Consider the following 72,089-nt stretch of genomic DNA (forward strand, 5'->3'; position numbering starts at 1 on the left):
GAGTGGAAGTCTTTTTCATCTCTCCAGGCATTTAATAAAATTGATTATGCTCCATGAACCCTTATAGCAATATAAATTTAGTACCTTTGATGGTGCTGCAATCATTTTTGTTAGTAATAGGAGAGGAAGAGAGAGGGGGGGAAGAAAGAGGAAAAGAGGAAGGGAGAGAGAAAGAGAAAGAAAGAAAGAAAGAGAAAGAAAGAAAATCCAAGATTAAATAAATGAAATTGCTAACCTGCTAACTCAAAAAAGAGTTTTTAATTTTAATTATGAACAAAGAAGGAGCAGCCATGTTTTCCATCTCCTCATCTCCCAATTCTCCCACAGTGGAGAATGGTGGCACAGTGGTTAGAATGCAATATTGCAGGCAAACTCTGCCCACAGTCTGGAGTTCGATTCTGACCGGCACAAGATTGACTCAGCTTTGAGGTTGTGGGGAGCAATATGCTGACTCTGCATACCACTTAATGAGTGATGTAAAGCACTATGAAGCAGTATATAAGTCTGCTATTGATATATCATGTTGTTCAAGTTCTTGCCAAGAAATCGGAAGGAACTAAGACACAAGAAGGCTTCCTTCCCCACCCAACTCTCAGTTTTAAAATGTTTTTAAAAATCATTGATGCTTTAAAATTCTCTGCATTGCTAACTGTGGCCACAGCAACAGCAGGTTAATAGCATTACTTGTTGCAAAATGCTAGTGTGCAAATTGCTTCAAAAGCTTTATTTAAAATTGCTTAACGCATTGTAAGCCGCCCTGAGTCTCCGGAGAAGGGCGGCATATAAATCAAATTTAAAAAAAAAAAAAAATTAAGTGCACACATCCATGAAAATATTTTTTTTTCCTTGCAGATTATTTAATTAAGGTGGATACTTCATTGCCTCTGACCAACTGACTATTATTCATCTGGGATCTTATACCTTCAAGTACCAAAAAGAACATTTACACAGAGGAACTTCTCCTTCTTCTAGGGCCGTGATGGCGAACCAATGGCACGCGTGCCAGTTTCTGTGGGCACGCACGCAGTTGCCAGCTGCTCCTCTGGGTTCCATCACGCGCATGCACACAAGCCAGCTGCTCTCTTCCGGGTTCTGGAGCTCTGGCATTTGCACACTCCTGTTTCAGCATTCGGTGCCGAAAAGGTGAATCATCACTGTTATAGGGCAATGGTATTTCTGCTTTCCTTGTTTATAATCAGTTCCTGTTCTGCCCCAGCTACAGATCCCAAAGAACGCAGCACACACAAACTCCAAACAAAACTCAGTTTACTTCAAAACACAGTCTTTTGCAAATGCAGGCTGTTAATAAAACATTCTTAACAACCTGCCAGAAATTCCATAGATAAGACAGAGTCTTACTAGAGTTGGCAGAAAGCCCAGAAGTGAGGTTTGCAGAGAAAATTCAAACTCAATGATCAGCGAACGAACGAACACATGTTGTTTCCTGCAGCTTTTTACAAGCTGTGTGCAAACTTAAATAGGCTAAGGGAGTGGCCAATTAGCCCCAAGCCTTACTCTTGAGGACACCTCCTCCTGAGTAACCATTCCTGCCTTTTGGCAGCTCTGCGTGCTCGTGCATTGAGAAGAGGCTTCTCCACTTCATCCTCTGCACTTAAAGGAGTCTCTGGAGGTTCTGAAGGCCCTGGCTAAATCCCTGCCTCTGGCACCACATCTTCTTCAGCCTCCTTGCTGTCCAACTCTAGCACCAGCTGCACAGTCTGCTGGCGCGACACCACACCAGCCTCCTCATCGTCGGGATCAGCCACAATCCGCGCAAGCCGCTGGCGGGCCACAACAGTTCTGCATTTGATGAGGAGAACATCTTTTCACAGAACCAAGGGCAGTTTCCTTCTTTTGTCAAAAACTTGAGTTGAAGAATTTTCCCTTGAAACTTAAACACGGAGGGTGGGGCTTCCCACTGGCTGCTTTTTCAGCCGATCAATCCACTCATATTGAAAAACGATTTAGGGGGGGAAAAATGGAAGTCTGACATTTTTGCTAGATCATGCTTCAGGAGCTACATCAAATCCTTATGAATATTCATCTTTAATACACTGTCATCACTCCACCAGAGAAAAGATTGCCAGAAGGAAAGCTTTAAAATATACAGTATATAATAAGAATGAATGATTATATAAAAATGTCAGAAATAGCACATTATTGCATTTGCTCACTGGAAATCTTACGCTGCGAGCAAGAAAAAAAATAGCAGATTTCCAAATATCCCCAAAAAACCTGATAATAAAATATTTCTTCTATTTAAAAGTGCCATTGACATGATTAATGCGTACTGCTGCAAACTTTAATTGGTTTCCATCAAAAACTGTCAAGTATGATATATCCATTTCTACACTGGAAATTATTTTCCAGGAACCTTCTTTGCAAGTTAATCAGGGTTCCCTCCATGGAAGCAACGCAAATAGATAACTTGGTCTCCATTACTAATCTTTTTTTTCCAAGAAATGCACTCACAGCAAATGTTATGCATGTGCTCTATTCAAAATGGGCAGTGTTCATTGCCCTGAATGAAGAATTGAGCATGCACTACAAATATATTATACATACATACATACATACATACATACATACATACATATATATATATATATATATATATATATATATATATGAAAAGATTCTAGGGCAGATATCAGTGTTGACAATTAACCTGAAGGTGGGGCATATCACAATTATTGTGGTGCTGGAAAAAGTGCAAGGGAAGAGGATGGGCAGCTGCAAGGTGGTTTGGTTAAATTTCAGCAGCAATGGAGACATCTGAAAGGCCAAATTTGGAATAGATCATCATGGAAGAGGTCTATCTATGTGGCCACTGGAAATTGACACTGACAGAATGGCACATAATCAAGACTAACCTAATAATTCACCATAGTCAATTTCAATCAAGAGAAGAAATGAATAAGCTGTCAACACTCTTGCTGAACCAAGCAATCAATTGTGTTTATCTACTATTCAATAATGCAAAATATATTTGGGGTAAAGATTATGGATATCCAGTATTCGGGGACTATACTGAGGCTATTTTAGTTCTTAAGAGGAATGGTTGACACAAACAGCTGTAAAGGAAAATTTTGAAAATTTAGGGAGTTAATTTGTTTTGGCTCTGAAGGCAAGATGACTTGGGCTCCCCAATGCTAATTTTGGATATGGTAAGAGCAAACGTTAGGTGTGTTCACTAAGAATGTTGTGCTGCAAGCCAAAACAACTTGAAAAATCATTCTCTACTTAGGAGAAATTACTTGTCTAGACTTTGCCTTACTAAAATAGTGAAGTCCTACTGTGTGAAAGGAGGTAGGAATCCATTAGCAATTGCTACATAGCATTCATAAATGATAGGGGGGAAAAGATTTCAGGTATTCTTAATACAACCTCCTTACTGATGTCAGGATGAATGGTGCAGAGCACAAGAAGATAGTTAGTCCTCCCCAAATCCCTACCTGTCAGAGAACAAACCAGGCAGTGATGAAGGTGATAGAAGCTTGATCTCTCTGCCAAGGAAAAAGAAGGCAATTCTGACTCCTTCATTCTTGGTCCAGCTAGGAATGTCTGCAGATGAATGCAAACAATTTCTGGAAGCATTTAGAGTTGTCTTCACTTGAACAGCTGCACAGCAGTGTAATGGATGGTTCTTGTCAAATCTGAACTGTAAATTTTTCTACAGAACTAAAACCAAGTGGCTGATGGAGCCACATGAACCAAAGGCCCAACGAGAGAAAGGGAAGGAAACGAGATAAGAAAAACCTTGGTTTAAGCAATTGGTCACATGACAAGTTATCAATCACCCTTCTGCTCATTTTTAAAGCCCTGACTTTAGCTAAGTTGCTTATGAAATCTTCTAATAGCTTTATCAGACACTGAAAACTGTAGATGTATTAAAGCCTCAAGATAAAAAGTTATTTGCTAATCCAAGGTATTTCTGATAGTACTAATATCCAAAGCTAAATAGCCCATCCTTTTAGAATGTTATATGTGTAAATTGTAGACCTCATTTTAAGAATTAAAAATAGCAGAGATGGAGGGAAGTGGAGACCTTTTCTTGCTATGCTAGTCCCTCCAAGATGATTTTCTGAAAGTGCTATTTACATTTTGAGAGAAACTTCCATTTATACTACATTTTATTTTTCAAAACTCTATAGATAGAATGAAAGATTTCCTACAGTCTGAAGAGGGAATGTCCACTAAAGAAAATTAAAATTGCTTCATTAGCATTCACAGCAGCAGTAATTGATAACTCCATATGGTAGTTACAGTACTTCATTTTTCCTATAAAAATAAATACCTGCATGGATATAGAAAACCATTGCGATTCAAGTCTAAACACACTGCCAGGCTTTCTGATAAGTTCAAGTTCAGGGATTTCGTAATGAAGTCAACCATTGATCAGCCACAGTGAGCCTTGGAAGACTGAAATGGCTTTGTACTAGTTCCTGAATCTAGTCTACTAGATTCTTCTCACCTCAGATATTAGCTATTGATGGACACAGGGCCGGATTTTCCTATAGGCTAACTAGGCTTCAGCCTAGGGCCTCAAGATCAAGAGGGGCCTACATTCCCTACATTCAAATTGTTAGCAAAATTAAAATTACACTTTCACTATAGGTGAAAGGGCCTCATAAGTAGAATAGCCTAGGGCCTCTTTTCATCTAAATCCGGCCCTGGATGGACAGTACCGTGTGATTAAAAAAATCACATCCCATCTCCACCAAGAAGTACCGTATTTTTTGGAGTATAAGACGCACTTTCTCCCCCTCCCCCCAAAAAAGTGGGTGGAAATGTCTGTGCGTCTTATATGGTGAATATTGCCGAAGCTCTGCCCACCCAGCGGCCCCCACATTTTGGCCTTTTTCAGCCTCCACCTGCTCCGTTTTAGACCCGTTCCAGGCTGCAGGGATCAACACAGCACATTGGCACCGATCGCTGCCTCTGCGTGTCATGTTTTTGGCCTCTGTGTGTTGTGTTTTTGGCCTCTGCGTGTCGTGTTTTTTGCCTCCGCGCGTCGTGTTTTTGGCCTCTGCGTGTCGTGTTTTCAGCCAGTTCCAGGTGATGGGGATCGGTGACAGCGGCGATGTGGTGTGGTGTAGCGATCCCCTGTAAAGTGGCATATAATTCTTAAGTGCTATTGCTATTGCTATTGTTACCTGTGAACTGTTTCTCATGATTTTTAATTCCTGAGAAAGGAGATAATATTTGGAAGCAACTCAGACAGATGTTGCCCACCACAATTCACTACAGTATAAAAAGGGGAAGAAAGTATAGCAGAATCAGACTTGCAAGATTCTCTTATTATGACTTAATAAAAGTTTATTTAGCCTTCCTGTGGTGTTGATTTTCTAATCTGGTTTCTTTAGTGGGAATGAAGTAATCTCTTGTGCATTTTATACAGGTAGTCCTCAATATATGACCACAATTGAGCCCAAACTTTCTGTTGTTAAGTGAGACATTTGTTAAGTGAGCTTTGCCCCATTTTATGACCGTTCTTGCCAGAATTGTTAAGTGAATGACTGCAGTTGATAAGTTAGTAACCCGGTTATTAAGTGAATCTAGCTACCCCGTTGACTTCGTTTGTCAAAAGGTTGCAGAAGGTGATCACATGATCTTGGGACACAGCAACAGTCATAAGTATGAACCAGTTGCCAAGCATCTGAATTTTGATCACATGATCATGGGGAATGCTACAGGGGTGGTAACTGTTAAAAAATGGTCTTAAGTCACTCTTTTAAGTGCCGTGGTAACTTTGAACGGTCACTAAACGAACTGTTGTAAGTCGAGGGCTACCTGTATATAGCTCTTCTCTCCCCAATGATCAGGAAGAGATTTTAAAAAGGGGGATCAGGAAGGAATAGGAGCTTTGACATTGGAATTTGCCAGCAATCCCCATGCTGAAGAAGGCAGAGCTAACCAGCCAACTTCCAAATGGTTTCCTTACTTGCTGACCAGGATGTAGGGTGACTCTTTGGCCAACAGGATCATTCACACCTGCATATGAATGCCCAGCATTATTTTTGACTATTTTTGACTATTTTTATTTGAGCCCCCAAATGTCATGGGGCTTCAACTGGTGAGGTTAAGACCTAAAGCAGAGACTTGATGCAAACGTTTGTTCAGAATTTGCTGACTTTAATTTATGCCACTCACTTTGCTTTCTTACGCAGAGCCCGGAACTCACTTTATATACACTCTGCTCATGGCAGAGCGATAGGAGTTTGAAGTCCTGAAACAGCTTATCCCGTCCCTTCTCTTCCCCCTCCACCCCGCCCGCCGCCCCCCAAATCAGGGTTGTCTGAATGCTCGTTGTCTTCTGAAAGGTGACCTTAGCAGAGATTAGATAAACAAGGCTAAAAGGAATCCTCCAGGCTCTCAAAAGGCAGTGCTCAGTCACCGCTTCCAAATCCCAGCTGCATTCCAGGCCAAGCAAGGGGCTAAGGTGGCTGTAGTTTGTACAGCTGTGTGGGTGATGTGAAGGGCCTTTCATTACAATGGTTCCCAAGGGAAGCTTCAGCTTGACCCGAGGGCAACAAATGGAGAATGATGAAATTAGTATCAGCAAGCACTTGCCAGCCAGACAGCTGCTCCCTCCCCCCCCCCCCCCAGCACAGGTGACAAGCATCAACTTCTGCAGATGAGGAAGCACCTGAATAAGAAGCGGCACAAGGGGATCTCCAGACAGACCAGCCATTCATCCCAGCCAGCTTTCATTAGATTTGGTCGACCTCCCTCCCTTCCCCTCTTCATTTAAAAAAAAAAAAAAATAGCCAAGTATAACATTCACCATTTGCCAAAAAGAACTGGAAAGCATATTTTCCCCTGCTGCAATTCAGTTGCTCCCTTTGCCAGGACTTCCAGATGTTTCCAGATCCTCCAAATGGAGGCAAGAAGCTTTTCTGAAATTACAGATCGATTGCAAAGGGTGTTGCAGTTTAGGCGCTTGTTCGAAACACATGTATTTATAATCAGGAGAGTGTTTCTACTAGTGGATTTAATTTCGATAATGGCTTCTTTGTAAATAGAAGGAATGATGGATAGTTGCTAACTATGTTTCTTTATTTCAGAGAATGTGGAGAGCTTGGTCATTTCACATTCTGTTTATATATATATAAAGTGGCCACCACATTTTCCAGACTTACAAAGAGAGTATGGCTTAATAAGAAGCTGGTGGAATATACAAAGATCCAGGTCTATAGAGCCTGCATCCTGAGCATACTCTTGTACTGCAGTGAGTCTTGGACCCTCTACGCACGGCAGGAGAGAAAGTTGAACACCTTTCATATGTGCTGTCTCCGACGTATTCTTGGCATTACCTGGCATGACAAAGTTCCAAATAGCGCAGTCTTGGAACGTGCTGGAATTTCTAGCATGTATACACTATCGAAACAGTGACGTCTACGCTGGCTGGGGCATTTCGTGAAAATGGCTGATGGTTGGATTCCGAAAGATTTCCTGTATGGAGAATTAGTGCAGGGAAAGCGCCTTAAAGAGAGACCACAGCTGTGATATAAGGATATTTGCAAGAGGGACCTAAAGGCCTTGGGAATGGACATTAATGACTGGGAAACCTTGACCTCCGATCGTTCAGCTTGGAGGCTAAAGACGCAGCATGGCCTTCTCCAATTCGAAGAGACACTTGTTTGGCAGGCTGAGGCAAAGAGGCAGTCCCGTAACCAGCGAAATCTGGGGGCTGGGCAGGGGACAGAATATATCTGCCTTCAGAGTGGAAGGGATTGCCACTCTCAAATTGGCCTTTTTAGTCACACCAGATGCTGTTTTAGGACCTCTTTCCAGAGCATTATACCATAGTCTCTTGAGACTGAAGGTTGCCAATGATTATATATATTTATTTTTATTTGTGTGTCTGTGTATATAAATTATAATTTCATAAGGTTATATCCTACACATTTGTTGCATAACTATTAAAAAATATATAGAGTGCCTGTACATTGCAACACAAATGTTAAAAAAATGAACTTGATATTGCACCCTCATTGGTTTAAATCATAATTGTTGTTGTTTTTAGTTGCAAAGTTATGTCTGACCCATCGCAACCCCATGGACAACGTTTCTCCAGGCCTTCCTGTCCTCTACCATCCTCTGGAGTCCATTTAAACTCACGCCTACTGCTTCAGTGACTCCATCCAGCCATCTCATTCTCTGTCATCCCCTTCTTCTTTTGCCCTCAATCATTCCCAGTAAATCATAATAGTATCTGACTAAATATAACAGATTACGTAGCTACATGTCCATTGAGAGCCAGTTTGGGTAGTGGTTAAGGCATCAGCAATAGCACTTAGACTTATACACAATTTCATAGTGCTTTACAGCCTTTTCTAAGTGGTTTACAGAGTTAGCATATTACCGCCAATAATCTGGGTCCTCATTTTACCGACCTCAGAAGGATGGAAGGCTGAGCCAACCTTAAAATGGTCAGAATTGAGTTCTTGGCGGTGAGTTAGCCTGCAATACTGCATTCTAAGTACTGTGTCATCAGGCTAGAAACCAGGAGGCCATGAATTCTGGTCCCACTTAGGTGCATGCTGTGTGATTCTGAGCCAGTCTCTCTCTCAGCCCAAGGAAGTAGGCAATGGCCAACCAGTTCTGAAATTGCTGCTGGGACTTGTCCAGCCAGTCGCCAGTGGAACACTGTTTTGAACAAACACAGATACACACACACAAATTCCAACAACAATGTTATCTAACCATCTGTGATCTTGATGTGCTGTCACTCCTTACACTGTGGACCTCTTTTCTTAGCTTTTGCTAGTTGTGGCCACTCCAATTCACTTGAGTTATAATACCTATGAGCTTAGTTCAGGGGCATAAATCGTTACCATAAGAACCACAGAAACTGCTGCATGTTGCAAAACATTGAAAAATGAATTATAATTTCAGGAATAGGTTGCTAAACATCTCAGTCATAGACACAGAGGAACTGAAAAACAGGCTAAGAAAATATTGCCAAATCAGTTTGACAGGTATTAATTACCCTTTTCATCCATACAATTTTAATAATATTAGGCCAGTACTGCAAAATTAGTTACTGCCATAGGGAAAACCCACATACACAGCAATACTGATTGAAATATGTGGAATTGATTTGAACAAATAAATATAAAGGCAGATACAGCCCAAGGACAATGATTTGGTGAATTAGCTAAATACTACAGTAATTAGGGGGCGGTGATGTTATAGTGGCAGGAATGTAAGTACTGTATATTATGCCTCTAGATTGAATATAACATTAACCCTTCCCCCCACCCCCCCAAAAAAAAAAATTAGTCTGTTCTTTGTGAAGAAACATTGTCAGTTGGCATATCCAAGCCGGGACAAGTGTCAGGAGAAAATATTGGCTCAGCGGGTACTCTTCAAATAACAGCATCATGTGTTTTTCTCATCCCACGATTAATGGCATCATCTGAGAAGGTGATGCCAGATCTAGCAAAGTTGACTATGATGATATTAATGGCACTGAATTTAGTTTCAAGCTTATTGTATAGTCATAGGCCATTACATAAAATAAGGAATAGTATAATCACATGCAACTAACCGAGGGGAGGGGAGGGGAGAGGAGAGGAGAGGAGAGGAGAAAAATAAATTTCACTATACACAGAAAGACTGAAACCAACATAACTCTTCAACTTTATTCTATCTTCTAGGCTACAATCTAGATGCAGCTTTAAACTGATGAGCCAGTTATTTTTTTCCCCCTCCTAAAACTGCAAAGCCTTCTTTTGAAAGTTTAATATTCAAATCACAAGAAAACCAGCCAGCTGTTGCTCAGCATGACTGCTTTTATTAGTCAAAGCGTCCATCCCACTTAATGTGTTCAGCATGGCAAACTGACTTCTGTGGCATCTTTGACAGGGAATCATTATGCAACAATGCGCTTGTCTAACAAAAACTGTCCATAAACTGACATTAAAATGATTTGTTTAAACCCAAATTTACAAGGGCAGTCAGATCTCACCATTTTATTGTGATATATGGCATCACTCTGAAAACCTCAGTTCTCGGAATCATGACTAACCCAGTTTCACTATTACTGTTTTTTTTTTACAGCCAGTATAAAGAAAAGTTGGAAGTTACAACTGAAATGTTAGATGCCAAAACACCAGGAAAAAAATTTTTTTTTTGTCTAAGTATATATAGACAAAAAGTGTCTATGAAACTTTTTTTTTCAAACCCATTCTATGTGTACTTAATGCTGGCAATACAGAATGTGCAGACCAGAACCACTATCCAGCTTGCTTTGGGCTGCAAATATGTTCTAGGTATCTGTTTCCTGCAGAAGAAATACGTTGTCTTCAAAACTTCTCTCACTGACAGACAGAAGATAATTTACTGATTAAAAAAAATAAGTATCTCTTCTTGAGTTCAGATCTGTTTGAGGTATAACATTTAGTTTTAGGACTGTACGTGGAGTCAGCATTATTCCTACTGTTCCTGATTTCAATCAATGTGCAATGCACATGTGTTTTAGTTCCTGCCATGAGAGACCACTATCATCACTCCACTACTAGCTGGAGTGATGAAAAAAAGACCAAAAAATGCCTCATAATATCATGATGCAAGCTCCTCATAATATGATGCAAGCTTCTTTATTTGCATCATGTGGTCATTTGCTCTCTCCTCATTGTGATTCTTGGGCATATATATATATTTAAATGTGCTTGATCATGTCTAACCACATAGCCCCTTTTGCTTTAAGCAGACTGGGCATGTGGCAAATTCATGGATTCATTTATTGGCAATTTATTGTACTTTTTGTGAAATTAAAACAGTGCAATTAAAAACTGTTCAGCTACTTGAGAGACCATGAGAGACCGTTTGCAATGACTTTATCAAGAAGCTAAAGAAAGTAGGATATGAATTATAAGATTCAGTCTTCACTGTATAAACTTTTCTTTGTGAACATCACAGAATGAAAAGGGAAGTATATCAAGGATGAAATTCAGCAGGTTCTAACAGGTTCTGGAGAACCAGTAGCGGAAGTTTTGAGTAGTTCAGAGAACTGGCAAATACCATTTGCCAGTTGGCAAATGGCCCCAGAGTGGGGTGGGAATGGAGATTTTGCAATATCCTTCCCCTGCCACACCCACCAAGCCATGCCTACAGAACCGATAGGGAAAAATTTGAAGTATATCCTATGTGTAGATCAATTCACTGCACATCCTTCCTAGTGATAGGGTTCAGGAAGTAATATGTTGGCTTTCCAAGTAATTTCCAGAATTCCTAATTTACATAGAATAGCATGAGTATTTGTGGTAAACTGGGCTTTAATTGTACACACTTGGTCATATTGCCCCAACATCCCCAAACTGCTTTAAGTCTTTGGTTGTAGACTTACAACAACAAAAGTTGTAATCTACAACAACTATTGTAAACTATCCTTGCAGACTTGGTGGTACAACAAAGACTGTTAGTCTAGATTATACTTTCCTTATACTACTGAAAAGGATTTTGTGAGATCCTAATTTACAAAACTACAATGACCAGCAATAATTGGGCCAGAGACCCAAGAATGGATAATAGCAACTGTTTAGAACATATTTTTTTAAAGAATAGATCTAATTGTATGTATACATGGAAAAGGAAAATATAAATCTAAGAGATAAGATTTATATTCTAAATGTAAATGAACTGATTGTTCGGGAGGAAAGATATAGGAAATTAATGATGGGCAAAAGAGTGGATAAGAAGTTCTGAATATACACAAGGAATACTTGTAGCAAAATTATAGCTGTGTTAGTTTGGGATGCAAATATATTGTAATTCTGCAGGCAGGTGCTGCACTGTAGTTGGCTGAGAACCCAAAAGAGTTAAAGCAAATGTTAAGCATGACCCAGAGAAAAGTCTACATCTAAAAGTTAATGTGTTGTGACAGGAAAACATGGATTGAGTAGTTGAAAGTTATACTTAGGATAAATGGCAAACACCTAGAGCACATGGATGAATTGCTAGAATGTTTATGAAAATGAGAAAATAGAGATGTTTTAAAATGTGCAAACACTAGTACAAAGGTATGCTTTGCAGGACTGGGGTGAGACATGTAAATTGATTAAATGAATACAGAAATGAGAGTTGGGTATGGCAGGAGAAACATAAAGGTAGGTTGAATCAGTGGTGGGTTTCAAATATTTTTACTACCAGTTCTGCGGGCGTGGCTTGGTGGGTATGGCATGGCTTGGTGGGCATGGCAGGGGAAGGATACTATAAAATCTCCATTGCCACCCCACTCCTGGGGGAAGGTTATGCAAAATCCCCATTTCCTCCCGATCAGCTGGGACTTGGGAGGCAGGGAATAGATGGGGGCGGGGCCAGTCAGAATTTTTACTACCGGTTCTCAGAACTACTCAAAATTTCCACTACCGGTTCTCCAGAACTGGTCAGAACCTGCTGAAACCCACCTCTGGGTTGAATGTATTGCAGATGGGATATTTAAGTACAGTGGTGGGAGTCAGCCGGTTTGCACCAGTTCGGGCAAACCGGTTATTAAATTACCCAACCCCCACTATTAAAGTGGATCCTGCACTGCAATGGAGAAACAGGTAACGGAGTGGCCAGCAAGAGAGAAGGAGAAGGCCACTTTCCCTCCTCCTTCCCTTGTGCCGGCCACTCCATTGCCCACTTCTCCATTGCAGTGCAGTGCCCAGGATCCACTTTGATAGTGAGTGTGTGTGTGTGGGGGGTAATTTAACAACTGGTTCACCCAGGATCAGGTTGGAGGCTCGTCTCACACGGGCCACACCTCCCACGACAGCCAACCTGACCCTGGGCGAACCAGTTGTTAAATTATTTGAATCCCACCACTGTTTAAGAAGTATGAGTGGTAAAAAAGAAGAGATAAGGTTAAGAATGAATGGGCACTGAACAAATCTGAGCTGAATATTTAAGTGATGATGAGTATGAAAGGCAGACGTTGACATGCTTTTGTCATACAAAAAGAAACCTAAACCATTATGGACCTTATTTAAACAGAGCTATTTACTTGCTTTTGGAACATTGCTAACACTTTATGTCAAACAAAGGGCACTTCCACTCTTGAATGAGCACAAAAACAAAAATACATAATTCAAGTTTGTACTCAGGGAACAACAAGACATAGCTGAACGCACCAGCGGTTACTGCAGCAAATGACACTTGGCATGTCCCTTTCCATTTCTGATTGTTAATTAAACCTTGCCATGGTTCCAAGTATGAACCTGTTGCCTCAAAACAGTCTTGTGCCATGGTGGCAAAGATTAAAAGGATTATGTAAACAGTATCATTTTGTAATTTGAAGGAAGCAAAGCACGCAAAATCTACATTGGTTTTGGGTTTATTCTCATAAATCATGTTCCCCCTTTCTTTATAGGGTATCTGAAAACCATACTTGAGCAGGTGAATTTAAACGGCATAAGGTATATAAATAAGAACATATTTCTAGTATTATTAGACCAGGAAAAAAAAATCAGTGTTTAAAAACAATGAAGTTACTTTCAGTTCTTCATATCAAAGTTAGCTGGAGGAAAAGGCTAATGTGCGAGGTGTGCATACAAACATGGACATATACATATTCTGCATTCTTCAGATCCCTAAAACTAAGCAGAGGTTCTGTAGCTTAATAGCCATTTTATCTGATATTTCCATAATGGTTTGCATATATTTCTAGCCATTTATAAAAACTCAACTATTAATCACTTATTACATTATGATGGAAAAACAGCACTAGCAATTGCACTTAGTCTTATATACCACTTCTCTGGTCAGCTAAAATGTATGTGTGCGTACACATGACACGCTAGCAAAAAATAAATAAATCAAGGTTTCTTGAAATAGCACTTCATAAAACTGGGGCAACCTGACCCCCAAAATTCCCCCATCACCCCATCCATAAGATGTAATCTAGAGCAAGATTGCAGCGGTCAAAAGATATGAAGTTGCAAAGAGGCTCATGCAGAAGGTAATATTTATTAAACCTTTAGAGTTTGAAATGTAAGAAGCAGTATATTGTATACCATCATCCTACGCTCTAGCTGAATTTTTAAAAATGAAATTTGAAGGCAATGACCGCCTATTTGAAATGTTCCCCAATAATGCACTGTAACCTAATTAGTTACTTGGGATGCTGATTAATAGAACACGGAGCTTTTTCAGATAATGCTACTAGTGTTTTTATTATTATTATTATTAAAATGGAAGTTGGCCTCTTTATCTTAATTGCCCTTGAAACATTGGTCTCTCCAGCTGGATTTCTTTATGTGTGCGTCTGTCTTTTGCCCTGAACATTTCAGAGCTTTTCTTTCATCAGAATCTTAGCTCAAATAGCATCTACTTACAGCTGAGAGTCAAATATAATAGCTCAGATGAAACTAATGAGAAATTAATGGGTGGACAAACCCATAGCTCTAAACCAAGTCCTTGGGGGGGGGGTGTTCATTGCTTGCCAACCCTGCTCAAATTGCTTCTTCGTTTCTCTGTCCTTGCAAAAATATGCATTTGCTGTTGTGTGTTATTGACAGACAGGCAAACATTATAAAACTATATTGGACTTGAAGTCTGGAGTTACGATCCAGGTTCTCAGGAGGCTCTGCTCAGTTTAAAACTAGCCTTTCGGACTCAAGCAGCCTTCAAGGTCCTGATGTTCCAGGCATGCAAAATCCTGCCCCCACCCCCACCCCCCACCTTCCCACCACCTGCTCACATTTCCTCTTAGGGCAGCAAGGGTCAATGTCATGCTACTCCTTATCTTCCTCATCTGAATCCTTGGCTTAATTTCCCACTGCACGCTTTCCTATCCCTTGAAACATCTGGGACAAAAGGAGGCATCACCACTACATGTGGGAATCACCTGCTCTAGAGGATTTCTATTAACCATATAGAGGCACATTCACAGCATTTTGCACAGAAGTTAAGGAGATGCCATCCCAAAGAAATGTATTGATTTGCAAGAGCTTCTGGATGTTTATTTATTTATATGTCAACAGGTACAAGGAAACAAGTAACAGTATAGACATAGACACATAAAAAAAATTGGCACAAATAAAAGGATATAAATAGGCAAAACATAGCCATAAATACATAGAATGATTATATATAAATGGGGACAGTAGGACAGGGACAGAAGGCACACTGGTGCGCTTATGCATGCCCCCTTAGGGACCTCTTAAGAAACATGAAAGGTCCACCTTAGACAGTTTAAGGTAAAAGGTATGGGGATTAGTGAGACTAACAACAGGATCAGGTAGGGTGTTCCAGACATTTACTACTCTATTGCAGAAGTCATATTTCCTACAATCAAGATTAGAGTGAATTACATTGAGTTTGAATCTATCAATAGCCCTTGTGTTATTACGGTTGAAATTAAAGTACTCATTTACAGGTAGGACATTTTGGTAAATAATCTTATGAGCTAAGCATAGGTTGGAAGATAGACGGTGTGGTTTGAGGCTATCCAGATCTAAAATTTCAAGCCTGGTGCAATAGGGAATTTTATTTCGAGCAGAAGATTTGGGTACTCTTCTAGTAAAATATGTTGTGTGCACTGTGATGTTGGTTGGATCTTTACCTTCTGTTCATACAAGATGATGAAGGAACAGGATTTTTCCCCCCTTTTAGATTTACCCATTGTTAAACCTTGCAGCCATAGGCAAAACATGCTTGGCCCCATGAAGCTTTATCGTGCCATTAGCAATGGATATGAAGTTTAGATTTCAGTATATTCTAACATATAACTAGACTGATATGATAAATGCATCGTCATGCTCTACAGCAGTCAACATCCAGAGCCAAGGCAGGCATTGCAAGCAAAAGGTATAGGTTCAGACCTCAGTACCTGTAGGAAAAGAATCAGGAGACAAATGGAAGGGAAAAGCTATGGCGGAATGAGCTGTAAAATCCCAAATAGAATAGGACTGGCTTGTCACATTTTGCAATAGCTCACATTACTATTGAATTAAGGCAACCCATAAGAACATTAAGTTCAACCTATGTTTGTGCTTTTGTAGATGGGATGCTTCTTTCTTTGAAAAAAATTATAGAATTCCAGTTAAAGCTATCTTCTATTTTTAACTCCCCACAGTTCTTTCTTTCTAAAGAGCAGTTTAGGGGAACAAAAAAAAATCATTCTAGCATATTCCATCCAGCTGGAAACACTCTAGAACACAGGTGTCAGACTCGTGGCATCATGCTGCCATCACATGACGTTTCACGACATTTTTCCCATTCTCGGAGCGGGTGGGCATGGCCCGTGGACTGCCAGTTTGACACCCCCGCTCTAGAATTATCTAATGGCACCCCTGCTTGAACATCAGTGCATCGTTTCAGGTTCCTTGGCAGGTTTGTCAGTCTGCATATTTGATGAGTCCCTAACTAATTTCATAGCCTCCTGATTCGATCAAGTCAGGATTAGAAATCACAGGGGAAAAATATATTTCTGTGGGGCAGGTGACCTGCCTAGGAAAAATGTCGAAGAAGTCACCAGTGAGAGGGCACTAAGAACAGAGCATCCTTAACTGGGGAAATATAGTCTCTATTGCCAGGGGTGTGTAAGTAATTAGGGCATGGGAAAAACTTTTGCTCAAATTGCAATGACTTCACTGCAGGATAAACATTCTTTCTAAAACCACCAATACAATCTGGCCTTAATCGGTCTTCTTTGGGCCCTGTTAAAAACCTATGTATATTACTCCTATTTACTGCAAATTGTAGCAAGCTAGCTCTGGAATGTTTGTGCTCCATACTCATTCCTCCAAGTGTAAAAATGAAGTACCAGTAGATAGGTAATATTAACAATATTGACTAGAATAGAATAACAGAGTTGGAAGGGACCTTGGAGATCTAGTCCAACCCCCTGCTGAGGCAGGAAACTCTACACCACTTCAGACAAATGGTTATCCAATCTCTTCTTAAAAACTTCCAGTGTTGGAGCATTTACAACTTCTGGAGGCAAGTTGTTCCTCTGATTAATTGTTCTAACTGTCAGGAAATTACTTCTTAGTTCTAAGTTGCTTCTCTCCTTGGTTAGTTTCTACCCATTGCTTCTTGTCCTGCCCTCAGATACTTTGGAGAATAGCTTGACTCCCTCTTCTTTGTGGCAGTCCTTGAGATATTGGAACACTGCTATCATGTCAACCGGGGTGAAATGCACTTAACTTCACTACCGGATGGCAAATGCATGCACTACGCTCGCACGCGCCTCCACCACACATGCACAGAAACTTCTGCGCATGCGCAGAGGGTCAAAAACAGGACGTGATGATGTCCGGGTGGGCGGAGCCACCAGCGCTACCAGATCGCGTGATCCAGATAGATCAGCTGAATTTCACCACTGATGTCAACCCTAGTCCTTCTTTTTCAGACTAGACATACCCAGTTCCAGCAACCGTTCTTCATATGCTTTAGCCTCCAGTCCCCTAATCATCTTTGTTGCTCTTCTCTGAACTCTTTCTAGAGTCTCAACATCTTTTTTACATTGTGGTGACCAAAACTGGATGCAGTATTCCAAGTGTGGCCTTACCAAGACATTATAAAGTGGTATTAACACTTCATGTGATCTTGATTCTCTCCCTCTGTTTATGCAGCCTAGAACTTTGTTCGCTTTTTTGGCAGCTGCTGCGCACTGCTGGCTCATATTTATATGGTTGTCCACTAGGACTCCAAGATCCCTCGCACAGTTACTACTATTGCGCAAGATACCACATATACTTTAACTGTGCATTTTGTTTTCCTTGCCTAAATGTAGAACCTTACTTTCTTCACCATTGAATTTAATTTTGTTAGATGTTCAAGTCTGTCAAGATCCTTCTGTATCTTAAGCCTATCTTCCAGAGTGTTGGTTATTCCTGCTAGCTTGTTGTCGTCTGCAAATTGGATGAATTCCCCATCTATCCCCTCATCCAAATCATTGATGAAGATGTTGAAGAGTACTGGGCCTAAAACAGAGCCTTGGGGTACCCCATTTTGTCTTTGTTTAGTCCGGGTATCGACAACCCACGGCTCCAGAGTGGCATGCAGCTCTTTCATCCCTCTACTATGATTCCCTGTCACAGCAGAGGGATGAAAGAGCTGTCACCCTGTCATGGAGGTGGCCATGGCCGGAGCCTTAGTGTGGGAGCGAAGTGCCCCTGCACTTGCCTTTGCACAAAACAGCATTCCACCTTCATCACGGTACATTTCCTGTTGCCACCTCCATGGCCTGTCTGCTGCTCTCACAGTTCCTTGCACAGCACAGTAAAATTCAGTGTGCTTCACAATGGGGGAGACAGTGTCCCCTCCTTCTGGAGCCCATTACTATGCAGAGCATTGTCGGCGGCTCGTTCTCACCTCCCAGCAGTGGTGGGTTGCCCCCGGTTCGCACCGGTTCTATAGAACCGGTAATAAAACTGGTGGGAGGCTCCGCCCACCAACCCTGATGTCATCAAAATGCTTCTGCGCGGCCCCGTTGTGGACCGGTAGTAAAGGTAAGTAGAACCCACCCCTGCCTCCCAGATGTCAGTTGCTTTTCCTGCAGAGAGATAGATAGAGGGAGGGAAAGAGAGAGAGAAAGACAGACAGAGAGAGAGAGAGAGAGAGAGGGGGGGGGGGAAAGAGAGAGGGGGAGGAAGAAAGAGAGAGAGAAAGATAGACAGACAGAGAAAGAGAGGGGGAAAGAGAGAGGGAGGGAGAGTAAAAGAGAGAGATACACACAGAGAGAGAAAGAGCAAGAAATAGAGAGGGGGGAGGGAAAGAGAGAGTGGGAGGGAAAGAGAGAGAGAGGTGAAAGAGAGAGAGAAATAGACAGGAGACACAGAGACAGAGAGAGAGAGAGAGAGAGAGAGAGTGTGTGTCAGAGAGAGTCATGTGACTGGGTGGGAGTGAGTGACATCAAGTTGCCTACGCCCACCCAGGTCTTGTGGCTCCTACTGTTTTCTTTTCTGTGGAAAAACAGGTCCAAATGGATCTTCAAGCGTTTAAGATTGCAGACCCCTGGTTTAGTCTATTCTTGTCTACTTAAAGTGGCTACAGTTCTCTGCATTTAAGATAATAAGCTTTTCCCATAATCTTCTGATTCTTTACCTAGTGATGTTGAGGACTGAACTACGCTCACAAAACACCATCTGCCTTGTGAGTACCTATCTAATGGCTGGACTAAAAGACCTCCAAGGTCCCTTCCAGTTCTGTTCTGATTCTGATTCTAATGGATAATCTTATCTTTCAGAATTATTGCAAGAAGAAAATAGGATAATATATAATCTCATACATTTCTAATCTCAGGTACTTTCACTTGAGTGGAATATTTAGTAGATGTACAAGCCAGCTGATCCATATATTTTCAGATACAGAGCTCTGGTTTAGTCACATCAACATGCCACCACACTTATCTACCTCCATAAAAACTTAACTCTTCCATAGCCCTCTTTTGTAGTTACGATCACACATATTGGCCTCACAGTATTATCTTGCATCAGCAAAACCAGCAAAGGATCTTGTAGTTTAGTAAAATCTGACGAATCTACAGTCACAACATCCTCAACTCAGATACTATGTTCATTTCTGGTTGCCATAATACAAAAGGGATATTGAGGGAGGAAAATGCAGAGAAGAGCAACAAAGATTGCAAGATGCCTGAAGGCTAACTCCTACAAACAGTAGTTAAAAGCACTGTATATTCTTAAACTAAAGACAAGGGGAGACATGATAGCATTCTTTCAATACATGAAGGGATATCACAGGGAAGTGGATGTAGATTCATTCTCCATAATACCTGATTGCAAGGCAAGAATGAAGGAATGAAATCTTTACAGAGAGGGAAGCAAACTTGAACAAAGAAGAAACTTCTTGACTGAGAGAGCTATTAAGCAATAGAACAGCCCGTTTCCAGAAGTTGTGCGTGCTCCATCACTAGAGTGCTTTAAAAAAAAAAAAAAAAAGACTAGACAACCCCATATCTGGCATGGGCTGTGGATTCCTGCACTGGGCAGGAGAGTAGAGTAGTAAACCTCCAAAATTCCTTCCAACTTTTTGGGACAACCCTTTGTCAAATGTGCCTTAAGAAAATCTGATCCCTGGTGATAAAATGCTTATTAAAATAAAATTATTCCAAAGCATACTTGAATAAAGTGTAAAGAGTACTGAAGGTTCTTCCAAAAGTCAGCCAAGTCTTTTTATGCCCTATAACATGGTAGAGAAAAGAATTCATTCTAATACAAATTTGGCATAGATTCCACAGCTGGGTGAATTTCATTTCTTAGCTCCTGAGATACCAAGCAGGTGTGGTTTGCCTGACACAGACTGAATCTGATTATTGGCTTCCAGCTCTTATTTCTCTCTTCATTAGTTCTACTGCAATGCAGAGTCTGGAAAACTTATTCTGGCAAACTAAATTGTGACATTGTTTTACCAAGAAGACTGCCCTGGGGCAGCCAGGTCTTATAAATACAGTATAAACACATGTTAACAAACTGATATCTCTCCAAAGTCAATTATTGTATCCCCTTCTTCCTTCCTTTAAATCTCTCAAATTGCAGATATTCAGAGTGCGAAAACTCTGTGGACAGGAGGTTTAATTGAAGTTTTAGTGGAACTTCCAAGCATTTAATCGCTTTGACAATAATAGCTTGTTACCAATAATGAGGAAAGCCCAAATGTGTATCTGTCCTTATCAATAATGCCTTATTTTATAATCTCTTTTAATGATGAACTATATTCTTCTACTTTCTGGATTATTCCAGTTTACAGTCACTTTTTTTAAAAAGGAGACTAGATAATCTTCTTGGTTAACAGAATTTTCTATATCTGCATCTGGTTGGAAAATTGCAAAAGAGCTATCTTGTTTCCCCCAAAATAAGATATCCATTGATAATAAGCCCAATTGGGCTTTTGAGCGCATGGCAATAAGGCCAAGCGCTTATTTCAGGGTTCAAAAAAATATAAGACAGGGTCTTATTTTTGGGAAAACGTGGTAGGTGCTATTTTCATTTATTTATTAAATTTATATGCTGCCTACCTCACTATCCAAAATGATTCTGAATGGCTTTGGGATCAGGATGATAGATATGAAATTAGAATTAAGGCCACACATACTTGTTTCAAAAAAAATTCATAAAACTGTTTCTTAAATTGGGGGTAATTACCATGGGACTGATTTGCTCATATCCTGCAGGTAACGGAGCAATTTATAATAGCTTGTGTGTGAACTGAGGATCCTGTTTAGGATTGCCATTGTCAAAATCCTTGTATAAAACAACAATCTGGATGGTTTTTTTTTTTCCTTTTGATGGGGATAAGAACATTATTTGAGATAGAAAAAAAGGAATAATTGGGTTGAACAGGTTAAGAACTACTGTCATAGAAGGTATATGAGTGGTGATTGTGGTGTCAGCAGTGGAACGAAACATTATATAGCACCCTATGATGGCCTCTCTATTTTTCCATAATATTCCACAAATATTGCAACTCTTAAAAGCTAACCTAAAGTGCTGAGAAGGGTTGCTTATGACCCTAAGAAGGATGCAGGAGAAAAGTAAAGAATTTACAAAGATCAGGATGTTATATTTGTCAGTCTCTCCTCAACAAAAGATCTAGCTGGAGTCAGATGCAATATTAAATTTTGTTGTTTTTTTTAATCCTGTCTTTATTATTTTATAAATAAGGCAGGAAATATGTATAATACTCCTTCCTCTTCCTTTTTATCCCACAACATTTCTGTAAGGTGGGCTGGACACATAAAGAGTGACTGGCCCAAAGTCACCCAATCTCCCTCCCTCCCTCCCTCTCTCTCTCCCTCCCCCCCCTCCCCCTTCCTCTCCCTCTCCCTTTCCCTCCCCCCTTCTCTCTCTCTTTCTCTCTCATCAAAAATAAGTTTAAAACAAGAGGAATACTCCAAGTATGTGCCTTTTGTCATGATCTATTTTGCTCCAATTGTTGATCCAATCTCATTCTACAATACAAATAAATTTGGAAAATCAACTTGATTTCTGGTCTGTATACAATCCTTACCAGATCATCAAATTGCTGCAGTCCAAAGACATTCAGTGATTGCATTTGTTTTTCCGTTCAGAAAGGAGATCTGATCTGGAGATGTGAAGCTTCACATAGTCTTCATTGATATGGCTTGACATAATGCAATTCATTAGAAGCACTATAAATGTGTTACATTACAACCTTCCAGGTTGCCTCTTGCCAACATTTCTTTGTTTGAATAACAAAAAAGGATGTCAAGAACTGACTGTGATGATCTGGGTCTTGTTTTCCGGGTTGAGAGAGATCAGCCAAGGGTCCTGGGATAGTGATCTGGGCCTTAAACAGTATTGTTGTCCACATTGTTTTTGCCTGCAAAGCTCCTGAAGTAAATACCAAGTAATTATGGTGTTCTGAAGTGACCTTGAGGAGCATGTGCTCCAAACCATGGATTTCATCCAAAGCTACTATTGTTGATTGGAGGCCAAGACTGAGAGAATCCTGGCTTCCACTGACTGTTTTCTTTGGCTGGGCTCTATGGATTCTCTGCCTGGCAAGAAAGACCCATTTTAAAAGTACTGGCAAAGGCTGTGTAGTTTGTCACACCACAGTTTATGATTTAGAACCTTGATTTAGGTCTTTTGTTTAGCTTGATGTACATCATCTTCCACTTTGTATTAGTTCATAAATGTCAGTATGCTAAGAGTGCATCCTAGTCAGTATGACAGGTGAGGTTTTCCCCTCGGATATACAATCCCTGGTAAAAGTAAGTGAGCAAATTTGACACTGTTGTGCTTTTTCAGGGTGGGACAGAAACCTACATGAATAAGGGTTTTGAATACAATGGACTTTTCAGCTGTAAATCTAAAATAATTGGGCAGTTAGCTGAAGCAGAAGAATTTCTCAACAGTGCCATGTATTGCTACAAATAAACACATATCATTTCTCATTCTCTGCATTGCTAGAAACTGACTTCATCACTGGAACTTGCACACGGCATGTATAAATGTACTAATCTATCTATACAAGGGCATAGCCAGGCTTTGTCCCAGTCCCTAAACCTGGAGGCAGAAAGAAAAGTATCTCTCTTGAAATATTAAAAAAATCTTGAGCATAAACCATAGCAGAGGTTCATCACCCTTCCCTGCATCTCAAATATGGAATTGAAGTTCCAAGGGCCTGTAAGAAGGAGACTCGCCTTACAGGATAGATGGGCAGTGTAAACATTTAACAAATAAAATAAATAAAAATGAAGAGGAGAAAAAAGAGGTAACTTGAGGCTACCTCTGTAGGCCCTGCAGCTTCTTTCAGCCACAGTGCCTTTCAAAGGATGTCTTGGCTACTTGACACTTTGAGGTGCCCAGTAGCAGTAGTTCAATCAATCAATCAATCAATCAATCAATCAGAATAGAGTTGGAAGGGACCTTGGCGGTCTTCTAATCCAACCCCTACTCAAGCAGGAAACCCAATACCATTTCAGACAAGTGACTGTCTAGTCTCTTCTAAAAAAACTGATGAAGCACCCACAACTTCCAAAGGTAAGCTTTTCCACTGGTTAATTGTCCTCATTGTTAGGAAGTTTCTCCTTAATTGCAGATTATTTCTCACCTTGATTAATTTCCGTTCTTTGTTTCTTGACTTGCCTTCTGGTGCTTTGGAAAATAAGTTGATCCCTTCTTCTTTATGGCAGTCCCTCAAATACTGAAATACTGCTATCATGCCCCCATCCGTCCTTTTTTTTTCCTCTAGACTGGCCATCACACAATACTGAATCTAGTACCAGCTTCCAATGTCCCTTTGCATTATTGCAATGAAAAAAAATAGATAGCGATCCTATTATTTCCCCCAGCTATATTAAGTTATGTTAACAAATATTTCTCGTCTGAAAACATTTTCAAATATTTAACTGAGGGAATTGCCTTTCCAGACCAGCCCTATCAAATGCAATCAGCTCACCTAGTCTTAACCCTGAAAAAAAGGACTCTGGAGTCAGAAGTAGCCACAATTCACAGACAGGGATCAAGAAGAGCTTACACATTTACCGTATCAAAAAACTAAGGACGTTATTGTTGGAAACTGCATTTTGCATCAAATAAGACTATGCTATTTTGTTTGGCAGTCTTCTTTTAATACCTTTCCCTTTCTTTCCTCCTGATAAATATGTGACTGATGTTGGTTTTCTTTTTCTTTAGATGGCCAGTACCTTACATTGACCCCTTCCTTCCCCCCACCCCACTTTTTTTTTTTCCTTCAGCCCTGGCTTGCTAGACATTTGGTTAAGAGTATCCTCGTCAGACTTCTGTGTTTGTGATGCTCATAAAAGCCGACAAAGTTATGCCTCTGGAATTTTGATTTTTTTTTTCATACCTTAACCATGTAGTTATAAACTCCCTTATAAAGCAATTCAACTGGGATTTGGAAAACAAAATATGTTTATTTTTGCTAAGAGACAAAGAATGATATGGTAATGCCAAATTACTGGAGAGCAACTAAGACCTGATTTGATGTATGAAGCAAACAATAAAGTTGAGAAGCCCATGAAAAATTCTGAAGTATGCCAAGTAAGTAGCTTTACTGAGAAAATACATATTTCAGGTGGGATTTAAACTATGATCTTATGAATGGTTATGATGTTTAGCACTTCGGGATCCTATATCTTAAGACAGCGATTCTCAACATTTTCTTCACCACAGACCCCCTTTAAATACCTTTTGTGGCCCCCAAGAGTTAACTCAAGATTTAAATCATAATATTTCTTCAAGCCTTGTGATGACATCACAGCTCCCCAGGGGCCCGTGGAACCACTGTCTTAAAGTACCTACAGTTAATGACACTGAATCCATTGCATGCCTTCCTCCTACAGTGCCAGGTTGATAATGTTGGAAGCAGGCAACAAAGCACATCTATCAATACACTCTTAGCGTTCATTCTCAGCATGGATCAGCTGGGCCATGAGGAATGAAGAGGCATATCATACCAATCCAAGATTCTTGAGGAAGGCATTTATGACTCTTCATCAGCACAGATTGAGATTGTGATGGAAAATGTCATATTTATTCTCAGGTAGTATATGTGTTTGTTTGTTTTGTTTGGGTACGCTTATGTTTATGTAGGATTAAGTGTGTTTGTAGATGAGAGTTTATGAAAAAGGATCTGTGGCTATTACACTTTGATTTGGACCAAGCCCTAAATTAAAATTTCATCTCAAAATGGAAGGTCAAATGTACTGGCATCTGCCCAATACAAACTTTATGATTCTATGAAGGAGTCTACCCCACTTGAATTTCTTAGTGAGGTAGATACTGTGTCATATTTGAGGGGCTGTCACAGAGAGGAGGGGGTCAAGCTATTTTCCAAAGCACTTGAAGGCCAGACAAGGAATAATGGATGAAAACTGAACAAGGAGAGATTCAACCTGGAAATAAGGAGAAATTTCTGTTTCTTGATAGTTACCTTTAAGGTGTAGAAAGTACAACAAACAACTTATAAAAATGCAAAGTACTGCATACTATGCAATGATTTTCTAATTTTTGGTTATTTTAAAGATTTCTTAAATGTTTGGAGTGAGTGGTATAATGATTTGCTCTATGTGCTTCCACTTTAAGGATAAATATGATCCTTTGCACAAAACATTGTGCCACCCTGTAGCATATAGCATGGCAAATCCTGTACAATTATAATTTGTCAGCATTTCAGACCTCTATCGCTGAAAGACGCAACTATGAAACACGGGCTGGGAGGAATGACAACACTTGGCATATAATTCTCAATGTGCCTAATTTTCATATAATTCTCACAAAGTAGGTTTGTGTCAAGAATGTGTGTTTATCGGCAATTCCAATTTATTTTTCATTTGCTAGTTCAGTGTAACATTTAATGTGGGTTAACTGCTTCATCACACCAATAAAAAGCAAATAATAGGATAAGGTATACTGAGTCTGTTTTAATAATGGTTATCAATTTGTTGAATGATAAAACTCTTTGCCAGCTGTTTCTTAGAGCACCTTTTGATGCTTAGTGCTAGATCATTCTTGGAACGCTTTGTTTTGGAACAAAACACATGAGCTTCCTTATAGCAAAGTTGTACATTCCTTACATGGTAAGGAACATCTCTCCTATATCATCCAGAACCTGCTATGTGTAATTACATTCTTGATGTAGATACAACATGTATTTATGCCATTGACACTCAACAGCAGAAGATTTATAGCAGGTTCATATGCTGAGAAACATGGTCAGTAGCATCTTTATCCCTTAGCAGGAAATGAATCTCAGATGTCTTCTTGAGATTCAAAAAATGTAATCATTTGCAGGGAGAACAAACATGAGACATTATAAAAAGTTCTTGCTGTATGACTCAGACACCAGAATTACAATACACTCTGGAGTAATCACTTTAAAGTTAGTAACATTTTCCATTTTATATTATACAGAAAGCAAAGAGGTGAGTTATTAGCGTGAACTGTGGGGGAAAAGATCAGCCACAATGGAAAACTCTAGTGTTATGGAGACATTTGCTATTGGTATAATAAGGACACAAGCTCGCCAGCTAATTGCAAAATACGTAAAAAATTATCAGTTCTTGACTAGAGAGCATATATAGAAAAGTCAGTTTTCATCCATATTTACTTCTCAAAAAAATAAAGGGAACACAAGCAGAAGACATCCAAGATCTGAATGAATGAAATAGCCTTATTAAATACTTTGTTCTTTCCATACAGTAGTTTATACACTGCTCAAACAACTAAAGGGAACACAAAACTATTGTATGTAACGAACAAAGTATTTAATAAGGCTATTTCATTCATTCAGATCTTGGATGTCTTCTGCTTGTGTTCCCTTTATTTTTTTGAGCAGTGTATTTCTAAGCCAAAATAAGCTCCACCAGCTATGCTTATACAGTATTACATATAACATCCCCCCCCAAAGGGGGCACGATGGCTTAGCTGTTTAAGACATTGTGCTGGCTGGAAATCTGACAGACCAGGTTCAAGACCCAAGCGCTGCGAGATGCGGTGAGCTTCTGTTACTTGCCCCAGCTCTGGCCCACCAGAAGCAAAAGCATGGAAATGTGAGTAGATTAATAGGTACCACTTCGGTGGGAAGGTAACAGCGTTCCATGTGCCTTGACATGTAGTCATGCTGGCCATATGACCACGGAAATGAAGTCAGAACACACTGACTTCTTGGTTAAGAACAGAGATGAGCATCATTCCCTATAGTCAGACACAACTGAACAGAAGGAAGCGTTACAGCAGCAAAATGCATTTACCTTCGCTACCAGATCGGAAATGTGAGCGCACGTGCCTCTTTTGCGCATGCGCAGAGCCTTCTGCACATGCGCAGAGGGTCAAAAATGGGATGTAATGATGTCCTGGTGAGTGGGCGGAGCCTCCCACCACCGGCCCGAACACTTCGCGCAAGCCGGGTAGATCCAGCCAGATTTCACTGCTGAAGCGTTACCTTTTTATATAAGCCCCCTAGGATTTCAACCTCTTGAAGAAATGGAGAGAATCAGGAAGAGAAACACTTCTTTATTCCAATAAGCCAATAAAAAGAGAGAACCATAAAATCATCTGAATTACATGTGAGCACATTCAGTAACTACTGGATTTTCAATTTTGTTGGGGAAAAAAAATAAAACGGGGGGAAAGGAATTATATCATTGTTTCCTGTGTGGGAATTACATATAATGAATAATGCAAAGTGACTGTGCTTATATAATATTTTCAGGTTGCAAGGAAGTACCCCTGACTTCCAAACCTGAATACTGCCAATGTGAAAAAGGAATCTTACCCCACACTGTATATGATAGAGAAAGAGAGAGTCAATTTGCTGTGCAGAATTTACAGAGATACAAGATTGCAGTCTTAGGGTTTTAAATGGTACTCAACAACTACACAAAAGGTAAACAAAGACGCTCAACCACTATGCAAAGTTTTAAGTGTTCCATTCTATTCCTAATGAAACTTCTGTCTCTATTTTATTTTTATTTGTAAAGGTCATGGTGTCCCTTCATCCAGACTTCTCTTTCTTCTCAGAACAAAGAAAAATATTTATTTGAAAAAAAAAGAATTTCCAATGTAACAAAAACTATTAAAGGCATAGAAAAATATTTATTTATTCATTCTTCCTTCCTTTCTTTCTTTCTTTCTTTCTTTCTTTTTCTTTCTTTCTTTCTTTCTTTCTTTCTTTCTTTCTTTCTTTCTTTCTTTCTTGTGGCATGCGGAGCCATTTTTGCAGACACATGAGCCGTCGCCCTAAGTCAGCTCCACCGTACATGCGTGCACACCTCCCACTGGCCAGCTGATTTTTGGGTCTCTGCCACGCATGCGGGAGATATGTGCGCATGCCCATGCTGCCCCTCCCCTCCCAGGAGTCTCCATGCAGCCCATTTTGGATGCCAGGTAAGTACAGGGCTGGCGCAGAGGCTCTGGGAGGGTGAAAAACAGGCCTCCCAGAAGTACCAGAAGTCTGGAAATGGGCTGTTTCCGGCCTCTGGAGACTTCAGGGAGGTCTGCTAGGCCCAAAATGGGCCACAGGGGGGGCGGTGCATGTGCCTGCGCAGAGGGGTGGGGCAGTGCATGGGGGGCATTGCATTATGGGTGTGGGAACACACGTGCGCATGCTATTGCGCGCACGTGCGCTTTTGGCACCCAAAGAAAAAAAGGTTAGCCATCACTGCTTTAGTTGAAGGCATGCTTCTACACCCTCTGATCCAGATTCTTTTGCCTGCAATTATAATTCCCTCCCCCCGCCCAATGTAATGAATATATCAATAGGATGTTATAAATTATTGGTACTTACTAAAAGAAAAACTTTAGCTGCAGCGAGGAGAAATCTCAACCTTCTAGCTGTTTGTAGCATTCCTTGGTCACACAAACTAAGTTACTGGAAGTGGGACTTTAACAATATTTGAAGGGACACAAATTGCCCACCTGTGGTCCAGCTTTCTTCCATTATTAGCAGGCAGGAAAATGGGACATTCTTGCTATGCAGTTGACACAAACACAGTATCAATCCTTGATAGCTGCCAATTTGAATATGTTAAACGGTTCCACATACGATTTTATTATTCCTATGCTGCCGCATAGGAATAATAAAATAGTAATAATACAGCAACATACATTAATGTGCTCCCTTCCAGGAAGCAGATTTTGGCAAAAAAGAGGATAAATTTCCTAATGGTGAGAATGTCTCATCACTGGGACACAAAGCCTAGAGAAGCAATAAGCTTTCCTTTGCAGGGCAAAATCATTGATTGAGGATGGTTGCAACAGCTCCTTCATTTATTGGAGAGTTGGATTAAATGCGAAGCTTTGTGATGTGAAGGTCTCCAACATAATCTTGTCAAAACTTCTGCCATAGTCAAAGAAGGTAACAAAGCATTCTAAAATACCTCTGTTCCAATATTATACAGTAAGGTTTGCTGAACTCTGTAGGCAGACAATAGCTTCTCCTAGTCAAGTGAGACTTTTCTTTTGCTCAAACATTCTAGCTATTCCCAAGGCATGCTGGGGAAAGGAAAATACGTGCCACATGCCAAGTTCTCATTATGACCCCTTCACACAATTCTAATTCATTATAAGAAAACTAGACCTGTCACTGTGTCTCAGAAAATGCTATTGCACATCTCCTATCTCTTTGAGTCACAAAAAGGACATGCATTTGATCTTTTGGAAGGAAGTCATAACTTACTACTGCAATGTTATCTCTTTCCATTTACTTTTCCAATTTAGCCTTTCAGCTTGTTTAATAATATCCTTTAATATGCCATTACTGTTGTTCAAAGTTGTACATGTGTAACTATTACGTTAATTCCAGTTTTACTTCCTTTGCTCTGCATCCAATAAAATCAAGCAGAGTATGTCCCTTCCCTTATGGACTGTCACCTTCCCTTATGGACTGTCACCCAGCAGTTAAATATATGGTTCTTGTTCCAATTCTCTGAATTAACCTACAACCTGAAATCTGACTAGCTTCCATCCTGTTTCACCTTGAGAACTGTGAAAGCTTGTTAGTTTAAGAAAGTCCTAGGAGGAGAGTTAGAAGTCAATCCTTTTAGTGTTTAGATTAGGAGAAGGCAGCCTTCAGTTCCTTCAATAGTAATTTTTGATGTTATTCTTTTATATTATTGTTTCCTTTTATTATTTTGTGTTGTGTTTTGGCCCTTTTACTGTAAACCTTTCTCCTGCCCACCTAGAAGTTCAAAAGCATGTAAATGAGGCAGTGGTGAAATCCAAAATTTTTTACTAATGGTTCTGTGGGCATGGCTTGCTGCGTGTGGTGTGGCTTGGTGGGTGTGGCAGGGGAAGGATATTGCAAAATCTCCATTCCCTCCCCACTCCTGGGGGAAGGATATTGCAAAATCTCCATTCCCACCCCATTCTGGGGCCAGCCAGAGGTGGTATTTGCTGGTTCTCCAAACTACTCAAAATTTCCGCTACCGGTTCTCTAGAACCTGTCAGAACGTGCTGGATTTCACCCCTGAAATGAGGATAGATAAATAGGTAACCACTTTGGTTGGAAGGTAATAGCATTCTCTCGACGTATAGTTATGCCAGTTGTATGTCAATGGAAGCATCTTCAAACAATGCTGGCTCCCTTGATAGGAAATGGAGATGAGCACCACCCCCAAGAATTGGACATGACCAGACAGGGAAATCTTTACATTTTCTTTACTGTAAAAGGGAAGGTAAGCCATTCAGAGTTCTACAGGATTGGTGAACGTATCAGCCCCAGTAAAATAACCATCAGCATCAAAACTGAAAGATTATGGCATAAATCAGCCATGGTAGTTCCAGTGATTATCGGTACACAAGACACCATACCAAAAAAATCTTGGACAGCACATAGAAAAGCTGCACGTTTCCATCTATTAGTTACAAAAGGCCACACTGCTTGGACCTGCATGTGTACTACGCTCATACATTACAACATTCTAAGTTCTTAGGAAGAACTCAATGCATATGAAGGCCAACACCATAAAGAACTAATAGCTGTGATTTCACATTGCTGGGTACATAATAATGAAAACAGTTTGCCTCTTGCAATGATACATTTAATATTAATAATATTAAATCTGCTTATCCCAGGCCCTTGGGGAAGACTTAATAGATAGATAAAAATGTTAAATGCAGTCTAAACTTCAGTCTGACTGCAACCATGCATAATAATTATAATCATACTAAATATTATTTTTCTTTGTTGTTAGTTATTCTTTAGTTTGAAAAGTGACCTACAAATCTAGTTTAAATAAGAGCCAAGTGCCATTCCCAGAACTGTTGAGAAAAACTAAACATTGTATTCAACCCACAATCAATTGAAGCCATGCAGCAACAAAATTAAATTAATTAATTAATAAATGAATATGTTTACCATACATATCAATTTGGAATTTCTGGCTCCATAACCTTATCTGTTTGCTTAACTTGTCACTTAAAGAAGAAATGTCATTTCTGGGAATGTACAAAGGAAATGAGGACCAGACAGCATTTTTTATTTAAAAATATTTGATCAGTTTCTGCAAATGTTACTTTGGCAAAATCTTTGACTAATATATGTTCACTTCAACATCCTGATACCTACCAATTATTCTACAAACAATTAGCCACTGGAAGTTTTTTAGTAGGAATTTCCTTCTACGATAGATTAACCAAGCTAGTATTTGATTTATTTCTGCCTTATCTTCTAGTGATGTATTTGTGAGAATTCCAATGGCTGCCACTAGTATTTAACCTGCAATTAAGATTACCTTGATGTGTTCTGAATTAAGTTGAATTAGATTCTTTCTTTTCTTTGCTTAGAGCTCTTGGCTGAAACATATATACATTTATTTCCAGGCATCAAATTACTTCCTTTATACATCTCCTTAGAGTTTGCCACAACAAATAAAGAGTAGAAAGAGTACAGTTGTACAGAAAGGACATTACACACAGACAGCATCTCTGAATCTACACTTCCATGATCCGGCATTGTTTAAATGCCGTATCCTAGAAAAGCAATGTTTTCCCACAGGGCCAAGGTTACCTCCCCCCAACGCCCCCGCCTTCTGCTCACATGTAGACTGAGAAGAACATTATGTTCCCGTGCACTTGTTAGAAGAGAATTATGGGGCTGCTGGCCCTAAGGGATCATCATTAAAATGCCTTGGTATTGAAATGTTCTCAGCAGTTTTGACGTCTGGGAAAAGCCATATGGGAAGGGTCACACTTCCCTGTGAAACAATTTCACCTTAAGAACACAAGACAAGCTGACTTGGCTTTTCCTGTTGCCATTTCCTTATTCCTCATTTATTTGCTACCTTCTCCTTACAAAAACACCTCTGAAACTGGGTTTACCAAACATCTATTATTGTGTTTACTGATCTGCTATTTTGAACTGTACCACATCCTTCTAGGGGGAAGTACAAAGATCAAAACAAATTATAAACTGGCTAGGCCAAGATCTGCAAACAAATCAAAAGTAGGTAGAAGAACTGAAGTGAAGTGGAGTACAATAGAATAGAATAGAATAACAGAGTTGGAAGGGACCTTGGAGGTCTTCTAGTCCAACCCCCTGCTCAGACAGGAAATCCTACACCACTTCAGACAAATGGTTATCCAACATCTTTTTAAAAACTTCCAGTGTTGGAGCATTCACAACTTCTGCAGGCAAGTTGTTCCACTGATTGTTCTAACTGTCAGGAAATTTTTCCTGAGTTCTATGTTGCTTTTCTCCTTGATTAGTTTCCACCTATTGCTTCTTGTCCTGCCCTCAGGTGCTTTGGGGAATAGCTTGACTTCTTCTTTGTGGCATCCCCTGAGATATTGGAACACCGCTATCATGTCTCCCCTAGTCCTTCTCTTCATCAAACTAGACATACCCAGTTCCTGCAACCGTTCTTCATATGTTTTAGCCTCCAGTCCCCTAATCATCTTTGTTGCTCTTCTCTGCACTCTTTCTAGTCTCCACATCTTTTTTACATCTTAGCGACCAAAACTGAATGCAGTATTCCAGGTGTGGCCTTACCAAGGCAATATAAAGTGGTATTAACACTTTACATGATCTTGATTCTATCCCTCTGTTTATGCAGCCTAGAACTGTGGAGTGGAGTGGAGTGAAGTAAAGTGAAGTGAAGAAGCTGAAAACAGAAAACAATGATATTCATCAATATTTTTTCAATCTACTATAATTAGAGAAGATGTATACAATCATGACTTAAGATCCGTATTATTTGTATACAAAGGGGGAGAGAACTAAGGCTCAGAAGAGTGTAGACTTCCATCCCATCTCCCTTTTGCTATTAGGAGTCTCACACACACATATGTTCAACTTCTGCTCTTGTCATGGTAGATCAAGTGCTCATATGACCCTGCTGCTTTATTTAATTAGCTTCAGAACCTGGAGGAAAAGATTTGAAACTAATCAAGGAGAGAAGCAACCTAAACTAAGACATTTCCTGATAAGGAGAACAATTAACCAGTGGAACAACTTGCCTCCAGAAATTGTGAATGCTCCAACACTGGAAGTTTTTAAGAAGAGATTGGATAATCATTTGACTGAAATGGTATAGGGTTTCCTGCCTGAGCAGAGGGTTGGACTAGAAGACCTCCAAGGTCCCTTCCCACTCTGTTATTCTATTCTATTCTATTCTATTCTATTCTATTCTATTCTATTCTATTCTATTCTATTCTATTCTATTCTATTCTATTCTATTCTATTCTATTCTAATTCTATTCCATTCCATTCCATCCATGAGGACCCAGATTGTTGGGGGCAATATGTTGACTCTGTAAACCGCTTAGAGAGGGCTGTAAAAGCACTATGAAGTGGTATATAAGTCTAAGTGCTATTGCTATTGCTATTGCTATTGCTATTGCTATTGCTATTGCTATTGCTATTCTATTCCATTCCATTCCATTCTGCTTCTGATACCACTCCATTCCTTCTTGATCCAGATTGTCCATCTAGAGTATTTCTGGAGGCGAGAGACTGGATCTTCTCTTAAGCATGAAGAGCAAATAATGCTGGAGCAACTATAGGAACACTGGATCAAAGGAAGGTGCAGAAGGCAAGACCACTTCACAGAAGAGAACCCACTGTTTGACTGGTAGAAAATGTCCTTAGCGATTGGCAAAGTTGAAATCTATTCCTCAGGCCTCATGTAAGTAAAAGACCTCCAATGGCTAAACACCGCCCTCCCATGGTGAATGTCTCAAACTCGGTAGTTGCTTAGAACCTAGGAGGTCCAGTCTTTTAACAGTCAGCAGAATGGGTCCTGTGAGGGGAAACATTACTTAAAAGAGGATATTTGGGAAGGCTGGTAGAAATCAAATTGCTTCTGCTCAAGTCAAAAGAATTAGATAACCCAAACTCTTTAGAAACATCTCTTCTTAGTTTTTCCTGCATTTGGGCCATGGGATCTCCAGCAAGACTTTACGTTTACTGTACAATATTGGAAATATTGTTTCACAGAGATCAAGTTTTCATAAATGTGTGGTGAGAAAGGGGTTGCCGGATCCCAGTCTGCTAAAAGTAGCTATATATCTTTAAATATTCCAGGATGCTAAGCAGGCAACTGATTTCATCCCAAAACATCTCATTCTTCCTTTTCTCCTCTCTTGTACAAGACTGTAGTCATATCCAGGGAAGTTGACAAAAGACATAGAGTTGCATTTAAAAATATAATAAATTATAGGAGCCACCGGTTTCAGCTGCATTTTAAAATTTACCAGCTTGTTATATCCAAGCTAAAGGTTCTTTCAATGAAAATAAGACATTTAGCTATAAAACATTTCACATGGAACTGGATTCAAAGAGGAGGCATAACTCTTTTACATTTATAAGCTTTGAATGAATGTTCATCAGTTTAGCCAAATGTCAGATTAATCACATCAAACTAACAGCCTGTAATTTGCCTGTTTTCCTGGTAATTTGTCAGGCTTCTGGAAGCAGTTAATCTCTCAAAAAAGCCTTGCTTGAGATCTGATTGGTAAGATTTATGTAGAAGAAGATTGAAGTAATAAGAATCCAAGAATTTTGTCAAGGACTCTATTTTCAAAGGAGAAACCTATATATAGGCAACTTAGGCTTTTGTGAAGGAAGGGCAAGTTGTATCTGTTGATTCTCCCACAACTTCTTATTAAGGACAATTAATTTCTATGTTGGTTTTCTCTGCTCAAAGATAAAGCTTTTTTATACAATCTCCAGTACAGTGTTGCAAAATTTTCTTATCTAGCATCAAAGCTTTGGCAAAGGATCCTTAGTCAGGTTAAGATGAAGTGTTGTATGTGCTTATTTGTGTTTGACTCTTTGTTTCCTTTTCGTTTTGTTTGTCGGCTAAATAAATAAAATTGATTCATTGCTTATTAATTCGTTGCTTTCTAATCTAATAACCAGCTCTCACAGTGTACTTTGAGAGGAGCATTTTAATAATGTTTATCAACTCTTCTTTGATGTTTAATGACCCCATAATCCCTTGTGGGATGGAGTCTGGGCAACTGAATGAAGCTGAATGTTTATTGGCCGGATGCCCTTCCTGTCGCCAATGCAGAGTTTGCAGCAGATATATTCTCAGTGTGCCCAGAGAGAAATATCTGTCTCTACCTAGATTCGAACTCACATGCTCCTGATTGTGAGGAAAGAGCTCCACCTCTAGGCCACCGCACCACTCAATGTTTATGCACTCTGATAAGGGGGGTGGGGGGTGTCAGCATCATCCTGCAGTAGAACTGACTACATGTGATATCTAACCCTTACTGAAGCTAAATAAATGTAGGCTTTATCAGATAAAAGGCTGTCTAAGAACATTATCAGTCAGTCCATTCTGAATGTGAATTTAGACTAGACTAGACTAGACTAGACTAGACTAGACTAGACTAGACTAGACTAGAATAGAATAGAATAGAATAGAATAGAATAGAATAGAATAGAATAGAATAGAATAGAATAGAATAGAATAGAATAGAATAGAATAGAATAACAGAGTTGGAAGGTACCTTGGAGATCTTCTAGTCCAACCCCCTGCCCAGGCAGGAAACCCTACATCACTTCAGACAAATGGTTATCCAACATCTTCTTAAAAATTTCCAGTGATGGGGCATTCACAATTTCTGCAGGCAAGTTGTTCCACTTATTAATTGTTCTAACTGTCAGGAAATTTCTCCTTCGTTCTAAATTGCTTCTCTCCTTGATTAGTTTCCACCCATTGCTTACTGTTCTACCCTCAGGTGCTTTGAAGAAAAGTTTGACTCCTTCTTTGTGGCAACCCCTGAGATATCGGAACACTGTTATTATGTCATCCCTAGTCCTTCTTTTCATTAAACTAGACATACCCAGTTCCTGCAACCCTTCTTCATATGTTTTAGCCTCCAGTCCCCTAATCATCTTTGTTGCTCTTCTCTGCACTCTTTCTAGAGTCTCCACATCTTTTTTACATTTTAATTTAGCATGTCATTGGATATTTCCCATTATTTATTTATTTATTTGTTTGTTTGTTTGTTTGTTTGTTTGTTTGTTGTTTATTGGTTTGATTTATATGCCGCTCTTGTCCGGAGACTCAGGGTGGCTTACAATGCGTTAAGCAATAGCCTTCATACTTTTGTATATACCTGCTTAGTAGGGCTTTTGCCCCTCACCCCCTAAGCGGTGTTCTTTTTTATACAAAGTCAGCTTATTGCCCCCACAAACCAGGTCCTCATTTTATCTATCTCGAAAGGATGGAAGGCTGAGTCAACCTTGAGCCTGGTGAGATTTGAACTTGCAGTAATTGCAGGCAGCTGGTGTTACTTAACAGTGCTTTAGTCTGCTGTGCCACCAAGGCTCCATTATGCCTATTTTTTGGCTTTTTCTATCTACATGTTTTATGAAAATAGGATAGATCTGTTGCAAGAGAAAGAGAGTATCACCATCATCACCATCACCCATGATAATATTAATAAATATGCAGTGGGCTCAATTTCCTGTAAAGATTGAAGCCATGATTTGGCAATGCTCTAAAAATGCTATTGATTATTCCATGAAACTGTTGGAGGAAAGAAAGTTTATACAGTAAATAGGTAAATAATTCCACTATGGAGGAATCACTTAAGTTACCTATGGATCCACTCAATTAACCCCCTGATGATTGGTCAGAGATTCCAGAAAGCCATGCAAGTAAGTATTTCAGTTTACTAGTTGCCAGTCCATATAGGACTCAGATACATAAATCAGCTTCAAGTGATGTCTATGACCTTGTAGGTCAATTTCTGGAAAGCTTAATTTGGATGGGGGGGGTTGATCAATATAAAACGTATTGATCAAAACTTGTGTTCCCATCAGCCACCTACCAAAAGTATCTATATACCACTAAAACTCTCATTTGTTTATCTGTTTGTTTGTTCATACCTTCAAATTAGCCCAAATGGTGCATTATGCCACAATGCCAGTCCCCCTAGGTATACCAGACAGGAAACATGACCAGATGAACTAATTCTACTTTATTGTAGAATTAGTAGAATCTTGCAAGTTGGAAAGTACAAACTTCTCTCCACCACTTTTAATTGTTTGATCCATTAGACTGGGTTCTTCCAAAGATTCCATCTCTTGACTGTTAGGCCACTGTGTGGTCCTGCCTCTCTTGTCTGATTGTTTCCTAGGCAACTTCTCTTCCTTTCATTCTCCAAAGTCTTCCACACATTCCATTATACACAACCATTTTTCAATTGTTACCTAAAACCCGCTAACTTAAAGAACATGTAAGAAAAAAAGATCTGGGGCTCATTATTCCTGAGGAATTGAAATTTCCATGATGTTCAGACTTTTTTTTTTTTTTCTGTACATTTGTGGCCGTTGCAATGTTAATTCCCCACCCCTTCCGGTCATGTGATCATGATTTCTGATGCCCCTGCCAGCTTCCCTCAAGAAAAGTCAATGAGGAAGCTAGTAGGAAGTCAGAAGTTGCTCCTGCTCCCAGAGGTTGGTTTCAGCAAATTCTGACCAGTTCTGGAGAACTGGTAGCGGAAATTTTGAGTAGTTCAGAGAACCAATAAATACCACCTCTGACTGGCCCGCTCTCTTCTATTCGCTGCCTCCCAAGTCCCAGCTGATCGGGAGGGAATGGGGATTTTGCAGTAACCTTCCCCTGTAGTGGGGAGGGAATGGAGATTTTACAGTATTCTTCCCCTGCCACACCAACCAAGCTATGCCCACCAAGCCACGCCCACAGAACTGGTAGTAAAAAAATTTGAAACCTACCATTGCCTGCTCCCATTGCTTTTTTGCCTTCTTTTGGTCTTTCTATTTATCTGTTTGGGTAAATATGTATTGATTTATTATTGAAGTTCATTTGCCATTACAATTATTTTTTTATATTTATAATATATAGTCTTCTTAGATAATCATAGCATTGAGGTTAAAAAAATGGTCAGTCTAAAATTTAATTTTCATTCTGGTTACATTAGAGTGCACTATCTTTCTCTCAAAGGAGGACCCAATAGGTCCCAGGGTTATCTAGTTTTTTTTATAAAATATATCCTCCAACTGCAAGTTTTGCTTTGTTTAGATATCAACTATTGATTTAAAATAGTAAATGCTCAAGTCTCAGAATTCTATTGAAGTAAATTAGGAAGAAACTGCTAAAAGCATAAGCATATATAGGTAGTCCTTGACTTACAACAGTTCATTTAGTGTCCGTTTGAAGTTACAACGGCACTGAAAAAGGGACTTATGACTGTTTTTCACACTTATGACTGTTGTAGCAGTCCCATGGTCATATGATCAAAATTCAGGTTCTTGCTCATGTCCCAGGGTCATGTGATCACTTTTTGTGACCTTCTGACAAGCAAAGTTAATGGGGAAACCAGATTCATTTAACAACCGGGTTACTAACTTAGCAACTGCCATGATTCACTTAACAACTGTGGCAAGAAAGGTCGTAAAATGGAGCAAAATTCACTTAATGACTGTCTTGCTTAGCAACAGAAATTTTGGGGTCAGTTGTGGTTGTAAATTGAGGACTACCTGTATTCCCTTTCTGCAGTCCTACTCAAACAATAAAAAAAAAAATTACTAAGGCCATTCCTCAGAAAGACCATTGTTAAGCACTCTGTGTGAATGCAGCCGTTTTCTGAAGACAATATAACAATAATTAGTCATGTAAATTGTGCCGTCTAGTTGCAAAGCCAGCTACGTGACTAGAAGCCCGACTAATACAAACTGAAGGTCTTGCGGAAATGTCACACATTGCGTGAGAACATATGGCCCATAAAATGCTATGTATAGATGCTCCTAAGGAATACCAAGCGTGCATGGAGGAAACATAGAGCACATCTCTAAAATATATTTTTACCAGTTAGTATTGTGGCTAACTTACCAAATTGAGCTATAATTAGCCTCCTGCCTCTCTAACCTGTGTTTGGATCTTGCATCTCTGAAATCTGTGTAGACTTTTATTTCACCAGCTCCGTTTTAAACATTTCCCAAAATATCCTGATTACAGATCTGCATCTTCTCCTGATAATTTGCCTTGCTATGTGGCAGGGAGCGGCTCTGTTTTTAGTCGGGTAGGTCTGGCTAGCACTCCTCATCATGCCACCAAGACGTTGACTTCAATTCCCAGCACTTGGGATGCGAATTCTTGGAATCGGTTTCACTCTTTGGTTGAATGTGTTTGATGGTGACCAAATTTCCTCACTTTGATTTCTGTACCAAGTCAGAAGTGCTAGAAATACACACCACATGTTTACATGACGCAGGTAGCTCTATTCTTAGATACAATTGCACAAGTCTGTTGGCTGACTTTGTTCTCTTCACATCCTTGTCCACACCCACCCTCCTACGTTGGTGACTTGGCTTATAATTTCCTAAATGGAACCATTCAAAAGATTAAAGTGAAGTTCTCAATGAAACAGCAGCAGCAGCATCCAAAACTTCCAAGTCAAATTCCCTTTTTTCCAGCTCCTAGAATAAGGGGCAGTTTGTTAATCTTTATTACAAGCCATCTGAAAAACTCGAAGAAGTTGCATTGTTATAAATATAAAAACAGAATGTGGTGCCTTCTACTTCAGAACATAAGTGACTAGAGAGTGGTCCTGTCCCTAAACAGAAGTTGCTGTTGAGAAGCGATGGAACAGAAGTAGCTATAAGGCAGCAGACAACAGCCCTGTGCCCTTCACACCCTGTTATTTATTTATTCAATTTATATCTCATCTTCCTATACCTAAATGTTGTTGTTGCTAGTTGTGAAGTCGTGTCCGACCCATCGCGACTCCATGGACAATGTTCCTCCAGGCCTTCCTGTCTTCTACCATCCCCAGAGTCCATTTAAGGTCACGCCTATTGCTTCAGTGACTCCATCCAGTCACTTGGTTCTCTGTCGTCCCCTTCTTCTTTTGCCCTCAATCTTTCCCAGCATTCAGCTCTTCTCCAGTGAGTCCTTCCTTCTCATTAGGTGGCCAAAGTATTTGAGTTTCATCTTCAGGATCTGGCCTTCTAAAGAGCAGTCAGGGTTGATCTCCTCTAGGACTGACCAGTTTGATCGCCTTGCAGTCCAAGGGACTCGCAGGAGTCTTCTCCAGCACCATAGTTCAAAGGCCTCAATTCTTTGGCACTCAGCCTTTCTTATGGTCCAACTTTCACAGCCATACATTGCAACTGGGAAAACCATAGCCTTGACTATATATACTTTTGTTGGCAGGGTGATGTTTCTGCTTTTTAGTATGCTGTCTAACTTTGCCATAGCTATCGTCCCCAGGAGCAAGCGTCTTTTAATTTCTTGGCTGTAGTCCCCATCTGTGGTGATCTTGGAGCCCAGGAAAATAAAATCTGTCACTACCTCCATTTCTTCCCCATCTATTTGCCAGGAATTGAGAGGGCTGGGAGCCATGATCTCAGTTTTCTTAATGTTGAGTTTCAAGCCAACTTTTGCACTTATCACCTTCACCTGCATCAAGAGGCTCTTTAGTTCCTCTTCACTTTTGAATGATCTTGATCTTTGTATAGCTCTGAATAGAATTTTTCAATTATTTCTAACATTTCCTGTCTCATTCTACACCCAGAGCCCTCTTCACGTTTTAATGCAAAAACTTTCTTTCTTGTCTTTATAAGCTTGCATTTTTCTCTGTTAATCCCTTTGTTTTCTTCAGTTGCCTTTTTCATAAGCTTCATATTAAATTGGCATGTTTCTTCTTGGATATGTTTTCTTATGGTCTTGCAAATTAAACGTATTCCAGTTTATTAGTTAAACTTCCCGTATTCTTCATTCTCCATCATTTTTTCATTAAATCAATAGTTTCATCAGAGATTTTTGCCTGTACAAAGTGTTTTTCCAGTGGTGCTATAGATGTAGCAGATTTAAGGATGTTTTTTGACTATTTGTTCATTTTGATCTGTAATGTTCATCTCTCCAAATCTTGAAATATAGCAAAGCGATTTGACAGATTAATCTCAAAATTGCTGTTCTTCTCTAACAGCTTATCACTTTATTTTATTTTATTTTTTTGTGACACCTTTATCATTTTCATATGCTCTTTTCAAGAGTCTATCTTCACTTTAGCTTGTATCATTCTGTGGTCACTTCCAACTTAACCAATGCTATAATAGAATGTGTGGACAACCTTGGGAGGACAAAGCAAAGAGATGCTGTCTAGGGCCAGAAAGAAAGATGCCTCCAGGAACTTAACGGTCAGAGAAATAAACTTAGGAAGGACCTACCTTAACTGAACAGCTACTTAAAAGTGGTGGAAATTTGTACCTTCAGCTCTGCAAGTTTTAGTTAATGTAACTTTACAATAAAATAGATTTAGCTCATCTACCTGTGCTTCCTCTCTGGTTTATTTGGGAGGGATAAGAGAAGAAATCTGAACAAATGCGCACATGTTTTGTTATTCCTTACTAAGAGAAGATTGAAAAAAAATGTTCAAAATGCTTGCCTCTAAAATTTCTGTGTGTGTGTATCTCATTACAGGTATTCCATTCTTTAAAAAAACCATCCACATCATAGGTCTGTTAAATCTCACGATTATAATAGCTTTGAAAATACTTAACATCACCATGTAAAATTGGATATTTGTATACTGACCCAGGGATCATCCCTTATACTGGATCAGGGATCATCCCAATCCCTTATGATTTCCAGTATATCATAAAAAGGTAAAGGTTCCCTTGCACATATGTGCTAGTCGTTCCCAACCCTCTTCTCTGTTTCAAAGCCAAAGAGCCAGCGCTCTCCGAAGACATCTCCGTGGTCATGTGGCCAGCATGACTAAATGCCAAAGGCGCACGGAACGCTGTTACCTTCCCACCAAAGGTGGTCCCTATTTTTCTACTTGCCTTTTTTACGTGCTTTCAATCTGCTAGGTTGGCAGAAGCTGGGACAAGTAACAGGAGCTCACCCTATTTCACGGCACTAGCCAGATCTTAACTGGATCAGAAACTGGAAGTTTATTTTATTTTACTTTTGAGGCATCCTTGGTGCTCTCTGATTAAGCTGGACATGCTATATAAATGATGAAAGGTTGATTAATCAGCCCTTGGAAAGAAAAAGCCAAGATAATCGGTTTGAGAGGCAAAAATTAAAAAGTTGGAGACTGTATGCAATTGAGAGGACCCCTTGGATCCATAAGTCTGAATACACTTTGGCAAAGCATCCAGATGAAGTGTTGGCAATCTCACCCAATCTCAGTTTATCTCTATCGCTCATTAAAGCAGCTTGACTTTATTCTCTGTGATCTTGAAAAAAGGGTGATGCTATTTTAAAAGTTACATTAATTTTAATGATGGGTTTCCTGATACAGGAGACCAGGGGTGAAATCCAACAGATTCTGACAGGTTCTGGAGTACCGGTAGCGAAAATTTTGAGTAGTTCGGAGAACTGGCAAATGCCACCTCTGGCTGGCCCCAGAGTGGGGAGGGAATGGAGATTTTACAGTAACCTTCCCCTGGAGTGGGGTGGGAATGGAGATTTTGCAGTATCCTTCCCCGCCCACCAAGCCATGCCCACAAGCCACGCCCATGGTAGTAAAAAAAATTGGGTTTCACCACTGCAGCAGACCCTGTGAAAACCTTTAAAAAAGACCAGCTGCTTTATTAACTGACCGAGAGGTACTTCATTTAGCCAAGATCTGAATCATTTTTGCACACTTCTAATAGGCTTTCCCACATGTGACGTCTGCAAATACTTACAGCAGTCAGTGAAATTATCAGCCTTGTTACTATCCTGTATTCCAGGAGTGTAAAACTCAAGCCCACCCACCCACTCGTGCCATGTTTTGGCAGGCAGAGTGATGCAGGAGGCGTCCATCCCGTCTCCCTCCCACCCACCCCCGGCTGGCCTGCGGAGGACAACTACAATGATGATTCGGCCCTCGAAGAAATCCAATTTGACACCCCTGCTCTACTCATATTCAAAACAGAACCAAGGAGAGCTTTCCCTCCTAAGAATCTGTTCTTTTAATGAATCTGTGCATAAAGTTATTTGTTCTGATTTAACTAGTGCCTACAAAATTGGCAGTTCTAGCTTCTTGACTTTATTACAAATGGGTCTATGGATTTCCGCAAACAGAGATACCAAACAACCAAGATGAGTAGCTGCCAGATACGCACAAGCTTTAAAAACAGTCAGGAATAGTTTGTTCCCAGAACCTGAACAAGTTCTGAGTCCCAGCACTGTCCATGGGAACCAGGCAAATTTCAAGACCTTTGCCCTTGCTGCCTTTTTTTGGATTTTGAGAAAAGAGAATGAGTGAGAGGAGAAAGTTTTCTTTTGGAAGTCAGACTTTATTGCAGGGGGCTTAAATGCTGGAGGACGAAGGTGCACTTATTAAGGGGAGACTGATAAGAGAGCAGGGGGTTGGGGGGGAAAGTGTGACAAAGAATACTGTCAGTGAGTTTAAGCCATACTCTTTTTAAGATAAATAAATAGTTGTGTTGGGGAAACAAACTGCAGTGGAAAGTGGCTATACTTACACACGCATATGGAAACAGCCAGGAGCAACTTCCAAGGTCTTCATGTGAACTTGGAAAAAGCCAAGACTGCTTTAATGATCTGAGAAGAGAGATTTTGTACCTATATTTTGTAGATTGCAAAATATACCAGAGTGGGTATATTAGTATTTGCTAAAGTGTTACAATATTTTATAAATGCAAAATTGATAGTTAATCATTTAGAAAATGTCTATCCCAAACTTTAATGTCAAGAACGCTCAAGGAGGCTAATATTAAGGAGATATACTTACTTACTTATTTTTATTGTGCCTTATTATTTTTTAAAATAATGCAAGGCAGTGAACATACGTAATACATGTTCTTCATCCTATTTTTCCCAACAAACAAGAATCCTCTGAGGTGAGGTGAGGTGAGAGAGAATGCCTGGTGACTGGCTCAAATTCACCCAGCTGGTGAAATTAATGCAAGCGAGTTCCAAAATAGGAATTTTAAATTTTGGGACCACAATTGAAAAGGCCATAGAGACAAGCAACATCCCCAAGTCTCCAATTACTAATTTAAAGTGTGGGCAGATTTAGATGGGGAAAAATGGCACTTTAAATTATTCCAGTCAAAAATCAAATCAGTTTTTAGAGTAAATCCTATGGGACAGAGAGGGAAAATCTCACATTTAGATGTAAGATTATGGAGGCCTTCCTTTTATTCTTTTAGTTTAATAATAATAACTTTATTGTCATTGTACGTGTATACACAGTATACCCATACAGCGAAATTCACTTAACACCCAAAGACCAGATCCAACACACATAACAATCCCCAAATACACTCCCACCCACCACAATTCCCCACCCCTAAACCACCCAAACATTCACAACAGACCAAGTAATGCTGTCCAACAGCTCACTGATGGCGCCCCTTTAGTTCATTGTTGAGTGCAATAATAGCTCTGGGATAAAAACTATTGTTTAATTGTTCTGTATCTTCTGCCAGAAGGCAACAGTCCAAAAAGATTGTAAGCAGGATGGGAAGAGTTTTTATTCTTTTATTCTTTTAGTTTACATTTTATAGTAAGAAAAAAAAAAGCTTTGCTTCTTTTCTCAACAGTATTGTAGCATCTCAACCCTAGGAATGGATGATTCTTGGGAAAATAAGACCAGCCCCAAAGTCATAAAATACTATGTAAGTTGTTCTAGCCCTCATGGCGGGTAAGTGTGCACAGATCCCCACTTGCAGGAGTAGTGGGTGAGCTCATGCATGTCCGTGTGCTCATGCTCCATTTGTGCAAATGGCCGGTGCATATGCCCACTGCTCACACAAAAGGAGCTGTGTGCGTGCTTGCCTGCCACTCAACTGGAACCATCCCTTCTTCTTCCCTTCCTCCCCCTTGCCAGTCCACAAAGCCAGAAAGGTTTGGGAACTCTGCTCTAGAGTAGTGGAATTGGTGGGATTGTTTTTTGGTGAGTTTTTTGGCAACTTTTAAGATGTGGGGATTTCAACTCCCACAATTCCCCAGCCAGCATGCTGAGTGGGGAATTCTGGGAATTGAAGTGCACAAGTCTTAACATTGCCAAGTTTAAAAAATGCTGCCCTAGAGTATTTATCTTACCATACCATGCAAAAAAGAAGGCACAATGGCTCAGCAGTTAAAGACGCGGAACTTATCAGCTGGAGAGTTGACAGCACGGGTTTGAAACCCGAGCTCCATGCAAAGGGTTGACTTCCCATTACTTGCCTCAGCTCCTGCCCACTTAGCAGTTCGAAAGCATGCAAATGCAAGTAGATTAATAGGTACCATTTTGGTGGAAAGGTAACAGTGTTCCATGCAACTTTGTAGCAAGAACCAGCTAGACAGTGTCACTTCTTGGGACTGTGAAATTGGATCTATTAGAGCAGGGGTATCAAACTCGCATCGTCACAGCATCATCATGTGACATATCGTGGAGTTTTTTTCCCCTTCGCTAAACCAGGTGTAAGCGTGTCCAGCGTGTGACGCATCTGGCCCACGGGCCACAACTTTGACAGCCCTGTATTAGAGCTTCCTGTTGCTGTTCTGCCCTTTTGCAATTCTCTCTCCCATCCAATCTGATGAAAAGTGCAGAAGAACTCCATATCTTATAAGTAATTGCTAGATATTTCTGTTGATCCTGTACAAGTATTGCCTAACTGTGGTTGGGGTAGCAATTATTCTTTCACAGAGAGAAAGGGGGGAGGGGGGAGAGAAAGAACGAGAGAGAAAAACTCCAGACTAAACTAACCTGAACCCTTGTTTCAACTCTGGATTGAACTGACTTTATTTTAGCCTTGGTTGGTTGCTATGTAAACAAATCAATCAAAATAAAATAAGCTCCCACTTCTCTGTTCTCTAACCTTGAGGAGTTATAGTCTCCAAGCTATGTGAACTAGCCATAAACTGGCTTCTACTAATTAATCCTTGGAAAAGTGTATGAAATTGTTTGGGTACTGGGGCTATTTATTTCTTCTCTTGGCTGAAGCTATAATTTTTCATATAACCATTAACCCAAGTTAAATGAACTCATTATTTGTACCATAATAGAACTGCCTGCTCTTATTTCTGCCAACTTTCCAAGACTAGGATTTGAATGTTTTGCTTTGCATCAGTGTTTTTGCACAAACAACTCCAATCAGTTTTTGGAGCTTAATAATGAGACGTCTTAAGATTTAAAATAAAGTATGCATGTCTATCATTATGGAATAAAGATTTTTAGAACGTAATAAATAGATAAATATGCAATCTCTTTACAGCAGGGACCTCAATGTGGTTTTAAAAGACTTGGTTGCAAGTACCTAAATCTTTGAATGTTCCTGCAAATTGTTATGCTGAACTTTAGAGAAGGGAGAACATATTAAATATATAGAAAAGCAATTCTGTTAACTATTTAATATGGCATAATTGTGTTAATTAAATTAAAATCAGCATTTTCTTTGGCTTCCCTCTTCCTACCTGGTAGCAGAGCCAGCGTGTGCCTGCAAAATGAGGATGTCTGCCTGCCTCCTTACTGTTTCTGAAATGTTTTGTGTGTCACCATCCTTGGTCTTTTTAAAGAATGTTTAAATGTGCCTTCTCCATCATATAATCTGTGGTCTTGTTTTAACGCAGAGAGAGGAATTTAATGCAGAGAGACAGTTTGTTTCTTTTAATCTATTACTTCATCATACAAACATGGGTTAAAGCAGACTTTTTTCAACAATTTTTTAGCCTATTTGGAAATTTGAAAAAGTGTCGCAGGTATCATTGACAAATGATTGTCGTGGGGGGAATTATTTACTGCATGGAGAATCAGGGCACTTACATTCTTGGCCTTTGTATTGCTCTTGAACTGGCTCCACGCCCCTGTGACCATACGCCTTTTCCCTTTAGCAACTGAAGTATTTTACTTTTAGCTCAGTTGTGGTACAAAAGAGGCATTGCTCTGAAATGCAGTGATCAGCGGAAATGCCAGAACTTGGCCAAGCTTGAAGGTGACCCATTTCCCCACTGGAGAATCACTGATGTCATTGAATGTCCCTTGCAACAAAATCTAGAAAAAACACTGTTGTTTTCGAATACTAAGTGTTGCTGCAGAATTTTTTCTCATAAAACGGAACATTTAAAAGTCAAATAGGGATTGCCAGAAGCATATCTGAATACGTATTCAGTGAGGACAGTTTCCTCACTGTCTGGAGGGGGTCTTAATTAATACGCATTTTTACTGGGACAGCCTACTATACAAATAAAAAACAGAATTAATATCTATGTAGGAATGAACACATTCTACCATCTTAGAACACAGCTTTAGAGCGTTTGCTGATGTGAAAAAAAGTTTGATATTTATCCCAGCTCTGTCCTTTGTTTGATGTTTGTTTGTGGCAGATTTTGTGAGCGTACAATTTCCCACTGAAATGCATCCCAGCCTATAATTTTTATTTCCTGTTCTGATGCAATATGCTCTTTCCAACAGCAAAGCGTATGCAAGTCACAAGCATAATAAACCATGCAAGATCTTGAACGGTGTGCAACCCGTTCAAACATGCTGGAGGGAGCAGTTCAAGCTGCCCCAAGACACATGGCTTTCCATGGGCAACAGCCCATTTTATGAGTCATGAAACATAATGGGGTATTGTTGAAAGTTTTGAGCCCATGAGAAATTATCTATGGCTGGACATGGAAGTGGTATAAACTGGCAAGAGACTAGGGTTACATTCTTCTGCAGAAATGAAATGAGACAGCTCTGGCCCCATTTCCAGTATACAAAGCTACAAATCATGGAGACCTGCTTTTAATTAAAAGTAATTTATTTTAAAGAGCTGCCATCATGATTCAAACAGGTAAGGAAAATTCACATTTTCTCTATTATGAGCTAAGGCTGTGTGGTAAAAACAGCAGGGAATAAAATTTACATACCTGATGCCTAAGATGGGTTTCTTGCCATTCTTCTCTTTGCAATTTTCTTGTTTGTAAGATGTTATTTGGGTAAATCTTACAAGACTTCTACTGAATAGTGTGAATGTATCAAGAAGAAGCAAACCTCCAGAATAAAATGGGGGAGGGGAGTAGTTCTTCAGAAGTAATATGGAAAACCAGATAGGGAAAGAATATGGAGGTTAGACATAGGGTAACATCTGAAAACGTTGTCTTCATTTATGTGTTAACCAATATCCAAATTCAGAAAATATAGATAGTATTTTTTAAAAAAAGAAAATGCTTCCCTTGCCTGTTTGCCCCCCCCCACCCCAAGACTTATAAATCACAATAGCCCTGCAATTCTTCAGAAAGCCACCTTCTGCTCAAATAAGTAAAGAATTTTCAGGAACAGTCATTTGGTAGGGATTAGGCAGCTGCAGTTAACATCCACACTGGTAAGAGATGGAAGCAGCTGGACTAAACCTTAGCAGTGCACACTTTAGGGTTGCACATGCTTCCCACATGATTTGAAGAAGTGCTTCAGTCCTCATGGAAGTGCAACACTTTTCTCTCTTATGTATTAAAGTAGCCAGTCTTTTTTCAAGTTTTGACATGCAAAGAATTCTTAAGGTTAAGTATAGAGTGGATTTCAAGGATCCAGCCATTAAATGCATACAGGCCTTAAACCAATTGCACCCTCTTTGCTCCCCTACTCTTATGCAGAACTTTGAAGAAAAAGTGGGGCTGCTTCTATGAATAACAGGGAGGTGCTGCCTGCGCCCACAGTCTGAAATACTTATTTTGAATTGTTTATGAAGCCTGCACAACTGGATATGCTGTTGCAGCTCTTGGGAATAGTGGCACTGTGGAACATGAGATCATCTTTCTGGAAAAGTGAAGATGTATTATGTGTATTGGCAGACCTTTAGAATTACCTTAGTAGATCGTCACACATTTGTAGATTTTTGTCAATGAATCTTCACTTATTTTGCTGTGTTGTACTTTGGAAATATTAGACGCTACTCTCTCTTTTTTTTGGTAATCTGGCCTTTGTCTCTAGGTCAGATGATTCTTGATTCAAGCAGATAGTGTGGTCAAGTGCTCCATCATTAATTTAGCTCATACACAGCCATAATGCAATGATGTATATTTGACAGGTCACTATCAATGACTGACTGGGTTATTGAATGAGTGGCCGAATAGTCAAGATGGCATTTTGTCATAAGGCTAGACTGGATACAAATTTGCTCAGTTCACATCTTGGTGCCTAAACTAACACATTAGCAATAGTGAACAAATTGTCTATTCTTGGCAATGGGTTCAAACCAGGGGTGAAATACTGCCGGTTCACCCCACCATGCCCAGCCGAGCCACACAATCATCAGAGTGGTTTTTTGTTTTTTTTACTTTTAAAAGCATTTTTCTACAACCTCTTCCAAAAAATGCTTTGAAAAGTCTCTGGCAACTCCCAGCTGAGTTGCCTGATTGGCAGAGAGGTATTTTTTAAAATGCCTCTCTGACTATCCCAGCTGAGTTGCCTGATTGGCAGAGCTTTTCAAAGCATTAGAAAAAAATGCTTTGAAAAGTTTTTTTAAAAAAAGTTGGCCACGCCCACCGTCACATTAACCCCCACCACCAAGCCATGCCCACAGAACCAGTAGTAACAAATTTTACATTTCACCCCTGGTTCAAACTACAGTATATGAATAAGGTTGTACACAGCTGTGTGATTTTTCCTTGAAAGATTGCTTTTGTCTTTATTAAAACTAAAAGAACTGAAACAACTAAATTTTAATAGAGGACTTAGTGCAAGTAGAGCTATGTGATGCTTACTCTTTTGTTCCTCAAAGTCTTTTCATGATAGGTCCCATGAGAGAAGTTTGTAATTTGGAGCAAAAGGGGAAAGCTAGGATTAACTCTGCTGAAATTATCAAGCAGGGATACTGATGGATAAGAAAAAGAATTCTGAGGCTAAAAAAGATTGTATTCCTATAACATGTTTTCTCATGATTAAGTTATCCAGGATTTCTTAATTAAACAGATTTTCTGGGTTCATAAGATCTCCTGAACCATAACACACATAGTGCACACAACATGTTTAGGCTCTGACTAAGTTTCCACTTGCATCTTAGCACAGCACAATCACTCCCTGGTTAAAATCATCAGTGGTTTTCCTTGTTCCCATAGTATTGCCTCCATCTCTTCGGCTGCCCATGAATAAAATTGGTTTTATTTATTTATTAATTACATTTATATTGCTTTCCAAAACCGCCCACCCTTGGCTGTACTAATATTAAAGGAGCATTTTCCTTTTATTTCATTACCATCCAAGTATAGCTTCAAGGTATTAAACCTTATTACACCACAAAGCAGTGGTGAAATTAATTTTTTTTTTACTACTGGTTCTGTGGGAGTGGCTTGGTGGGCATGGCAGGGGAAGGATACTGCAGAATCTCCATTCCCTCCCCACTCCTGGGGGAAGGATACTGCAAAATCCCCATTCCTACCCCACTCTGGGACCAGCCAGAGGTGGTATTTGTCAGTTCTCTGAACTACTCAAAATTTCTGCTACCGGTTCTCCAGAACCTGTCAGAACCTGCTAGATTTCACCCCTGCCTCAAAGCCATTACCATGAAAATGAGGTCAGATAGCCAAACTTCCTCTCTTCTGATCATCCTTGTCTCTCACCATTCTGCTTTTTTGTCCTTCGAGAACTAGATATGGCTTCATGTATTTACTCCATGACAACTCCAGGGTTTTGTGCTTTGATCTGAAATTCTCCCTTGCTTGTAAAGTGCTCAATTTTTCATGCAATTTCTACCAGATCTCCATATTATTTCCAAGAAAGTTATATAGTCACATTCAGACAGGTCCCAGAAATTAAGCTTGAATGGTACCTTTACTTTTTAAAATGTATATAGTTAGTCCTCGACTTACGACCACGACTGAGCCCAAAATTTCTGTTGTTAAGTGAAACATTTGTTAAGTGAGTTTTGCCCCATTTTATGACTTTTCTTGCCACAGTTGTTCAAGTGAATCACTGCGGTAGGTAAATTAGTCACACGGTTGTTAAGTGAGGCTGGTTTCCACATTGACTTTACTTTCAGGTCACAAAAGGGGATCACATTTTTTATTTTTTTTTTATTTTTAATTTGATTTATATGCCGCCCTTCTCCGAAGACTCAGGGCGGCTTACAATGTGCTCAGCAATAGCCTTCATCCTTTTGTATATTTATACAAAGTCAGCTTATTGCCCCCACAACTGGGTCCTCATTTCACCTACCTTAGAAAGGATGGAAGGCTGAGTCAACCTTGAGCCTTGGCGAGATTCGAACCCTGCAGTAATTGCAGGCAGCTGGTCTTAATAAGCTTAATAACAGGGTGCTTTAAACCCCTGTACCACCAAGGCTCTCATGATCCTGAGAACCATCATTCATATGACTCAGTCAGTTGCCAAGCATCTGAAATTTGAGCATGTGACCATAGGGATGCTGCAATGGTTGTAAGTGTGAAAGATGGTCATAAATCACTTTTTGCAGGGTCGTTGTAACTTTGAGTGGTTCACTAAGTGAACTGTTGTAAGTCAAGGACTACCCGTATTGCTAAATGGAGAGGAGACTGCCCTTGTGTTCATATCAATAGGATGTGATGGACTGATCTTCTGTAGTTTAAATTTAAGACTGCCTCATATGCAATAATACATATCTTCCTTTGTATGCCACTCTGTTAATGTGTAATTGCTTGCCACAAAGTTAAAGGTTCCTCCACACCTTCCAGATCAACAACAGGTTTTTTTTTTCCTTTCAGAATTGACATTTCTATGAGCTTAGTTTCAGGTATTTTTGTGCACTTGTAAGCAGGTGCTTCAGAATATGTGCTTCCAGGGCAATCAGGGAGTGAGCAATTAGTCAGCTAATCAATGGTCAGCTATTGATCTGCCTTGCCCTGATCCCTTGGCATCAAACCCTCTAATAAACCAATTTCTCCTTCCTGCAAAGGAAACAATATAAAGGCAACTGACTTGCCCATTGTAGCAGAATACATCCTGCCAGGACAGTCTTTCATGTTGGTCCCTCTACCCAGTCCTATTCTACTGCCACTATGCCAAAAGACCAAATGCTGGAAAGTGAATGAATTCATCCGGCATATCAACACAGATTGCTCACTGAAATAAAATTTAGCCATCTCTGCATTTCACACTGCTGCAAAAGTAACTTTCTCTTTTACAAAACATTCCTCAAAATTTGCTGGATGTTGTTATGGTTGGTCGCGCAGTCAGCAAGATGTTGAGACTGGATTTGGCAGTTTTGTCCACCTCTCACCTCCTTCCCAAGGACTCGCGATAGATAGATATTGTTGTATAATATTAAAGGCATTGTTGCAGGATGTAAGCTGTTGAAGTAAAACTGCCTTTTTTGCAATTGACGGGCAGTGATTTTTGGTGCTCCAGTTGGTCTGCGGTTGCACCTGAGTCCCTGTTGGTATTGGTATTATCTTTGCTTTCTTTTGCCACAGTAGTTCTACTTCTTTTTGCAGGTCTTTATATTTCATGATTTTCTTCAGTTGTTTCTCTTCTATCCTACTGTCTCCAGAAAAAGAATTCCTGAGTTGCTCTCTGTACTGAGTAATGAATGGGAGACATAGAACTCATTTGTATGCTGAAGGAGGGCAGGGAGAACACCATATCAGTTTTTATATTTGCTGAAGTCATTAAGCCATCAAGAAAAATTGCTCCCATGTCATCATCATTCTGGAAACCTAAAATGGCACATTCACCTGCGTACCTTACATAACAGCCCTCCTTTTTCAGTCATTATAGTGATTATTACAAAGGAAAATTTCAAACCCTCAGTTTTTAATCATACTATATTCTTAACTCTTGACATAGCTGTAGTATTCATTCAATAAATATTGAATGAATTACATTTTCCAATCAGAGCCTGTGAATTCAAGAAAGGCCCCCCACTTTTAAGGAAGGTGGAGAAGACCTGAATTAAAACCACCAAATCAGGTACAGTAGTCAGAAATTCAAGTCTTCTAATTCCCTATATTTCTGGAAAGAAGACAACATTGGCCAAAGTAAGCAATCAAATAGTTGGAAATCAAAGCAAATACTGTATTCCTTGAAGAATTTTATTTAAAAAAAAAAAAAAAAACAAGGGTCAGAATTGGGATTACGGAAAAAGAACATCACAACAGTCAGTAAAGAAATATAGCATGAATACTTGCCTGTGTTCTAAATAACATGAAATTAAACCCTTGAATAAATGCCCCCCCTTATATTTTGGTTTGTTGGAGTTCTCCGTTTTCACTGCATGAAATAATTGTTTCACTTCTCTTTCCTGTTATATACCTATCTTTCCCAAAGTTGGTTGTACTTGGAACCAAGTTTACTGAATGAGAACACTTGTGCCAGGTTTATGACAATGGGGGCAGGAAGGAGGGGGAGGGGGGAAAAGGAGAGGGAGAGAGGGGCCTTTCTTTCATGTTGAGACAGGCTTTGCTTATGCCTCATTCCTATTCTCCAACTTTGATATACCCCATTTATCTTCACCAGGGCATTGATCAGTCATTGGCGCCATTCAGCAATTTATATTAAGTGTCAAACTAAGTTTATATCAAGACAAATGAAGGTGTTCTATGAAGGTCATTTCAGAGAGATGCAAAATTCTTCTCAGCCTCAAGCTACCCAGGCCAGGGATTGAACATCCAACAAAAAAACTGTCATTAAGGGCAGTATCATACAGGAAGAACTTTATCAATGCTATATTTTAAAATCTCATCCTGAATTATCCTATCCTTTTGTTTTTATACCCTCAGTGTTGGTATTATCGATTAGGTACAATAGTCTAAAGAGATTCAGGTTGGAGTTAGTGGTTAAGACATTTTTTTTTAAATTTGATTTATATGCCACCCTTCTCCGGAGACTCAGGGCGGCTTACAGTGCGTTAAGCAATAGCCTTCATACTTTTGTATATTTTATACAAAGTCAGCTTATTGCCCCCACAAACTGGGTCCTCAATTTACTTACCTTAGAAAGGATGGAAGGCTGAGTCAACCTTGAGCCTGGCAAGATTCGAACTTACTTTAATTGCAGACAGCTGGTGTTAAATTGCAGTGCCTTGTCTGCAGGTTCCATTGGGATAGAAACCCGAGGTCTGTGAATTCTAGTCCTTCCTTAGGCATAAAAGATGGCTAGGTAACCTTGGTCCAGTCACTCTCCTAGGAAAAAGGCAATGGCAAACCACTTAGAAAATTTTGACAAGCAAACTTCAGGGTGCAAAGACTAGGAAGTCATCAGGCGAACACACACACACATACACACATACACACAAGGCTAGAGCCTACAAAACATTTGGGTCCTGTGAAAATGGAAAGTCTGTGTGTTGGTGTGTGTGTGTGATACACACACACACACACACATACACACACACACACACACACACTCTTTTGGAGTTACTTTGCCTCAGAAATGAACACTGGTGATTTTACTGCATTGGGAAATTTTGTTGTAAGCCCATCTATGGTGATGGTAGACTAGGATAAGAGAGTGGATAGCTCTTATTAAATAGCCATGATTAATTTTACATTAGTAACTTTAAACACAATTTCAATCTTATAGAAGCTAGTGGGTCAAACCAGACAACTCTGGTTGTCTCATTCACAGGGCCTGTATGTCTGGCAGTAATATTTAATCTTTTGTTTCAATAGCACTCTACAATTACATTATCCATTCTAAAATTCCATCTATATATAATTGGTGAAGATAACAGCAATTTCTAGCATTGGTCCCTGATTTTTTAAAAAAATCTCAGTGAAACAATACTTCCCTAGTCTAGGTTATAGTTTTCAATTTATTTTCCATTAGTAAGCAAAATGGTTTTATGGTATCTTTTGTTTTAGAGTCACATCTGGGCAAATGGCAATAGTAGTGCACTATAAAGGCGGCTTTTTTTAAAAAAAGTGCAGATTTACCCTTGAACACCAAACCTGTCACTTTTTCGACATTCGTATAGACCCTTTGAGTTCCCTGCATCCTTCTGTCCAGCACAAACAACAACCCTGCAGAATCTGTGTGCTTATTTGTAGCAAAGCAAACTCTCTGTATGCATGCAAAAGAGTCTGAACGGATGTGCAAAGTGTTTCCTAGTGTGAGGGGGAGGGAGTTTGGTGTAACTCAATACTTTAGAGGAAAAAAATCATGCCAGATGCAAACCATGTGCTAAAATGCTACAGTTTGCTGAGCTAAAGCCATCCCCCCTGCCATATCTCCAGCTGTTGAACTGTCCACTTGCTTACAAGGTCCCTTGTATTCCCACAGATTGATATACAAGCCAGATGCCAATAGTCCCACATCATAGATGATTACAATCTATGCTTAGCTTCTATTCCCTGTACAGCTGTCACAACCACTGCTAGTGACAAACCAGACTGGAGTCCAGTTGTTAAATCAGGACAGCTTTAAAAGCTTGGGTTTAATATAACAAATATTATGTTTGTCTAACACAGGAAACAATTATCTGATGAAACCATAAATAAATATAAGAAACCCTTATATCAGACAATGTACACAAGAAAGCAAAGCACATCTTCTATTTTCTTTTCTCTTGAAGACTAGCGTGATGTAGTGGCTAGATCTTTCTCAAACTTTGAAGCCAGTGAATATATTTGGAATTTGGAGGAAAGGATGATTGTACTCTCATAAAGCAGCTTCTATGGAAAGCTCACATATTCAGAAACTGGCTGCCTTGGTACATAAGCAGCTTCCAAAAATCCTCCACTTATCCAAAACAACCCTGTAAGGATGCCACCCACTTAATTCTCCAGGATGTTCCTTTTTGTTCTTAGTTCCGAAGTCTTGTCCAACCCATCACAACCCCATGGACAACGTTTCTCCAGGTCTTCCTGTCCTCTACCATCCTCTGGAGTCCATTTAAGCTCACACCTATTGCTTCAGTGACTCTGTCCAGCCACCTCATTCTCTGTCATCCCTTTCTTCTTTTGCCCTCAATCTTTCCCAGCATTAGGCTCTTCTCCAGTGAGTCCTTCCTTCTCATTAGGTGGCCAAAGTATTTGAGTTTCATCTTCAGGATCAGACCTTTTAAAGAGCAGTCAGGGTTGATCTCCTCTAGAACTGACCGGTTCCTTACATCTTCCATATTTCTTGTTTTCTGCTCAGATGGAGCTTTTCAAACACCGGGCTGCAGCCAGCCATATTTTTTTTTATTTTTTAAAAGAAGATTCATGAGCAGGAAGCTAGAAATATTTTTTTAGCCAGAAAGGTTATTTAGAAATTAACATCAGACTTTGAAGAATGCTAAACTAATAAACTACTTTATTTTTTAAATTTATACACAAAAAAGTCAAGGGAATCTGTCAGGCACCAAGGCCAAGAATACATTATTTAATGGGACAAAAGGGGAAAGCTTTGAGGACCGCCTCCTATCCTGACTGTCCAGCCATGCTATCTGAGGGAAAAGGGGTGGCTGCTTTAAGGGACTGCAGAGAGGTATTATGTTTGTGCTCCTCTACATTTAAAAGCCCTTTTTAGAGACTGAATCCAAACTGCTGCCCATCCTTACAAAACAATATAACAGAGAGAAATAAGGACAGTGGTTGCTCGGCCAGAAGTTCAACACATCTGAAATTCCATGTGGGAGAAACTGCTAAGCTTTTGTCATTCAGATATGAAATGGACACATGGATTTTCTGCATTTTTTTTCTTTGCTATAGAGAACTTCAGTTTTCAGCCCTTTACGCATTTGTTTTTACTCATCTGATTAGATTTAGTAGTAGGAACTTGCTTAGGGTGCCATTGATTAGAAAATGTCATCTTGCAGGATTCGGAAGAATAGGCCTTGCCTGTCACGGTGCTTATAGAATACCATACCGCCTAGCCTGACCCTGCTAGCCTGACACAGGTAAGAAAAGTAGTTGACCCCATATTATTTTGATGCTGCATGGTTTCCTTGGCCCGTGTTATGTTTGTTGCTGTTGTAGTTTCTTGTATAGCTGCTGAGAGACACCTTATAGGAGAGATGAAATTTAAGAAATGAATAAATAAATTTTGTACTATTTTCAGTTTTTGTTAACTGCCCCTTCAGTTCATTCATGTGGAGCAAAATGGCCAACTATACATCAATTATACATCTATAGTTAATTGATCGATTGATTAATTAATGTTGGGTGTAACATCAGTTAAATCAGGTAGAGAGAGGGGAAAGTAATAACATCACTAAATCACACTGGAGGTCTTTTCAGTAGTCTTTTTAGCAAATTCTATTTAACAATTGTGCTAGTAGATAGAAAACAAATTATTCATACATTGCAGTGTGAAGTTCAGAAAAATAAAAGGCACCTAGATTTCACATAACTGCTGAGAAAGATACATTTGCTACACTTCTAATTGAGTATCTCAAGAAGCCCATAACTGAGCAAGTTTGCACTAGACAGACTGATACAAAAGCTTTAGCCATCATATTTATTTTGTTTTCTGTTACAGTTTTTCTTTCACCTACCTTTTCCTTTCAATCTTTCTTTTTGAGATTGTTTGGCTAGTTTATTTATTTTATGATTATCTTTGTGAAGCCTCTATTTCTTTAACTATATTAAAGTTTCCCAACCTGATGCTTTCTAAATATATTGGAGCAATTCTCAGACTTTTTAGTTGAGAGCGTTCATTGGCTAGAAATTCTGTAAATTGTAATCTAATACATTAGATAGGCCCCAATTGGAAATGTTTGAATCAGATTATTGCAAGTGTCTCTGGGCTGCTTCTTGTACACCCCCATCATTCTAACTGTACAGTGTCAACCTTCTTTTAAAGTCCTCACATCAGAGTCCTGCATGCTATATATCTCCTGCAAGCTTTTAATGTCCACATGATCATTGATTTATTTAAATGTCACTTTCCAAGAATAGCTTCTAAAACTAGTCTCAATATGGCAAGCAATTAATGCCCAGTCTAGAAAACATTAGGAAAAGAAGGACTAATACCAATGAAAGGCCTAAATCAGTCTTCCCCATCCTAGACCCTTCCAACTAGATCCATTAATAAATATAATTTTAAAAATATGTATTCATTTTCTCATTGGGATAAAATTTCAGAGTTGTATAAACACTACTGTTTTGAAATTCTAGGAATAATCGTGTGAATACCAATGTGGCACTTTCATAGACTAGAAGATACTGAGTTTGCTTATTTATTTATTATTTAAATTTATTATATCCATTCAAGGCTAATGTACTCTGAGTGGCATACAAACAATCCCCCATCCATATATTCAGATTCATAAATTCAGATAAAACCTAAAATCTCACATATAACCAGATTAAAACAATTTGTAAATGACACAAATCAAACAAAACAGGGACCCTAAACAAACAAACAAAAAATAACTCAGCAACAGGCCTGGGATCAAAGCCAGGTTTAAAGAGCTTCCGTAACCCCAGGAGAAAGAGCAGAGTCCTTATCTCTGGGGAAATACTGTTCCAGAGAGTGGAAGCCAAAACAGAAAAGGCACATTTCCTTGGGACCCACAAGGTGACAACATTTAATACAGGGAATCTAAAGCTCACCTACTCTGCTGGAATATGCTTGGTGTACAGAAATGATTGAAGACAATCGATTCCTCAGATATGCAGGCCCTTTACTAAATTGGAGAAGATTGATTTAAATAACTGGGTGCGCATAAGTATTTGTATGTCATGTTACAAATGCCTGGAAAGGAAGAGAAAGAGAAATGAAGAAAGTCTTTGTTAGGGAAGAATTGGATAAAACTGAGCAAGAAAACTATCAATTTATCATCTTGACGACCCGAACAGTTCAATGACTAACAGAGGATGACCTCAAGTACTGATATGAACTAACTTCATCTTTTGATGAAAGATGAATAAAAGTGGAATTATATGAGTTGTCTTTTGCATATGCTGATGTTTTGATGTTTGATTGATGTTTGATTTTACTATCTTGAATTTGCCTAACAAAACCGTGGCCACAATTGTAGATTACAATAGCATCTGTGCCCAGGAACATTTCCTTGTTGTTCTAAATATGTACTAAATAATTCTCAACTAACAACATAAGCTTTCACAAACTTTAGAAAGTTGACTACCACCTAACAAGAATCAATACTTTTAACTACAGCTCATCTAACATTAGATAGTATCATTGTGCCATATCTTAAACAGGGACTCTAAACAAATTGCCGTCTTTAATTGCTGTCAAAAGCATACTGTTTGGGGTGAATGAGTTGTATTGTGAAACCTCTATTTCAGTGGTGAAATTCAAATTTTGTTACTACTGGTTCTGTGGGCGTGGCTTGGTGGGTGTGGTGTGGCTTGGTGGGCGTGGTAGGGGAAGGATACTGCAAAATCTCCATTCCCTCCCCACTCCTGGGGGAAGGATATTGCAAAACCTCCATTCCCACCCTACTCTGGGGCCAGCCAGAGGCGGTATTTGCCGGTTCTCCGAACTACTCAAAATTTCCGCTACTGGTTCTCCAGAACCTGTCAGAACCTGCTGGATTTCACCCCTGCTCTATTTGCCTGTATATTCTCATATTTATAAAACATTACCTAAAATATTGACCCAATTCAGCTCTTATGAAACTGGTCACATGCATCTACTGATATGCAGGATTCAAATTTTAGCTGAAAGTAGCTTATCATATCAAATAACAAATCCATCAAATTCTCACAACTATTAACATATGACACACATTGTGTCCAAGTTTCATCGGGTCACCATGTACCCAAATGGTTGTGCCAAGAGAGCAGCAGTTAATTCAGTGCTTCAGTTCACTGACACCAGTTTGTGAATGTTGAAGTTGTTTGTTCACGAATAGCATCCAGGGCTTTAAAAGGGGATAAAGTGAGAAATGAAGCATAAGGTTATCAATATGAATCATTATTTGTCGTGATGGATTTGTATTACCAGAATGGGTTCTCAATTCTGATTTGCAAGTAAATTTGAAAAGGAGAGTGTAATTGCTTATCAGTTTTCCTCTGGCTGACCATTATAGAAACAAGATGTTAAATGAAATAGACCCCTTTTTTTCTTATTTCACACACTATATTTTACCAAACAATAATATTTTTAAAACACTTCACGTGCAATTTGCTAGTATAATTATTGTCATGCTATAGTTCAATACATTTTATATGAGTGTCTTTTGTTTATCCAGAAATTCACACATTTCCTATAGACATGTGTTTCCACTTACCCAGAATTGAATTTACCCATCAATAAAGCCTGAACAGAATGGATTTGTGGCAGTTACACATTATGGAATAACTCTTGATTTTATCAGGAAAAAAATAGAAGAAAGATGCCAAATTGGAAACTTGCAAGCTCTTTGTAACCTTGACCTGGTCTTACTCCTGTTTGTCTCAAGACTGGGAATGTATTTTTATCCTACAAAGTGATAAGGAACCTAGTATCTCACATTTTTTCCTTTGATGTAGAGAAAGTTTGTAGAAAGTATGAGAAAACTCCCAGAATCTCATAGGAGCTTTTAAGATCTGTCTGGAAAAACTACATGTTAGATATGAATGTCTAAATAGCTTTTCAACTGGTGTCCTTGGCTAGAGGCCATAGGACAGATTTCCCCATCAACATCAGCAGGCAGTCTCTGGTCTGAGCAACAACTTTCAACTTTTTTTCCCCATCCATAAACCTTGTCTTGCAAGCCTCCCACTCCGCAACATTCTTGTTAAGGTCACTTGTTCCTTGAATCTCATCTTTGCTGACTGGCAAGAAGTGAGTCTGATTAGCTAGAAAATGAAAGTGTTTTTCAAGACTTTAAAACAAATACACAGTGATAGAGAAAAAGACAGTTCCAGGATCCAGACTAGCTTCAGTCTCAAAAGCTCAATGGGTGACTTTAAAAACAACATTCGGTCTCAGTCCCATCTATCCCACAGAGCAGGGGTGAAATCCAGCAGGTTCTGACAGGTTCTGGAGAACCAGCAGTGGAAATCTTGAGTAGTTCGGAGAACCGGTAGCGGAAATTTTGAGTAGTTCGGAGAACCGGCAAATACTACCTCTGGCTGGCCCTAGAGTGGGGTGGAAATGGAGATTTTGCAATATTCTTCCCCTGGAGTGGGGTAGGAATGGAGATTTTGCAGTATCCTTCCCCTGCCATATCCACCAAGCTACACCCACCAAGCTACACCACACCCACCAAGCCACACCCACAGAACCGGTAGTAAAAAAATTTGGATTTCACCACTGCCACAGAGTATTTATTATGGGAATGAATAGGTAAGGGCATACTATGTAAGCACCTTGCAGGAAAAGTGAGATATATATATTTTGCTGATATTCCATGGTTATCAATTTCTGGGCAATTTCACATGTGCAGATAAAGGTTTAAAATAATATCTGCTACCTTTATTCTAATATTAGCATGCCATTAATGTTCAAAATTGCTTTAACCTGGTATTCACTTGATTTTGCTTCCATCCTAATGACTTAAATGTGCATTTGTATCAATATGCATAAGTGTAAAGCTATGGTACTCCAAAGCCAACATACAAAGTGACATCTTTGCAGTCAGATTGAAATGGAATAGTGAGCAACTTTCATTACATCTATGATTGCCACTTAAAAAAAATGACAACTGATAAATATCTTATTTTCAATATCATTTCTGGTTTACTTTATTTTGTTGTACAGAGTTGCAAATTTGAGGTGGTTAACAAATAGAGTAAATAATAATAGAAGAGCCAAGGCAAGCTGAATGTTAGCAACAACAATTTGCGATCTGCAAGCATGCACCAAAAGTTTAGTTGTCAAAATATCTTAAACATCAAAGGCATTAAACAAAATTTGCTTCATGTGTATTTTTACAAAAAAAAAAAAAAGCTTAAAAACAAGTATTTAAAAAGCACATAATGAACAGGAACATGAAAAAGGACTTTAGGTGCTGGTTTATTCAACAGCTGAAAATACCTTAATCATTTGAAAGATTTTCTGGCTAGGAAAAGCAACATTTTTACTACTATCAGAGATTTATTACAGTTGAAGGTTAGACTTTTCTAAAAATCTGTTTCCTTTTTAAAACCCCTTAATATTTGTTTTCTAGAAATACAACAGCTTACAAAAGGCTGTATCCAGGGGTGGGTTCTACTTACTTTACTACCCGTTTACAGTGGGGCCGCACACAAGCTTCTGCGCATGCGCAGAAGCGTTTGATGATGTCAGGGTTGGTGGGCGGAGCCTCCTGCCGGTTTTACTACCAGTTCTATAGAACCAGTGCGAACCGGGGGCAACCCACCACTGGCTGTATCAAAGATAGGGCCACTCTCTGAATATCTCAAACTGAATGTCTCTGGAAATTCTTAGTCATCCATGTCATGGTTGTCCCAAAGGTGCTTTTTCAAGAGGCAACCGGACTTTCTGGTTTTTCTTTGAAGACATTTCGCTTCTTCATCCAAGGATGCCTCTTGAAAAAGCACCTGAGGGACATCTCAAACATATATGGCATAAGGCCTGGGTACTTGAGGGACTGTCTATCTCACATAACACCTGCCCAGCCGAATTAGACCCTGCAGGCATGCTCTCAGTTCAATTAAACAATGTCATCTATAAGGATCTCAGAAGTGTGCCTTCTCTGTATCAGCACCTATCCTCTGGAATGACATTCTCCCTGAGCTCCGGATGGCCCACACCAGGGTGGGTTCTACTTACCTTTACTACCGGTTTGCAACTGGAGCACTTGCGCGTGCTTCTGCACATGCACAGATCATCCATTCTGACATCCAGGCAGGTGGGTGGAGCCTCCCACCAGTTTTACTGCCGGTTTGCAAGAACCGGACAAAACCGGGAGCAACCCACCACTGGCCCACACCTTGTTGTGGTTTAGAAAAGCCATGCATGAAGACCTGCCTCATCCAGACCCTCGCTTCATTGCCATTTTTATCTTTATTTTTAATGTTTTGTTGATTTTTATTGTACAGTAATTTCCTTGTTTGATTTTTGTGAGCCTCCTAGTCATCGAGAGTCAGGCAGCATGTAAAGTTAATCAGTTATTATGTTAGTCACACAGTCAGCCAGACGTATAGACTGGATTTGGTACTTTTATCCACTTATTAAGTCATTCTCAAGGACCTGGGATAGGTATATTTATTTATTTATTTTATTAATTTAATTTGTATACCGCCCTTCTCCCAGAAGGGACTCAGGGTGGTGAACAGCCAAAATTAAAAAACATACAAATGCAAAAGTTAAGATAATTAAAAGAATTAAATCATTGGCTACCCAAATTTAAAACCCCAAATCCATAAAATTTAAAATCCCAATTTAAAAAACCATTTAGGCTAGGCCGGCTTGATGAAATAAAAACGTCTTCAGGGCTTTACGGAAGGTCTGGAGGTCCGGGATCAATCGTATTCCAGGAGGCAGCTCATTCCACAGGGCGGGTGCCCCCACAGAGAAGGCTCGCCCCCTGGGGGCCGCCAGCCGACATTGCCTGACCGACGGCACCCCGAGGAGGCCCTCTCTGTGAGAGCGTATTGGCCGGTGGGAGGTTATCGGTAGCAGCAGGCGGTCTCGCAAATACCCTGGCCCTAAGCCATGGAGCGCTTTAAAGATGAGAACCAACACCTTAAAGCGCACCCGGAAGACCACCGGGAGCCAATGCAGCTCACGCAGGAGAGGTGTTACGTGGGAGCGCCACATCGCTCCCATAATCACCCGCGCGGCCGCATTCTGCACCAGCTGGAGCCTCCAGGTGCTCCTCAGGGGGAGCCCCATGTAGAGAGCGTTACAGTAGTCCAGGCGTGACGTAACCAAGGCATGAGTGACTGTGCACAAGAAGTCCCGATCCAGAAAGGGGCGCAACTGGCGTATCAGGCGAACCTGATAAAAAGCCCCCCTGGCCACGGCCGTCATATGCTCTTCTAAAGACAGCCGTGTGTCCAGGAGGACGCCCAAGTTGCGAGCCCCCTCTGTGGGGGTCAGTGACTCACCCCCAATAGCCAGCGATGGCACCAGCTGGCTATACCGGGACGCCGGCATCCACAGCCACTCGGTCTTGGAAGGGTTAAGCCGAAGCCTGTTCCTCCCCATCCAGACCCGCACAGCCTCCAGACACTGGGACATCACTTCGAGGGCATCATTGGGGTGGTCTGGGGTGGAAATGTACAGCTGAGTGTCATCAGCGTACAGATGGCATCGCACCCCAAAACCACGGATGATCTCACCCAGCGGCTTCACATAAATGTTGAACAGGAGCGGCGAGAGGACCGACCCTTGCGGCACCCCGCAAGCAAGGCGCCTCGAGGTCGACCTCTGCCCCCCTGCCAACACAGACTGCGACCGGTCAGAGAGATAGGAGGAGAACCACCGCAACACGGTGCCTCCCACCCCCAGTCCCTCCAGCCGGCGCAGCATGATACCATGGTCGATGGTATCAAAAGCCGCTGAGAGGTCTAACAGGACCAGAACAGAGGAACAACCCCTGTCCCGAGCCCTCCAGAGATCATCCACCAATGCGACCAATGCCGTCTCCGTGCTGTACCCAGGCCTGAAGCCGGACTGGCACGGATCTAGATAGACGGTTTCATCCAGGAACAGTGGGAGCTGTCGCGCATATATTGTTTGAGGGTATTAAAGGTGTTGCCGTAGGATGTAAGCTCTTCCAAGTAAAACTGTCTTTTGCAATTGGCCAATGGTGATTTTGTCAGTGTTGATGGTGTTCAACTGACACTCTACTGTAGAAGTTTTGGGATTACACCAGGGGTGAAATGCTCCCGGTTCGGACCGGATAGTGATGGAGGTGGGTGGTTCGGAGAATCGGTAGCAAAAATTCCTGCCCCCACATGCCCAGTTGAGCTGCGCGATCAGAGGCTTTTTTTCTTTTAAATGGCTCTGATGATCCCAGTTGAGTTGCCTGATCATCAGAAGGTTTTTTAAAAACCCTTTGCCGATCAGGCAACTCAGCTGGGATCGTCAGAACCATTTAAAAGAAAAAAGTTTTTTTCATTTAAATGCCTCTGACGATCCAAGCTCTGACGATCCAAGCTGAGTTGCCTGATCAGCAGAGGGTTTTTAAAAAACACTCTGATGATCAGGCAACTCAGCTGGGATCATCAGAGCCTTTTGAAAGCATTTTTTTACAACGTCTTCACTGAAGAGGTTGTAGAAAAAATGATTTTAAAAGTAAAAAAAAAAAATTGGCCATGTCCACCCAGTCATATTACCCCCCCCTCCGCCCACCAAGCCATGCCCACAGAACCGGTAGTAACAAATTTTAGATTTCACCACTGGATTACACCCAAATTGCCTATTATTATTGGTTCTAGCTTTGCTTTTTTTTGACATCGATATTCTACTTCTATTTGCAGGTCTTCGTAATATATGATTTTCTCCAGGTCTCTCTCTTCTATTCTGCTGTCTCCAGGTACTGCAGAATTCACTATACAATTTTTTTTGTCTTTTTTATCAACACTTGTTAAGTCCAGATGTTATGTAGCAGGTGTGTGTCTGTTTGAATTCTAAAGTCCCACAGCAATTTAGCTTTTTCATTTTCTATAATTTTATCTATCTTGTTGTCCCACCAGTTCTTGCTTGCAGGCAAGTGGTATTTCTTGCCGATATTCTAGTGTACTATTGTTGCTACTTAGTCATGCTGTTGTTTGTAGTCAGTTGGTATGATCTTCTTGCAGCAGTTAACTAGGTAGTCTACTATTTCTTCAAGTTCTTTTCAAAGATGGCATTTGCTGTCTGTTGCTCTCCTCTCAGTACTGGATTTTTATCCATTTGTTCTATATTTGTTCTATTATTAAATAATAATAATAATTAATAATAATAATAATAATAATAATAATAATAATAATAATAATAAGTACCATTTTCCCCAAAATAAGACATCCCCCGATAATAAGCCCAATTGGGTTTTTGAGCGCATGGCAATATGGCCAAGCGCTTATTTCAGGGTTCAAGAAAATAAGACAGGGTCTTATTTTCGGGAAAACACTTATTTTTGGGGAAACACAGTATATATAGATATAGAATTTTTTTAAAAAAATATCTTAATATAAAATAAAGACAATAGGAAAATAAACTGGATAGCATTACCCTAATGGAACAGCATGAGAAACATTTTATTTAAGGTTTTGAGCTATTCCTGAAGACGTTGGGGAAAATATAAGGAGTAAGATTATTTGGGCCTTGACGCAATTACTAAATTGTAAGGAAGAAAGTCTCTGTTTTGAAATACATTAAATATACTTAAATTTTCTTTTGTGTGCATTTGTTAAGGCTTGATGTTGTACAGCCAGAATGAGTTCTTCTATTATTTCTTCAATTTTCCTGCTTTAAGCTAATGCCTGGTTTTGTTTTGTTGCTTTACTTGCTTTTTTTTTTTTATGTACTAACCATGTAATGCTTTTCCTTGCCATGTCTTTTTTCTTTTCTTCATTTGGACTGTACTGTAGGCTAGTTTAGTCTGTCCAGTACTCAGTAAATCTTCCTGGTATACTTCTTCACTGCCCTTCAGATATTATTCCAATGCCCTTTTGTCTTCTTCAAATATCTGATGTACATTCCATGCCTACCTGTGTTCCTTGGCAAGTAGAGTCTGTCAACATCACTATGTGGATGAAAGGCATAATTCATTATCATTATTTTTCTGATCTTCCTATTCAGGACTTCTGTTCTACTTGAAACCAGTCCACTCTTCCAACTTTGTATTTAATGACTAGAACTGCCTAGGCGTTAATTGCCTTAGTGGTATTTCCATCACTGCGCTTGGAATTTAAGATGTTCTTCACTCTCGTGATGTATTCACTTATAACCTTACTCTTGACACCGTGCTTGATGTTGTTAGCCTAGGCATTTTCTCAACTTATCGAGGCTACTGTACAAACACAAAATACTATTGAGTGATAAAAGAGTTATAGTATTCAATATTTTTTTAAAAAAATATTCATTATTCATTCAATTTATGTAACTGTCTACTTCAAATATATTATTCTGGGTAGCTAACAATTATTAAAATAAGATAAAAACAAATGATAGTAAGTAATAAATAACATATGCGGATATTAAAAGAAAAAATAATGAACCAATAACAATTATCACTAATATATATATGGATTCGATCACACATCCAGGGCCTCAAGCTCAATATCAAAAATATTTTGGATCTCAAATCCCATTCTCAATGGAAATGAAAAATTCAGACTGTTCAGTTTTGTATAACCTTCCTCAGACATTTTTGGACTCAAATAACCTACTTTTAAATATATTATGTGAAAAGATAGCTCTCTGGAAAAGGCTACAATGCTGGGAATGGGGGAAGGGAAGGGAAGAGAAGATGGGGATGATCAGCAATAAGGTCAATGGGCTCAGTTATGCTGGTAATGAGTGTATCATTAGAAGACTTGCAAGACTAGGTTAGGGACAGATTGTTATGTTATCTATATGGTTGCAAAGAGTTGACATCAACCTGATGGCTTATAATCATTCAATCAAATTTCTGACAAACCACTGGCAAAAATTGGTCACCATTATAACCAGGCTGGCAGGGAGAGCCTGAGTATATCACCATGAAGTAAGAAAGGACATAACTAAAGTTGAAGAATAAAAATACAAAGCTGAGTAATATTTTGACCCCTCCTCTTACATTCCCAGAGGTTTTAGGCACCTATATGCCTTTTAAAATGCATAAAGCAGGATGGTGGGATGTGTGGATTAGGTTGCCCAGTGTTTATCATTGTGCCTAGTCCAATAATGTAACATGCACATGTGCACGCAAGCACACTTACACACATTTCTAAAATTGTTGGCCTTCTCATTCCAAACAGCTGTGAAGACACAAACAGGACAGTGTAGGGTTGCTTGTTCTCTGGTCTTCTACATAATCTATTTTAACAATTTTATTTTTAAATTTAACAATTTAACTATTTTTTCATTTTAACAAAATTTGGGTAGGCACTGTACCTCAAAACACGGAGCTAGAGCAAACAAATATGCAGCCCAAGAAACAGCCGCTTTTCATTAAATGTAATTTGTGTTGCTAAATAATTAAAAATATTTAATTATTTCTCCCTTCTGTTACATTTAAAATTACTCATGGGGGTTAAAGTATAAGCACCTCTAACTTTCAGTGAATGATTGCTCAGCAATATAAATTACAGACAGTTGGAAAAGCATCTTCTAAACTGTCAAAGCATATTGTCCATCGAGCGCATTGTTACATTGTCAGCAGATCTTTGAAGAATTTCAGAAAAGGCCTTTCTACCTGTAGAAACTAAAAGCTGATTCTGGGACCCTGTAAAGAAAACATTGTTTGTTCTAATGGATCTTTGGTGGTTTCCTTTTCCCCAAAATATCCTTTCCCTCATTAAACTATATTCCAAGACACTGTGTCTAAGAACATCTACTGATAGCTTTGTGTTTCAGGACTAGTAGATGCCCTTAATAATGTTGATGATCATCACATAAAGCAGGGAGTAGAAGAAATTCAGCTGTATTCAGCTGTAGACATTAAATACAATACAGTAACATCTGTAGGGGGGGGAAAAAAGCATGCCTCAGTTGAGCATAATATCACAAAGATGGCTTAGAACCAGTGGTGGGTTGCCCCCCGGTTCGCACCGGTTCTATGGGACCAGTAGTAAAACCGGTGGGAGGCTCCGCCCACCGACCCCAACATCATCAAAATGCGCGCAGCCCCGTTGCAAACCGGTAGTAAAGGTAAGTAGAACCCACCCCTGCTTAGAACCACTAGTGTATCAATGCTTATATGGGGCCTTGATCCAGATAACAGGGTGGTCCATGCGCAGAAGAGGTTTCTGTAAGACCAATCTGATCTGATTGTGCATATTATCACCCTCAGTAGACAGTATGCAGAAAAGTTTTAAATCCTCTTCCAATGCCTGGGTAATACAACATACATGCATAGGCTGTTGGTGGAGAGTCACCTACTAAAGCCAAAGAAGGTATATAGTTACCCTGCTCTGAATATTTTGAACTATGACTCATGTGGCCCATTAAATGACTATTAGTCATGCCTTTGAAAAAGATTTCGCTGAAGCATATTTGGCAAGTAGGAATGGGAGCTACACCAAGCATATCTGAATGTGCTGGCTCTTGCCTTATTCCAAAGAGCACCCAGGCATTCCAAGCTGGTATTCAAAGCAGTGTTTATCAACAGGTACATCTGACACATGTTGCTTTTCCAACTCTTTGGGCCCCAGCCAGCCTTTTATTTTTCTCACCACCATCCCTGCTTAGCAGTACAAACATAATGAATTTCTGTACACAGTCCAGTTCAAAAGTCCATGTTTACATCAAGGACATCATGTTAGTCTCAATAATTCATGACATGAGGTTTGAAAGAAAACAAAAAAAGCACTTAGGTCATTTTCAAGACTGTCAGATAATGCTATCAATTTATATCATGCCATAAACCATGAAATGACTTTTAAAAAAAGGGAAAGATTGCAAGCTGAGGAGATAAAATATAACAACCCGATCATCCTTTATATGGAACATAGTTTACAACATCAAGCCTCAAAGATAGTTAACTATTTAACTTTATTCTGCTTTCACATCAGGAATGTGTTTAACTCTCTGGCAGACAGACATTAATCCTAAAACAAACTCTTTTGTTTCATTTGCAACTATATGCCCCAGTTCCAGGGATGGGTTCTACTTACCTTTACTACCAGTTCGCAGCGGGGCTGCGCATGCGCAAAAGCGTTTCGGTGATGTCGGGGTCAGTGGGCGGAGCCTCCCGCCGGTTTTACTACCAGTTCTATAGAACCGGTGCGAACTGGGGGCAACCCACCACTGCCCAGTTCATTTCTATGCTTTTTTTTTGGTCTTTCTACCTCCTCCATCCTCTTAACACTGGAGAGTTTCCAAGGGTTTAAAGCTTTAAATTTCTAAGCATCCTAAGACTAGAGCATTTTAGGAATATATATAAACATACACATGCACATATACATATACACATAATATGTACGTATGTATATTTGCATGTGTATTGTGTGTGTGCGCGTACACGCACGCCACACATATACACCATCTACATTGTTGAGATGGAATCACATTAATAGATAGCATAATTTTGTCTTAAAGAGAACCATAGCATATTTATTTTACAACTCTATTTGCTATAGGCAGTAGATCTTCTTAGTTAAATTCCATTCTGGCCATTCATAAAATTGTGGTTTTTATGCAATTCCTTATTGCATAGATCAGAAGGATACCTTATTTGCACATGCACAGTACAAACTGCAAGGAGTCAATAAAAGATGAACAAAGACTTTGCCCAGAGCAAAGGCATCCGTTCCAGAGCTAGCCTCAGGGACAAACAAATGGCAATAGGCATGGTGAAGTCACAATGCAAACCCTACTCCTTGGTACTTGGGTTGGGTCCCAGTATTGGACCCAAGTACATAAGCCAGAGGATTTATGTCATTAAGTCTTAAAACATAGTTTGTCACTCCCTCCCTTGCCTGCCTCTCCCCACCCCACCCCAGGATAGCTATAGGCACAGCACATTAGGACAAAGAAAAACAAAAATCTATATTTGGAATAGGAAACCAGCCAAGAAGCATTACAGGTATTCTAATGGAGGATAGGGAAAGAGCAGGCAAACAGAATAGATGCTTTGCTTTTGTTTTTTACTGATAAGTAAGGACATATGACAGATGCCTATGTCAAAGCTGGCTTTTTTAGGAGGAAGATCAGATGAACAGAAACAAACAGAATTGATAAGAAATTAAGTTATAAAGCAAACCGACATGTAAACCGACTAAAGTAATTCTTAGGTCAAAAGAGTATCCTTAAAGATACTCTTAAGAACTTGAATACAAAATTGTTAATCCTTTCTCCAAAATATGTAACTTTTCCTAAAATCATCATTTGCTCCCAAGGACTGAAAAATAACCAATATAACCTTTTTTTTTTTTTTAAAGAAAAGGGGAGAGCGAACAAGGGGCAATGACGGCATTGTTGTGTGCTGATTCTTAACTCAGACCTAAGGCGGAGTCCATAACAAGCATGAATTTGTCAGAATAAAGTGTGAATCCTGTTTATGAGCACGAAGACAGAAGCATAAACCTACTCTGAAATCATTTTACTATATTTGTTCTAGTTTGTGGATTAAATGCCCAGTTTACGCCAAGTATTCTTCCTGCTCCCCCTTGGCATAAATTGGGCATTTAATCCACAAACTAGAACAAACATACCCCATGATCTTTAGCTAATCTTCAAGAAATATATGAATATTTATTCTTAAGTAAGATTTGTGTTGTTGTAGTTTTAAAGGACCTGCTGGACATGTAAGAAGATAGCAAAGATCCCTTTCTCACTGACAAATAATTTCAACTTCATTTTGGCATATGAGCAAGAATCAAGACATAAATTCAAAGATATATTTTTTTTACCACATCTGCCTGGGTGACACTTTGGATATTTATTATCTTACTTTCATTCAAGTGAAAACATTTTCCCAATGTGCACAAATTTGGCATTTCATTTCATTTCATTTCATTCATTTATTAAATTTTTATACCGCCCCTCTCCCGAAGGACTCAGGGCGGTGAACAGCCAGGATTAAAAAACATACAATATAAACATTAAAATACTTTAAAACATAATTAAATCTATTTTGGCTTCCCCCAATTTAAAACCCCTTACCCATAAAATTAACCAATTAAAAATTTTAAACCAGCCCAGCTTGCTGAAATAAAAAAGTCTTCAGAGCCCGGCGAAAGGTACAGAGGTCCGGGATCAGTCGTATCCCTGGGGGTAGCTCATTCCAGAGGGCGGGTGCCCCCACAGAGAAGGCTCTTCCCTTGGGGGTCACCAGCCGACATTGCCTGACCGACTGCACCC

This window comes from Pituophis catenifer, unplaced genomic scaffold, assembly GCF_029215685.1.
Source record: "Pituophis catenifer annectens isolate HBS135680 unplaced genomic scaffold, rPitCat1.0.hap2 SCAF_2, whole genome shotgun sequence".
In the NCBI taxonomy this organism is placed as follows: Eukaryota; Metazoa; Chordata; class Lepidosauria; order Squamata; family Colubridae; genus Pituophis; species Pituophis catenifer.